The sequence below is a fragment of the Pongo abelii genome, chromosome 12 (genome assembly GCF_028885655.2).
Source record: "Pongo abelii isolate AG06213 chromosome 12, NHGRI_mPonAbe1-v2.0_pri, whole genome shotgun sequence".
Lineage (NCBI taxonomy): Eukaryota > Metazoa > Chordata > Mammalia > Primates > Hominidae > Pongo > Pongo abelii.
The window spans coordinates 57,828,534-57,886,204 of record NC_071997.2 but is presented as its reverse complement, the minus strand read 5'-3'; the positions used below and the strand labels follow the sequence as shown (position 1 = coordinate 57,886,204).

Sequence of the window (57,671 nt, the reverse complement as noted above, 5' to 3'; positions counted from 1 at the left end):
TTTAAGGAGGCACTGACTCTTGAGTTTGTTCAATATACTGTTTGAATTTGAGAGTTCCTCCTTAACTTCAAAAGTGAAATTTGGATTTGCAGTCTAAGGTGAAGCGACCAAGCTCCAGGGACCAGGGAAGCAAGAAATCAAGTTCTTCATATCTCGAATCACTCTGTGCTTATGCAGGGCCTTCTCCTTCCTCCCCTACTGAAAGGAGACTCGAAGTTCTCTCTACAGAGCCAGACCCGCTGGCAGCCCTTACGTCTACTCCTTTGGGGGACAGGGGTTTCTCTAGAATGCCTCTGCAATGGGGCAGCTTTGGCCCTAATGCAGGGTCTCCTAAGGGTGGCGAGAGGGTTATTTCCTGAACCCTGGTTCTATCTTCTTCTAGGCCTGCAGGATAACTGCTCCCCTTGGGGTTCAGTGAGAGGGTGGACACCCTTGGAAGAAACTGACAAGAAACATCAGACTAGTTCCTAAGGCAACTCAGGTGTTTATTTCTGGCAAGCAGAGGGAGGGGCCAGTTACTACTGCCAGAGGCTCAGGGATCAGAGGGAGGCAGCAGGCTTAGAGGAGCGTGACCACACTTTGGGGGCTGAGTTCTTCATTAGCTGTGCTACGGTCACCTGGGGCTTTGGGGCACCTGTCTGGATGGGGTGTTGCTCAACGGGAGGAAAGGTGCTACCTTCTTTGTCCTCCTGTTCAGGCACACCAGAGCTGAGCAACACCTGGGTGCTCTGGTTCCACATGCTCACACCAGGGGCCAGCTTCAGGGCTTCTGGCAGCAACACCGGCTTCCACATCACCTGGGAAGTGGCTTCAAGGACCGGGGGTGTGGTTCGAGGCCATCTGCCAGGATCGAGGCCATCTGCCAGGCTGTCTGCCAGCTCCAGACCCTGTGGAAGCACGCGGGTCCGGCCAGCCCACAGCTCGCCCAGCAGCTCGGCCTCCCCCTCCCAACCGCTGGGCCACCTGGCACTGGGCCACACCTTGGGGCTGGGGCTGCGGGCCACATCAGGGAGCACCGGGTGTGTGGTGAGGAAGCGGATCCTGGAGTTGGGGAGTGGAAGCTTTGACTCGAGGGATGGCGACGATAGGCCTAAATTTAAAGTGGGGAACAGGAGTGCGGGGCCCGAGTCCAAGGCACGGAAAGGAATGCCTGGCCGGAGAGGGAAGAACGCTGCCGGGGAGACACGGGTGCCGGGGCCGAGGGCTTGGGGTTCGGCCCGGGCCTTGGTCTTCTCGCCCCGCTGGCGTCCGCGGTAGGCTTCCAAGGGGCGTGTTTGAGAGTCTGGGACCAGGACCTCAGCCAGAGGGCGCACCCAGTGGCACGGGAGCCGCGCAGGGTCCAGGCGTTTCACGGCCGCCTTGCGGCGCATCCAGTGGTGGTGGGCGCTCAGCCGCACATCCGAGGGCCCGGCCCGCTGCTGCTGGAAGGACGCGGAGGGGCGGGTGGCGCCGCCCACAGAGGGGTAGGACAGCAACACGCCCGAGGCGATGCAGGGCACACCCTCTGACCTGAGTTCCAGCCGATTCCCAGCCGCGTCCAGTTGGGGCATGCAACAGCAGAGGTCCTCCAACGACAAATGGAAGCCGAGGGGGTGTCCCATCTCGGTTGAGGCCTGGGGGCTGGCTACCAGGTACGGATCCAGAGAAGGGTCGGCATCGTCGGCAGGCGCCTCCTCCACCAACAGTTGGAAGCTCGCGCTCAAGGACCCGGCCGAGGAGAGGCCTCTAGACTGGCCGTCCGCTTCCTCTACAGGACCTCTGGGCCCTGCCTCCTGAAACAGCTCTGATGTGGGAGGAGGGGCCGAGGTGACTCTCAGCTCCGGAGAAGGTTCCCAAGATTCCATCTGCTCCTGGGAGCCTCGACCCATCCACGACCTTCCTAAAGGGATCCGGTCCACGCCCCCAGGGTCCTGGGGGAATGCACTCGGGCAGTGAGATGTCGGAAAGTGGAGAGCAGGAGTAATGGCAGAGGAGTCCGGAGAGGCTCCTGAGGAGTGTACTTCGCCTTGGAAGTTCTCCAGGCCCTCCGAGGTGGGCGCGTGCAGCACGGGCACTGAACCCTGAGCCCAGGAGTCCGTCGTGCACGCCGAAGGCTCCTCGTCCTCACCCCATGTGGGGTCCTCAGCTACTGCAGATTCTCCCTCGTCCCGGGCCAGGAAGCGCCACTCGGTGATCTGCAGCATGGCCTCCCGGGCCTGGCTGATGGTGAATGGAATGCACTGCGGAGGCGAGAGAGGATCTCAGGTCGGCAGGGAGGGGCGGGAGAGGGAGGAGATGAGTCTGAAGGACCCGGATCCCGGCCCACCTGCTGAGTCAGGTAGACTTTGAAAGCAGAGTCCATGACTCGAGCCAGCAAGTCGGCCAAGATGTCCCCTACCACGTCCTCGCCCTCCTCGAGGGCCGTAAGCGCCATCCACTCGGCCTCATTGAGCCGCCCAGGTACAATATCCACCTGCGGCACTGGCACAGTGGGCGGCCGCACTTTTTCCGCCTTGGACCGGGTCACCCCGCGGTCTCGGACCTGCCTCTCCTGCCTCTGTGAGAACAAAACAGGGCAGTCAGAGCAGGAAACCAAGAAGTGGAACGGAAGAGTAGCTATAGGCTAGGAGGAAGCTTTCTCAAGTTGTCTAGTCGGAAGGAAAAGGGCCAATTGACGAAGAGCCTACTATGTGACAGATACTTAGTAGATGTTTGACCTAATAATTTTCATTAACAGCCCACTAACCACAACTGACAGATAAAGAAACCGAAGTGAGGAGGCTGAGGAAGGAGAATCACTTGAACCTGGGAGATGGAGGCTGCAGTGTGCAGAGACTGCACCACTGCACTCCAGCCTGGCAACAGAGCGAGACTGCGTCTCAAAAAAATAAAAAAAGAAAGAAAAAAGAAAAAATAAACTGAAGTCTGACAGAAGTTACCCATCCTTGCTTAGGAGCACACAGTGAGCAAGCCCAGGCAATGTGAAGGTTTAACTTCATGGCTCTTATACCAGTGCAAAGTGTTCAAAATTCTTGAGTGTTCAAATTACTTGAGAAAGACAATTCAGTAAACAGTCCTGGAATTATTGGTGCTATTTAGAGTCTTCTCTACATTTTGTTTTCCAGAAAAGGATTTTTTTTTTAATTCAAGTAACTGCAAATAGGAAACCAGAGGGGGAGCCCCAGGCTGGGACAAATCATGGCTACCCCTCCCTGACAGACCAGGGGGAGCAGGTGGCCCCTACATGCTTTATGGTGGATTTGGGCCCCCTTGCTCTCTCTGTTGCAGCATCCTAGGGGCAGGGCCCCGACTGGAGTAGTCGGTCACCCAGCCTGCCCTGCCCCAGCCCCTCTTCTCCACTAAGACTAACTTGGGGGAGGGGATCGTGGGCAGAGCAGGAGGCAGTGTGGATGAACATTTGGCACTGCTAGCAGCAGCAATGACGGATGTCAAAGAATGGAACATTTAACCAAAAACAAAACAACTGTCCAGAGGTAGTTTGTGAACAAAGGAAAAATGGAACCAGAACCTGGGGGGGTGGCAGGAGCAGGAGGGCTGGGAGTGGGAAGGGTGAGCTCCTTGTTATTGGTGCCCCATCTGAGGAGGGGAAAATGGCCAAGTGGTAGAAGCAAAGTAGGGTTGGGGGAGCAGCCCCAGCCCACCTCAGGTAGCTGCCACAGGGCTCATGGGCCTCACCTGGACAATAGGTGACTGCATCTCCATCACTGCAATATGTACTCAGATCCCAGGCAGAGGGTAAGGGGGATGGGACCACTGCGAAGAGGGAGTAGGGGACTCACACCCCTCCCACTTTCCTGTAGCCAATGGGGGCTGTCCAACCTAGTGCAGGGACTAGGGAAGGTGGGGAAAGATGAAAGGTGTGAGCCTCAAGTAGTGACAAAGACAGTTTGGCTGGGGGAATCCTGGGGGCCAGCACCCCCCTCCATTGGCCACACCTGCTGCTGCCAGGACAGTGGAGTGGGGTGTGCCAGAATGGGGGCTTGGGCCCCTTTTAAGGCCAGGGGAACCCTCCCAGGCCCCTCTATGGGAAGCCAGAGGCAACAGTGGAGGAGCAGAGAGGTGACCCCCAAACCAAAAGCCCAGAGAGCAATGTCCTCACCACCATGGGATCAGGGACGCAGCAGGTGCAGGGTGCGGCTAAGCGGGACATTAGCCTTGTCCAGGAGGGCACATGTATATGAGTGGGTGGACGGGGGGTGGGGGTGGGAAGAGGCCAGGGGAAAAGTCCTCCTCACTCGGCCCATAGGGACCTGCAGCGGCTGGTGTGTTGCGTAGTGTGGTGGTGAAGGCGCAGGTGGAAGATGAGGGTGGTGGCCGAAGGCGGTGGTGATGGTGGGTATGGGGAAGGGGTGGGGGGTGGGAGGTGGGGGGTTGGGGGTTGGGAGTGGATCAAAGCTGTCCAGTCCCAGAAGGAAGCTGCTCCTCCAGTGAGGACTCCTGCGAGATGCCCTTCTCTTCCTCCTTCTCCAGTTTTTTGGGTCTTCCCCTTGGTTTCCTTCCCAGAGTTGTGGTGGTTTTCCGGGTCTTGGCAGCACCCTTGTTTTTGCTTCCCTTTGGTCGGCCCCGAGGTCTCTTAGGTGTTGGCACTTCGCTGAGCTCCTTCTGACTCCCTACCAGCGCTGTCCTGGGACTCACCGGAGGCTGCTTGCGCGGCCTGCCACGGCCCCGCTTCTCAGTGCCGTCCTTTTTCTGCTTGGAGGCCAAGGGCTGACTGGACTTCGAGCTCGACTCTCTCATCTTCCCTTCTCTAAGGATTACGTGGAAAAGTGATGGCTGGGATGGGCAAACTCGGCCGCCAGCCTGCGGTGCATGCTCCGGTTTGCCGGGAGCAGCAGTGCTGGGCGCTGAGGACAGGCCAGTCTCCACCGCAGCCGCCCCTGGTTGCAAATGCGGATGCCTTCCTGGAGCCGCCAGCGCCAGAAATAGCCCAGGCTCGGAGTCCCACTTAGAAGAGCGCAGCCCCGGCTCAGGGGAGCTTAAAAAGTTCTCTACATTTTTTTTTTTTTTAACCAACTATTCTTATCTCCATTTTATGGTAATTTACCCAGTATCATACAAGTAGGAGGTAGTGAAGTCAGAATGCATTCACATGCAAGTCTGTCTGACTCCAGAGCCTCTCGAAGACATTTGCAACAAATATGAAAAAAGATAAATATCCCCGAGTAAATTAAAAGCTCATATAAAAAAAAAATGGCCGGGCGCAGTGGCTCACGCCTGTAATCCCAGCACTTTGGGAGGCCGAGGGGGGTGGATCATTTGAGGTCAGGAGTTCGAGACCAGCCTAGCCAACATGGTGAAACCCCGTCTCTACTAATAATACAAAAACTAGCCAGGCATGGTGGTGGGCACCTGTAATCCCAGCTACTAGGGAGGCTGAGGCACAAGAATCACTGGAACCCGGGAGACAGAGTTTGCAGTGAGCTGAGATCATGCTACTGAACTCCAGCCTGGGTGACAGAGCGAGACTCTGTCTCAAAAAAAAAAAAAAAACTAATAAAAAATAGAAGAAGAAAAATGGCCAGGCACAGTGGCGCACACCCACAGTACTAGCTGCTCGGGAGGCTGAGGCAGGGGAATTGCTTGAGCCCAGGAGTTCAAGTCCAGCTTGGGCTATATTGCAATAAAAATTTAAACTATAAGAAGAAAAACCATTTAAGATCCCAAAGATAATCAAAGGACATGACATTTCACAAGAGAGAGACTGTAGATGTCTAATAAATATAGTATTGAGATTCTGATTTCTAGTTCATCAAATTGGAATTATTTTAAAAACAAGAATACTCAGCATTGGCAAAGGTTTAGTGTGATACCATGCTGCAACAGTATGCATGAAGACATTAAAAATGTTTTCACTTCTTCAACCCTGCAATTTCAGTTCTATAAATACAACCAAAAGGCATTTTCTGAAATGAAGATAAAAATATATTCTCCAACAAATTCTCTGTGGTATTTTTATAATAGCAGAATATTGAAAACATGTCTTTAAAAAGAGAATAAATAATTGACTGCTATATATACTGAAATATTATGCAATGATTAAAGGTAATCTTTTTTTGTTTGTTTGTTTTTGTTTTTGAGACGGAATCTTGCTCTGTCACTCAGGCTGGAGTGCAGTGGCAAGATCTCGGCTCACTGCAACCTCCACCTCCCAGGTTCAAGCAATTCTCCTGCCTCAGCCTCCGGAGTAGCTGGGATTACAGGTGCCTGCCACCAGGCCCGGCTAATTTTTTTTCTATTTTTAGTAGAGACGGGGTTTCGCCATGTTGGCCAGGCTGGTCTTGAACTGGCCTCAAGTGATCTGCCCACCTCGCAGGCATAAGCCACCAACCCAGCCATTAAAGGTAATCTTTAGAAAGAATTTGCAATGGCATAAAGCAAATGTTTATGATGTAATATTAATTGAAAGAAGCAGGATACAAACTTACATACCAATTATGATCTCATATATGTAAACCACTATGTGTTCAACAAAAGGAAAACATCAAAATGATAACAGAGGATACCTTTCCTTCCTATGCTCTTTTCTATTTTGTAAGTTCTCTACAATGAGTTTGTTTCCTTTTGTAATCACTTAAAAAAAAAAAAAAAAAAAAAGACTAGTCCCCAAAACTCACTTTAGGGACATAAAAAGTTTACAAACAATCTCTTGGGAGCTCCCTCAATTCCCCACAACAGTCTCCCTGAACCTGGTTCCTTCCAAAATGTACTTCCAAATGTGATCTTCCCAAACCTTTGCCTATTGCCCCGCTAAAACCTTGTCTCATATCTGTTTCCTAAAATTCATTATCCCCCCAAATCTGCTGTTTCCTAAGTCTTGCAGAACTCAAAATCCCTTAAGTCTCATTAACCCTATCCACCAGTGAGAACAGCCCTGTAGCAAGCACCAGGAGTGGCCCACAGCCCAGGCCACGCTTGACTAGAGCAGGGCTGACTGGACTGGGTAAAGAGAGTTGGTTCCTTAGACCTCCCCTCCCAGCCTTGCATCTGACACCCGTGATGGCGACCAGAAGGGACAGATATATTTTTGCACAAAGGCTCTTCAAATCCGTTTTCTTTTTTCTTCTTTTTTTTTTTTGAGACAGTCTCTCTCTGTCACCCAGGCTAGAGCGCAGTGGCGCGATCTCGGCTCACTGCAACGTCCGCCTCCAGAGTTCAAGCGATTCTCCTGCCTCAGCCTCCCGAGTAGCTGCGATTACAGGCACCGCGCCACCACATCCAGCTAATTTTTTGTATTTTAGTCGAGACGGGGTCTCGCCATGTTGGCCTGGCTGGTCTTGAACTCCTGAGCTAGGGCAATCCGCCCGCCTCAGCCTCTCAAAGTGCTGGGATTACAGGCGTGAGCCATTGAGACCGGCCCCGTTTTCTTTATTTTAAAATTGATTGGTTCTTAAACAATTTGACTTTCAAGTGCAATCTCTGAATTATTTAATATATTTCTTCCTCTTGAAATTCTCGAAATAGATTTTTACTATTATCTTCTCTCTCTAAATGCCTATCCATTTAAATACGCACCACCATGTAAGAGACTTACTACATTCATTAGCTGTTTCAAAATCCACTTCCTGTTCTCGGGCTCTACACCACCCACTGTCCCTTTCCCTCATGGCTTGAGTGTAACAAAGCGTCTGAGTGGGCACCGTGCAGGTGCAGGTTTTCTGCCCGAGTATCGACGTGGCTTCCTTGGTCATCTAAACTCCCGCGCGGTGGGCGGGAGCAAGTAGGGGCACTGGGCGGCCCAGAGCCAGCCCACTGTTCCCGACACCGACCTTAACGGCCGACCCTGGCTCTGGCGCATCCCCAGTTGAACTGAAGCTCACCGAGCCTTCGTGCGCCATTGCCAACGCGGTCGCAGAACGCCGGTGTTTCTGCTGCATCCGGGCCGCGAAGCCACCTAACAGTCGCCTCGGCAACCACGGGCTCGGGGTCGCTCGCCCCGCCCACAGTTGCCCCGGCAACCGCGCCGCCCGCGGCACGTTCCGGCCGCTTACCCCGCCCAAGGGCCGTGCGTACGTGCGTCGTCTCTATGGTGGCGGCGGATTTGGACGGACCCTACGAACCAGGAGTCAGGCGAGCCGATCTGGGGCTGCAGGTGTTACCTCTGATCTAGGCCGGGGGCTTCAGGGATCCGAGCCGAGGGAGAAAGCCTTGGGGGCTTCATCACACTTATTTGGCTCGCGGGCTTGGGGCCATCGGGTGGTCCTGTGTCATCGCCATTCCTCCTCTGCGATTCCCCCGTCGCCCCAAAACAGCCCTGGGACTCCCCTGTCTTGCTCCTCGAGACCCTCCCCACGCCATGTGACCCTCCCCCATCACCGTCCTCTGGGCACCGCATCCTATGACCCAGTCTCAGGCATCTTCCGAAATGCTCGATGATAGCCGCCTTCGGGCATCTCCGCTGCGTCTGTTTGTAGCGCGCCTGGTAACTCGGCTGCACCTCCACACAGGATGTTCCGCTGGGAGCGCTCCATTCCCCTGCGAGGCTCGGCCGCCGCCCTGTGCAACAACCTCAGTGTGCTGCAGCTGCCGGCTCGCAACCTCACGTATTTTGGCGTGGTTCATGGACCAAGCGCCCAGCTTCTCAGCGCTGCTCCTGAGGGTGTGCCCTTGGCCCAGCGCCAGCTCCATGCTAAGGAGGGTGCTGGAGTGAGCCCCCCACTTATCACTCAGGTGAGGCATGGAGTTGGGAGTGATGTTGCTGAACCCCGTCCTACCCCCAGCCTTTTCTCTCCAAACCTTCAGGAGCAGGCATGTCCTAACCTCAGAATCTCCCCTCTCCTGCCGGGCACGGTGGCTCACGCCTGTAATCCCAACACTTTGGGAGGCCGAGACGGGCACTTGAGGCCAGGAGTTTGAGACCAGCCTGGCCATCATGGTGAAACCTCTTCTTTACTAAGAATACAAAAAAATTAACCGGGTGTGGTGGCGTGCACCTGTAATCCCAGCTACTTGGGTGGCTGAGGCAGTAGAATCGCTTGAACCCAGGAGGCTGAGGTTGCAGTGAGCTGAGATGGAGCCACTGCACTCCAGCGTGGGCCACAGAGCAAGACTCCATCCCCCCCCCAAAAAAAGAAATCTCATCTTCCCTGCTTTGATTTTCTCCCTACACTGATGCACCTCCCTCCAGGTCCACTGGTGTGTCCTCCCCTTCCGAGTGCTGCTGGTACTCACCTCACATCGAGGAATACAGGTAAGAAGAGGACTCTCCTGTTTGCCCCACCAGAGCCTTCTCAGCTCCCCTGCCAGGCTTCCAGACTTTCCCACTTGCCTCTAAACGCTTCCAGAATTTTCACATGCTTGGCCCACTCACTCTTTTTCTATTTCTTATCTTCAATCTTTCCATCTTTTCCAGTTTCCAAATGCCACCTCCAGTATCTGCCCCTTTAGTAGCTGTATGTCCTTACACTATTAACTTCTCACTCTCACTGTTGTCCTCTGAAAAAAATAGGATAAAAATAGTACCTACATCCCAGATTTGTTTTGAGGATTAAATGGGCTAAGGCTAACATGGATATGTAAAGTACTCAGCAGAGGTCAGTTGGGTTATGCCCCCTGGTTCTTGCCCCGGTCTTCCAGATGTACGAGTCCAATGGCTACACCATGGTCTACTGGCATGCACTGGACTCTGGAGATGCCTCCCCAGGTACCTGCAGGACCAAGTAGGGTGGGGGCAGGGAGTGTTTGCTACGGCTGCAGGAGGGGATATTTCTGATCATTCTCGCCTTTCATATTCAGTACAGGCTGTGTTTGCCCGGGGAATTGCTGCCAGTGGCCACTTCATCTGTGTGGGTGAGGGAGCCAAGGGCAGGGCATGGAGGGGTGCTGGGGCATGTGGGCTGTAGCCAGGAGGATAATGAGGGCCTGAGGAAATTGTGGAAAGTTAGAGGGAAGCGTGGAAGTGGAGTGGAATCAGAGACTCCAGTAAACCATGGAAGGGTTCAGAGGGTCAGGGTGGGATAAGATGAGGCTAGTGAATGAAGGGGCATGGCTGTTGGAACAGTGAGAAGGGGTTTTGTTACTAAGGTTTCTGGGATGGAGTAAGTGTTGAGTATGGTGGCTGGAGACCCAGGAGGGTCAGGAAGTCATCACTGGAGTACTGGTTCTGGATACAGGAACGTGGTCAGGCCGGGTGCTGGTGTTTGACATCCCAGCAAAGGGTCCCAACATTGTACTGAGTGAGGAGCTGGCTGGGCACCAGATGCCAATCACAGACATTGCCACCGAGCCTGCCCAGGGACAGGTGAGTGGACTTCCCCTACCCACCTGGGAGCCTTCCCCACCCTGGGAGGCAGGGGACCTGGCTTTGAGTCTTGGCTCTGCCACTAAACAGGTGGATGGCTTTGGGCAAATCTGCATTTTCCTAGTCTTCAGCAACCAGGTTCAGTGATAAAGCCAGAGATACTTTACATTTATGTAGTATTTTATAGTTAACTAAGACTTTATAATACTGTTGTGAAATGAGGAGTTGGAACAAATGGTTTCTAAGATATTTTCCAGCTCTGAAATGTGCAGCTTCCTTCTCTAGAGCAAGTCCCACCTATTCAGGCCCAGCTCCAGTGCCATGCATCTTCTCCAGGAAGCCTTCCCCATATTCTAGCTCCTACTGATGTCTCTTAGCTGAAACCTGAATTGCCACTGCCCTCAAAAAACAACTCTTGTCTCCCCAAGTAATTTGCAAACCTCTTGAGAAGAGGGTATATATTTTCTTATTCATATTCTCCATTGTACCTGGCATAGGGCTAGGCCCATAGGCTGTGTTGGCTGCGTGGTGTTGGGGGTGCAGGGGCCCAGGGTCTAGTCATGATTGTGACTGGTTCACTACAAGACCTCCAGAAGGTCATGACACTGTGGCCTCAGTTTTGTCATCCATCCAGTGAGGCAATTATGCACCCCCTCCTAACGTTATTGGGGGATGGGACTCCATGAAGAAATTCAAGGAAAGCAGTTCATGCTTCCCAAGGGAACCCTGGTGGTAGGGGTGGTTGCTGATGGGTCTAGCTAGTGAGGGCTCCACACCTTGCCCTTTCCCTGGAGAGGCAAAGATGCACACACTGCCTCCCTTCCCCTCCTGCCCTGTATACAGGACCATAGCAGGGGAGAAAGGGAAGGGCTGATCTTGCCTTTCCCTTCAGGACTGTGTGGCTGACATGGTGACGGCAGATGACTCAGGCTTGCTGTGTGTCTGGCGGTCAGGGCCAGAATTCACATTATTGACCCGCATTCCAGGATTTGGGTAGGTGAGGCAGAAGGGGTAGAGGGCTTCCTGAGGTAGCTTCAGGCTGGGGAGTAGGATTTGATCTGGGCAAAACAAAGTTGGGTGTCACCCTTGCAGAGTCCCGTGCCCCTCTGTGCAGCTGTGGCAGGGGATCATAGCAGCAGGCTATGGGAATGGACAAGTGCATCTGTATGAGGCCACTACAGGGAATCTACATGTCCAGATCAATGCCCATGCCCGGGCCATCTGCGCCCTGGACCTGGCTTCTGAGGTGGGCAAGGTCAGTCTCCTCCTCTGTCCCTACATACCCTTTTTCCTGGCAGTGGAATGTTCAGCGAACACCACAGGCTTGTCTTTGCAACTCAGTGTAGCCCCCTCCCCTGGGGCACCTGGACTGGGGATTCCAGCTTATACCTGTCCCCTGTCAGGGCATTCTGACTCCCCCTCTTCCTCCTCCACAGCTACTCTCTGCAGGTGAGGATACCTTTGTGCATATCTGGAAGCTCAGCAGAAGCCCAGAGAGTGGCTACATTGAGGTATGTGTCATGGGGTGGGTGGACTTGGGGGGCCCAAGCATGGGGCAGCAGGCCCTGACCAGCCCTCTGCTCCCCCAGGTGGAACACTGTCATGGTGAGTGTGTCTCCGACACCCAGCTGTGTGGTGCTCGATTTTGTGATTCCTCAGGCAGCTCCTTTGCTGTGACTGGCTATGACCTTGCGGAGATCCGGAGATTCAGCAGTGTGTGAGAAAAGCAGCCTTCCTTTGTCCCTGTGGTATTCATAAAGTACCCGCTCCACCCAGCCTTTGTCTGATTACTCAGTATCACAGTCATATTTCACAGCTGGTGAACTATGCTCCAGGGGTGATATGAGGCAGGTCTAGACCAGGCAGAGAGAGGCACCCTGTCCTCAGGAGCCAGGTGAAGGCTGCTGTTAAATAACTTTAATGGTTGATGTGGGAGTCACAAAGGAGGTATGTTTCCTCCAAGGGTTCTTCAGTGCCATCCTCAAAGCTGGTTAGTGCAGGGAGGTAGGGCAGAGTTGGTTCCAGTTTTCTTCCAGGAAGGGTTTAGGGAGGTCCCAGCGAGCCCCAGGAATGAGTCCCTCGGTACCATGGCAACCACAATTTAAGAGGGGCTTCTGCCCACCCCTGCAGCCTACCCCAGGTCCAGCAGAGGAACAGGAGGCCAGACTGGCCAACTTGCTATAGACAGTGCCATATCCAGAGCCCAGCTGCGCATGGGTCATTTTCTCTTCTGGGCAGATCCTATGCCAGCACCTTTCTCTCTCACACTGGTGACTGGAGCCAAGTGCGAGGTTGGCCTTTGCTGCAGAGGCCTCTGGTCCGTGGGGATTGCTGAGGTGGGAGGGGGGCAACCGAGCGAGCCCTAGGGGAGTGGTCTGGGGGGACAGCATCCAGGGAAAAGGTTCGGGGTCTCCCCCAGGGCAGGGGGTGGGTCCAGGCTAGGGCTGGGGCCACTGAGGCAGGCGAGCAGGGGTTAGGCAGGGCAGGCTGGTCTGTAAATATTGCCAGCCAGGGTGGGGGTGTCTCCAGCCTTGCGCCCTCCCGCTGGGTCAGGATGTCTGTCACCGCTGCGATGTCATCCAGCGGCTCAATAGCTGTGGCACCAGGAAGGGGTTGGGGGAGGGTTGGGCTAGTCAGAGCTCAGGCCCCAAGCCTACCCAGCCCTATCACCTGTCACTGTAATAGGAGGAAAGCAAAGCCTGGATCTCAGCGGAGATTGCGTTATCCTGCAGGAGCAGCCCCTCACCTGGGCCCCCTGGGGCTACAGGCTCTGATAAGACTGTGGGATGTGGGGCACAAGGTAGATGGGGATGGGAAGGGGAGGAATGGGGAGCAGAGGTGGGTGAAGAAACCAAGAAAGAGGAGAAAATGAAAGCGGTGCCAGGCAAGTGAGGGGTCAGAAGAAGAGACAGGAATCCACATGCAGAAAGGGAAACAGAAAAGAAGAAATTAGGAAAGAAATCAATGAAATTATCCTGGCTCATTGGGGTTTTGTTTTGAACTTTGGTGGAGGTGGTTCTAAGAAGAGTTGGAGAGGAGAAAAGAACACACAGGATTGGGTGAGACTTGGGTCCCCAGAGATCTGGTGTAGCCCAGAGTGTGCTTTCTCTGTTTCCATTATCTGGTTTCTCTTGAAGTCCCCAACCCTACTCCCCATTAGCTTCCTGGAGTTCACATTCCTCTCACTTACCCATCTCGTGGTACAAGGACCCCTGCTTTGCCAGTGCTTGAGGTGGTTTCCGGGGAGCAGGAGTTTCAATTTTCATGATTTCATCACAGCACTGCTTCCACTGGCCTGGAAGAAGAGCACTGATTAAAAGAGAGGGCCAGGCTGCCCTTTCTCCTGCTACATTCCCTTCCACACAATCTTGAAACAGAGGCCTTTAGTAAAAATGACAAACTCCAGTTCTTCCCAAAGGTTCAACCCAGCCCCCTTCTCTCTTACTCATGTCAAAGAAAAGCTGCCACAGAGCCTCCATCCAGCTCTGCAGGGCTTCCCGACTTTCTGTCTGAAGGGTGTGTGTCACCTCATCATCCCCATACTGGTTACTGATGCTTAGGGTGAAGGGCCGTCCTAGAGCCTGGTCCAGCTCCCCTGCCCGGACTCGAGTCTCCTGCAGGAGAAAGAAGAGGTCTACCTTGGTCACAGAAGTTGGCAGTGACAATCAGGCAGCCTTGATCACGCCTGCCTTAGAAGGATGAGCTTGTGGGGCTTTTGCTGAGCCCTCTCATTTGCCTCCTACTGGCCAGAGTAGGAAGGAATGGCAAAAAAGGGCTGGGGATGAGACAGCCAGTCCTGAGTCAGGGGAGGAGGAGCAGCTTGAGACAGGGAAAAAGGGATTGAGCAAGGCAGGGAAGACACAGAGGTAGGCAAGGATGCTCCAGCCAGAGGTCCCTCAGAACTGACAAAAAGTAGGCAGGAAAGCCAATAAAAGGGATAGGGAGCAAAGAAGGGCAATTGGACCCGGAAAGAAATGGGAAGTGGTAAAATAGATATAAATTGGAATCTGAGGGAGAAGAGGGAGAGAGGATGAAAAGCCCTGAACTTGCAGGCGAGAGAACCCTCTCTGAGACTTGGCAGGGACTGAGGATGGCAAGTGAATGGGACAATCCTCTCCCAGTGATGCTGTGGTTGGGGAGAATACGGGCCCCTGAAGCTGGTTGTGGCACTGTCAGGAGCAGGAGGCCTGCTTCTATCTCTCTGAGGTATGTGCCCACCCTCCTGGGGCCTGAAGGAGAGGCTCCTGGGCCTGTGCCCTTGGTGGCCTTACTACCAAGGGACCCATCACCTTGTTGACAGCAATAGTAAGCAGCGGCTCTTCCCCAGTGTCTGCATCCTCAGGTTGCCGGTAACAGAAGAGGTTTGTGCCTTTCAGAACTCCATGCACTTGTGCCCAGTTCTGCATCTCCCCAGCTTGCTGCACAAATGACTCAACATTTTCTGGGGAAGTCACGCCCCCCAGTATCCCTCTTCTTAGCCCCCCATGAGAACCTGTTCGTTTTGTCCACCCTGCTGTCCATTCCTCCCCTCGTCTGGCCATACCCCATTTCTTCCACCCAAATCTTGATTTTTCATTAGCTCTTCTATTCCTGGTTATCCAGCTCTCTTCTGCCTTCTCCCTGCTCCCTTCCACTCCTCAGGGCCCCCTCACCTGCACCCTGAGGGTACCACTTGCAGTGGGCTGAGTCATGCAGAGAGGCTGAGCTGCCAGACGGCAACACACGCTACCATAAAGGGGCAGCCAGGCAGGGTTCTCCTCTGGGGGAGGAGGAAGTGCAGGGTGAGGTAGGGGAATGAGAAGGGGACCATCCCACAGCCCCTCTTCTCACCATCACATGTGTGTGTCCCCCATGCACACACATACTTACCATGACTGGCAAGGGTGAGGTCATGTGTGCGGAATCCATCTTGCACTGCTGCCAGGGTAAGGGTGGTGTGAGCCAAGATGTGGTAACGAGGACCACTAAGGGAGATAGGAGAGAGCATCAGCCAAGGGAGGGGCATGTTGGCCAGCAGGAACTCTAAGGGCTAAGCAGATCTGCCCCATTGTTCAGGCTGCCCCACAGAAAACTCGCTTGCCTCCCCAGAGGGTTAGGAATGAACATTTACCGAGCTCCAGCTAAGTGTCAGGACCTATGCTTTATACGTTTTATCCCACTGTATTCCTATGACAGCCCTGTGAGGTTGGTGGCATTCTTCAACTAGATGAGGCAACTTGAGGCTTAGAGAGGTTAAGAAACTTGCCCATAATTTATAGCTGGAAAGTGGGGATGTTTGAATTTGAACCCATATCTATGTCCAAAATCAGTATTCTGTTCACTACCCAAAGGTTCTCAAACTGCTTCTCAGAGTCTCAGTGGTCCCATGAGGTGTCTCCAGGTGCATTTAGGTAGCACCACAGGTCCCAGGGTACTCTGCTCCAACCAAGAAGCTCTGCTCTATCCACATAAAATGTATTTGCTAGGCTGAGTGCTGTGGCTCGCGCCTGTAATCCTACCACTTTGGGAGGCCGAGGCGGGAGGATCACTTGAGCCCAGGAGTTCGAGACCAGCCTGGGCAACATAGTGAGACCCAGTCTCTAAAAATAAAATGTATTTGCTGCTGCTAAAAAGTCAAGACCCCAGGGCCTAAGTCTCCCTGCCTTCCTACTGGTCTTCTGGACTGGCTTCGGCCCAGCTCTGAGGCGTGGGCTGGAATGCCTCCCAGCTACGTGGCCACTGCTCATTCATGTCCGTCTGCACATCCTGGCAGCAATGCAAAATGGGTTCTGCACACTCAACACAGTTCAAAGGTCACCTGTGGGCAGAATACAGGCAGCTGAGGGTGGTGGCGGTGTGCAACGCCTTACCCAACAGCTGGGGTGGGGAGCAAGATGGGACTGCTCCCTGAACCCCCAGCACTGTCCAGCGATGCCCGGACACGCCTCCCCGAGGAGCGGCCCAGGGAGCTGCTGAGTTTGGTGGCAAGCCTCTTGGGGCCGCCAGTCAGGGCCCCCTCTTCTTCCACACAGGCCCCATACAGCTCTAACCGCAGTTCAAAGTCTGGCCCCGCCTCAGCGCTGCTGGGAGGAAGAAAGGAGGGTGGTCACAGAAAGTCCAGGGAGGCAGAGGGTGGGGGATGTGGGGGAGGCAAGTGCAGGACAGCTCCACAGAGAAGGCCAGGTGCCCCTGCTCTCCACCCTCCCCCGCTCCCAGCTTCCTCCCCTGGAACTCGCTCATCCAGAACTGGAGCAGGGTGGAGGAAGGAGGTAGCCACAGTTTGAGGTACTCACAAGAGCACATTGCTCTGAAAGGAGATGTCTGTGAGGGTCCTGTCCACCAGGATCATCTCTGTGTCCTGGATGTGTTCCCCCAGCTGCAGCAGCAGGAACACAGCCCAGCGGTGCAAGTCTGGGGACAAAGAGGGCAAAACTCAAAAAACACGTCCCACGAGAGCCTCCTACTTCAGGGTCATTCCCCTGACTTTGTCCCAGGGTGTGTGGAACTCACCACCTTTGTTCTTGAAATATTCTGTGTCCTTCCACATGAGTGGAATCCGGAGGTCTAAGGGGCAGAAGGGTAAGAATAGATGTTGAGATGGGGCAGGAGGCCGTGTGCTTGGGCAAGGGGTGCCAGCAGCTGGGGTAGCTGTGCTTCTTACCAGAGATGCAGACCTGGCCGCGGCAGGGGGAGCGCTCAGCGGGTGGGCCACTGTCAGAAGGCCTGTGGATAAATCACAATGTCCTGGCCTGGCCTCTAGCCACTATTCCCCCTTGCTCTGGTCCCAAGGACTCTAGGATCCCCCTGATCCCAGTGCCTTAGCCGCCAGGTCACCAGCCAGGCTGACAGGCAGGGCTGAGGGACTATAAGAGAAAGTTATCCATTGAACCCAGCAGTTTGCCAGGCTTGGGGACACCAGGGACACTCAAGCCACATTAACTCACAAATAAGGCACAAGCTCAGGGCTCCTCTCTCCAAGCAACCTCCCTGACCACCTCTCCAGATCCCTGCCAAGGGACCTGCCAAGGACAGGTGGGGCCTTGAGGGGCAGGTACGCACAGAAAGACTTCATTTCCAGGGCTCTCCATTAAACCCCTGGCTTAGAGGGGTCTCCAGTCTTTTTTTTTTTTAACAATAGGAAAGCTGCTTATTTCCCACCATCCCATCACTTCTTTGATATAGGAGGGTACTGTACTGGCTCAGAAAATAATTTGGCCAACGTTTATTCAAAGGAAAATTACCAATAGGGAAGAGTTACGTTCCATTCACTACAGACCCTTTTCCTTCCCTACCACTCCCCATCTTTGATTTCTCCTTTTTCCTCCTGGCCCGATATGCTGTACCCTACTAGTGCCCCAAGTTCTGCAGCTCCCCCGCACCCCACTGCAGGGCCCGACACCCCACCTTCCTTCCCTCCCTGCCCATCATCAGGACTCACCACATGTGTCCCTTTCCTGAAGCGACTGCCAGTTCATCTGTACTTATTCATAATGCCACTAAAGTAATTACTGACTTAGTAGAGCCTTAAGCTAAATGATGTGGCACTAATGGCAATGTGTTTAGCTGACAGGCACTTGAGGTGTACCTCAAATCACCTGTGTGGGCTGTGTGAGGACTTTGGCAGGACAGAGTCTGTCCATGCTGCCTCTCAGGAGAGGCTGTCCCCCCACCAGCTTGCCCTTCCTCTAGCTTCATGGGATAGCCATAGAGTGGGTTTTCTGCCTTCTTCTGGTAGCTTCATGGGTGAGCTCCTGGGAACCTCCCCTTGTGTCAGCCTTCATGGCTGGAATGGGCACCATGCCTGTGAGGGGCTGGGACTACTTCCCCTAGCAGCCTCAGTGGAGTAAGTAGGCCGCTTTCCTAAAAACCAATTCTCCAAATGACCACTTTATCCAAATTGGCATATTCTTAGAATAATTTGCCAAATATTTTCCCCAATATTTTGGCTTTATCATGGCATCACTTAAGTCATTATAGACTTGTCAGATCAACAGTCTAATGTCAGTGTTGCTTACATTTTACATCCAGAAGCTGAGCCCTTTTAGAAGGCACAATCTAATTTGTTTGAATGGGTAGGCTTTCCTTAAGTGGTTTCTTATTTCCTTTCCCACTCCCTGCCTCTGAAGGTGAACCCCAGATATAACAAACTATTGTCAGTATGTAGTAAATTGGTGATTTTGTGAACCAGCGTTGAGGAAATTAATTTTCCAAAAGCCAGATAGCCAGTCTTACTGGATCACAGACAGGGCTTAGCAAATTAGTGCTTTTGCATTACTTGCTACCCTTCAAATCAGCTACCTTTCACCAGACACACCGACTTTTCTAAGTCCTGCCCTGGCTACTCACAAATGCGCCTCTGGGCAACACACAGTGGTGGTAAAACACCAAGGTCTCTCCCAGGTCCCTGATAAGACTTCATGGGGAAGTCATCTTTAAGGTGGTCCACATGCCACACACGCACACGCTGCACCACCACCACCTAGAAGGCCTCCTGCCTCCATCGAGGCCTCGCCTCCCCCTTGCTCACCGCCGGCTTGTCTTCCCCAGCACCTGCGCCTCCTTGCGCCGCTGCAGCTCGCCCATGTAGCTGAGGATGCGGCTGTTGCACACTAGCAGGCTCTTGGTGGCCTCCAGAGCCTGCTCTCGCTGGGAGCAGGCTGCCAGCAGCTTACAGGCCCCTTCCCTCATCCGGATCTCATGGTCTAGCTTCCTCTGCAATTCCGTGTCCTAGCCAGGGATGGGGGAAGGGTGAGAAGGAAATGTCAGTCAGAGGACAGGCTAAAGCACTCCCCAGTCCCCAAGTGGGCTGTGGCCAGTAAAACTGACAAGAAACTAATGTTTTAGGCAGTTCAAGAGCAGGCGTTGGGTCTCAATCTCAGCTGCCCACGAATAAACAGAGAAGCTTTGTAGCCAGGTGCAGTGGTGTGTGAGGGAGGCTGAGGCGGAAGGATCCCTTGAGCCTAGGAGAGCAAGGCAAACCTGGGCAACATAGTGAGACCCCACCTCTAAAAAAATATATAACAGCTGGGCGTGGTGCCTCTCGCCTGTTATCCCAGCACTTTGGGAGGCCGAGGTGGGCGGATCACAAGGTCAGGAGATGGAGACCATCCTGGCTAACACGGTGAAACCCCGTCTCTACTAAAAATACAAAAAATTTAGCCGGGCGTGGTGGCGGGCACCTGTAGTCCCAGCTACTTGGGAGGCTGAGGCAGGAGAATGGCGTGAACCTGGGAGGCAGAGCTTGCAGTGAGCCGAGATCGCACCACTGCACTCCAGTCTGGGCGACAGAGCAAGACTCCAGCTCAAAAAAAAAAAAAAAAAAAAAATATATATATATATATATATACGTATATATACATACATATATGTGTGTATATATATACGTATATATACATACATATATGTGTGTATATATATACATATAATGTATGTAAATATACATATATGTGTATATATATACACACATATATATACACATACATATGTGTGTATATATATATAAAAAACAAATAAGAAAAATAGAGATGCCCTCATGAATTTGATGGTTGGAAGTACAAATTCCTTCAGCCTCTTTTGAGTGCGATTTGGAAAAAAATCTATGAAAACTCAAATTCATATATCCTTTAATCCAGCTATTCAATACCTAGGAGTTTATCTTACACATATAGTTTCACATACAACTAGGTAAAGCCATACATACAAAAATATTCATTGCGGCATTTTTTTTTTTTTTTTTTGAGACGGAGTCTCACTCTGTCGCCCAGGCTGCAGTGCAGTGGTGCTATCTCTCAGCTCACTGCAAGCTCCACCTCCCGGGGTTCATGCCATTCTCCTGCCTCAGCCTCCCAAGTAGCTGGGACTACAGGCGCCTGCCACCACGTCCGGCTAATTTTTTTTTTGTATTTTTAGTAGAGACGGGGTTTCACAGTGTTAACCGGGATGGTCTCGATCTCCTGACCTTGTGATCTGCCCGCCTCGGCCTCCCAAAGTGCTGGGATTACAGGCATGAGCCACCGCACCTGGCGTCATTGCGGCATTGTTTTAAACACCAAAATTAAAACCCCTTCCGTAGAACATTGGTTAAATAAGTAACAGCACATCTGTACCCTGTAGTATTGCAGACATTAAAGAAAGAGATATGCATATGTATGCAGATATGAAACTATCTCCAAAATAAATTATGTGAGAAAAGAATGGTAGTATTGCACATACTACCATTTGTGCATGATATATATACGTGTATGCATGCATATATATACATAGGTAAAGATATGCATGTTTATGCATATTAGTGATTGTAGGCCTGAGAGCCAGAAATGGAAAACATTTATGATACTTTTTTTTTTTGAGATCGAGTCTCACTCTGTCACCCAGGCTGGAGTACAGTGGCGCGATCTCAGCTCAGTGCAACTTCCGCCTTCCAGGTTCAAGTGATTCTTGTGCCTCAGCCTCCTGAGTAGCTGAGATTACAGGGATGTGCCACCATGCCTGACTAAGTTTTGTATTCTTTTTTTTTTTTTTTTGAGACCAAGTCTTACTCTGTTGCCCAGGCTGGAGTGAAATGGCATGATATTGGCTCACTGCAACCTCTGCCTCCCAGGTTGAAGCGATTCTCCTGCCTCAGCCTCTGGAGTAGCTGGGATTACAGGTGTGAGCCACCATACCCAGCTAATTTTTGTATTTTTAGTAGAGACGGGGTTTCACCATGTTGGCCAGGCTGGTCTCGAACTCCTGACCTCAGGTGATCCACCCACCTTGGCCTCCCAAAGTGCTGGGATTAGAGGCGTGAGACACCATGCCTGGCCTAACTTTTGTATTCTTAGTAGAGACAGGGTTTCACCATGTTGGCCAGATTAGTCTCGAACTCCTGGCCTCAAGTCATCCTCCTGCCTTGGCCTCCCAAAGTGCTGGGATTACAGGCTTGAGCCACTGCGCCCAGCCTAATGATACTTTATATATACCCTTTGTACTACTGGAAATTGTATTTCCTTTAAAAAATATTAGATCTTTGGAGTTTAAAAAAAAATTATCAGGCCCTATCTAAGATTTGCAGAATAAGAATCTCTAGGAGTGGGATATATGTACTTTTGGAAAACTCCCCAAGTGATTCTGAGTTACAGCCAGGTTGAGAACCACCAACTCATGGGAATGGACAGAAAGAAAAGCAAATGAGAGTTATCCCTCAGACTCAAATGATGCCAGGGACATCTAGTCGGCAAGGGATCAGTGGACAAGGAGCATACCACCTACAGTGTTCACTGACACTGCACAGAACCCTCTACACCCCAAATTAAGAGAACCACCACCTACTGGCCCTCTGAGCTTGGGAGATGAGGTCAGAGGCAAGGAATGGGGATGGGAAGGTAGGTGGTCCAGGAATGAGGGACTGTAGATAAGGGCCAGCTGAGAGGCACTGAGAGAGACACCAGGATTCTCAGGAACATTCATTTAGAAAGGAGCCCTGGAGGTCTTGCTTCTTAAAAAGCAATGGGCAATTTGCTCAACCTCCCTAAGCCTCAGTTTCCCCATCTGTAAATCAGGAATGGAAATAGTCCTAGGGCTGTGAGAATTCTGTGAGGCAGGAACTTAAAGCACTTAGCACAGTGCCCAGCATGCAGTATACATTAATGGCAGGGATGCTTATTTTAATGATGCTATACTTTGGTGGTAGCAGCATTTACTCAGTCAACACAGGGGCATCCCTGTACTGTCCAAGGCTGTACATTTAAAATCCAGCTGGGAGGTGAGAGATGATGACTTTAATGGCTGCTCCATAAGTGCCATGTCATGGCACAACCATACTCACAAGAAACAGACTCTGTTTGCTTCTGGCTGAGGTGATTAAGGAAACCTTCAGAGAGGAGTTGGAAGACTAACTCTATCACAGTGTACAGATTGGTTCAGGAGACAAGTCGAGCCATCCATTTGAAACAGGGGAACTAATGTGACCACTCCAAACCTGTCTTTTTCCTCACACCAGCTCTCCTCCATACCCTGTGCCCTTGCATCTGTCCCTAGTGGCTCCAGCCTTCAAGTCTCTCAGACCTGAACACCCTAAATTCCCTCTTCTAAAAGCCTTGTCCTGCCTGCCTACAGATGCTTCCTTGGCTATTTTCTGGGCCACTGTGCTAGGCCGGACTTTTATCACTTTCCCCCGTCACCATCCACCCGTTTTCCTTCTGTAATACGCCAGCCCTTTCCCAAAGCCCCTCACCAGGAAGCCCTTTCAGACTACATAGGTCCTCCCAGTCTAGTTTTGTCTGCACCAGGGTTCTGTGCTGCCCGACAACCCCCACCCCAGTCTGCACCCAGCTTCAGCCACAAACATCCCAAATGGGTGAGCCCGGCAGGAGGGGGACACGGAGGTGTCCTTAACCCCCATCTTGGCTAGTCTCATCCCAGTCCCAGCACTCACGGATCCCTCCCCAGGCCGGTCCATTGCGAGAGGCGCGCAGAGGCGCGCGAGGTCCAGAGAGCTGCACCGGCCTGGGGAGCCGGCGGTGCCCGAGGGCCGCAGGAAATCGGAGGAGCCAGGGCGCCAGCGTAGCTGCACCGCCTCCAGCTGCAGCGCTCAGGACGCCGGTGACATCAGCTCCTAATTGCCGCGAGAGCAACTGAGGGGTACCAGGGCGCTGGAGGTCCCTCCAGGCACCTGGCTGGGCTTGGCTCAAGGCGGTGCCTCCACCGAGACTCCATCGCGGCGGGACGGGACCTCCGGGAGTGCGCCCGCGCCGCCCTGGAAAAGGCTCCTGGCCTTCACGACGTGCTCCAGCTCCGGAAGGCCCCTCCCGCGTAGCGTTTGCCCTCCAAGGTGACCCCTTGCCTGAGAGTATGGAGGGTGGACAGTGTATAAATTGGGAGAGCTGGGGCCCTAGGGAGGTCGCTGGGCCCAGCATGGATGAGCAGGACCACGAGCCCAGACACCTCCTCTGTTTCCCTACTGCTCTCCAGCCCCAAATCCACTCTCCCAAGGCCCAAGGCCGGGAGCGCCCTAGGAAACTGGCTCCCACCCTTTCAGGCAGAGGAACTGGGAATCCTGGCTCAGGATCTGGACCCTTGTGCTTCTAGCGTTTCCCCACCCCAGGGATAGTTCCTTGTTGCCCCCTCCCTACCCAAACACACCCTCTCCCCAAGGGGGCAGCATTTCCCCTGGGAAAGAGCCCAGAGCTGGGTGTCAGCTGGACCTGGGTCAGATCCCAAGGGGCTAGAGGATGAGTCATGGGCCCCACACACATTAGGCCCCCTGTTGATATTCCTTCCACCCCTCCCACTCTCTTCTGTCTCTGACTTCCCGCTCTGCTTCTCATCACCCTCTGTTCCCTTCAGAATCTCCACCAGGGCTAAGTACAAATCCTGGCTTAGGGACTTGACAAGCCCAGAGAATTTGACCCCTGGAACCTGAGTTTGTAAAATGGGGAGTATTCCACCTTCGTAGCATTGTTTGAGAATTATATGGGAAAGTCTCATCTCTACCTGGGCCTAGCACATATTTTAAAATAAGGCCCTTTTACTTGCAGCTTGAGTCATTTCCTCCAGAAAGTCTTCTTGGACTTACGCTTCCATGACTATCTCTCTTGCCATTCCCTGAAACATCAATGGGTCTCTCTTTTGAGGACCTGCTGAACTTGGTTGAGAAAGAACACAGCACCCTCAGCCACTCTCCTAAAGGAGAGTGACCAAAGTAAAACTAAGTCTCTCATCTGCCCCAGAACTTGGACAGGCCTTCCACAGAGAAAATTTACATTTTTTAGAGGAGGGTAGGATGCAGAATTTAAACAATTTACATACCTAGACCAGCTCTGTCCAATAAAACCTTCTGCGGTGATGGAAATGTTTAGTAGCCATCTAGCACTTGAAATATGGCTATAGCAACTAAGGAATTAATGTTTTATTTTATTTTAATGAACTGAAAGTAAGATTTAAATGGCCATATGTAACTGACGTGGACAGTGCAGAGGACTATGAATGGCGAATAGGTTTTATCTCATGCACTGATGGAGGATAATTAGGTAGAGTCCCAACGAGTTCACTGGACACCTTTCTACAAATTAGAAAAAGCTGACCCTCTCCAGGCAAACAAATTAGATAAAGGTGCTCCCTCCTGATGCAGGTGAAACCAGACCAGGACTCTCACCTCTGGCTGGCGCCTGTGTGAAGGACACAACCTGCACAGTTTATGCCAAGACAGTCCCGAGAAAGATTCTGAGGCCAGGTCTGGGCTCATTGACAAAGAGTGCCAAAATTGACCAGTAACATCTACTATGATCCAGGGAGTGGGGGCAGGGCTTGAGGGGGGGCAGCACATACAATATCCTGCCATTCCTGATCTAGACTCTTTACAGTCCTGCCTCTGACCTCTCAGCAGCAGCCCCTGCCTGGTCCAGGAAGTCGCTTCCACAACTTCCTCCATCTTCCCCATCTCCGTAAACAGCCACACCACCCAGTTGCTTAGCCACATACCTGGGAATCATCCTGGAGTTCTTTCTTTGCCTTACCCCTCCCATCCAATCCATCAGCAAATCCTGTCAGACCTACCACCACCATTTGAAATCTACTCCCTTTCTCCACCATGAGCATTTTAATTCACACCACCAGGTTCACTCCCCTATTACTGAAACAGCCTCCCACCTGGTGGACATTTGCGAACTCTCTTGCCAACCCTCCACTCCCAACCCTACCCTCAACTTCCCACCAGCCTATTCTCCATAGCAGCCATCATTTAAAAACATGGCATGAGTCATTCCCTTGCTTAAAACCCTTCCATGGCCCAACATCACACTTAAGATGAAATCCAGGTGCCTTATCATGGCCTTCAAGGCCCTGCATGATCTGGTCACTGCCCATCAACTCCACCCCAACTACTATATTCCAGCTACACTGGCTCTCTCTTTCCCACAAATATATTACCCTCATCCTCATATCAGGGCCTTTGCCCTTCCTCCAGTCTTCGCATATCTCCAAATCCTCCTGGGCTCAGCTCAAAGATCTCCCAACAGAGGCCTCCCCTGACCTCCACATCTAACATTGCCTCCCTCATCTGATTTTCATTACATCTCCGTTTTCATCATAATTTCTTTATGTGATATTATTTATGTGTTTGTATGTATATTTCTGTTCTCCCACTACAATGGAACTTTCTTGTCTTGTTCACTGAGGTATCCTATGGTCGAAAGGAGCTTGGCAGATAGTACATGTTTTATACATGTGTTTAATAATACATAGCGCAAGGTGCAGTGGCTCACGCCTGTAATCTCGGCATTTTGGGAGGTCGAGGTAGCGAGATCACTTGAGCCAGGACCAGCCTGGGCAATATAGTGAGACCTCGTCTCTGTAAAGAATTGAAAAAAACAAATACACGAATAAACAGCACCTTGCCGTCTCAAGGGCCAGCAGAATCCTTACTCATAACCCAGAGTCCTTCTCTTCTCTAGCAAGGCTACATCCTTTCTGTAAACCTCTCTCACATTGAACTCCTCTCTTCTTCCCATACCTAAAAGGAACCCTTGTCCCCAGAACAGACATCTACACTCACCACAGAGCTTCCTGAAATAGGTGTAAAAACCCTGCTGCAAACATAAGACTATGATGGGCAGAACTGAGCCTGGGTCCACACACTGCACCCAACACAAGGCATAGGGAACCACCTGTCCCTCTCCCCACTTTAAGCAGGCCTGGCTCTCCCCACCATGCTGTAGCAGGAATGGGTAGGGCAGAGATTGGGGCTGGGATGCAAGTGAAGGAGGTGTGTACTCCAAGGGTGGGGGGATTACCTCCAGGCTGAGTGCCATCTGCCGAATGTAGAGCATATTCAGGTCCTCCAGGATGTGCAATCTGTCCTGCATCTCTGTGCCCCCCCGGTGCCCTTTCCCTTGTCAACCCCTCCAGAGGGGGGACAGATAGGTACCACACTGTCCCACAGTTCCTCCTCCCACTGTTCCCTCAGTCTTTAAAGAGGTGGCCAGCTCTTGGGCAGAGGGCAGAGGCTGCCCTTATCCCTCTGCACTCCTGTTAAACCCCTCTGGCTGCTCTGACAAATTTTCCTCTCCTACTGCTGCTCCGGGGTCCTGCTGGGAGCCAGGCAGGGAAGAAAAGGAAAGCGAAGTGAGGATGAGTGGGGTCCCAGGAGGAAAGGCCAGCTGCAGAGGGGGCTCTAGGCACAGAGTGTCCAGTCTCGCTTTGGTGGCAGCTGTTCTCCCAGCTGTGGAAGAAAAAGGCCCTTTCATTCCGACTCTGGCCGCTCCCCAGCCCCCGCCCACATCCCTGGCCTGGTGGACAGAGAATCTGTGTGCGGAGAGGGCAGTGAGGGGCAGGCACAACTGGAAGGGGGCAGGGAAACGACGCCTCATGCAGGTTCTAGAGTCATGGGGTTTGCAGGAGGTTGGAGCTTCCCGAGAGGGGTTCCAGCTTAGTTTGAGAAAGTTAGGAAAAAGAGCCACAGAGGTGAGGACCTCAGGGGAGAGTGAGCCCAGGGAGTGGGACAAAGGGGTGAGTTGGTAAAGCAGCCCAGCCCTAGGGCCACCCCTTCCAACTCAGGGCCCCCATCCAGCCCGCTCCACCCTGGGCTCACAATTACCTCGCTTTTCCAGAGAAGGGAGGAGAGGGAGAGAGGAAGGCAGGGGTGTGCCTGTCTGCTGCTGTCCCCGCTCCCTTCTGCAGGCCTCTTCCCTTCCAGACAGGAAACCAGCCCCGATTCCCAGCCAGCTGCAGCCTAGCGCCCCCGCCTCCACGCCAGGCCCACGGAGTCACACTCCACTCGGCGGCCGCCGAGCCCTGCGGCTCCGCCCCAGCTCCTCCGAGCTGTCCCCGAAGGCCGGGCTAATCCCAGGGGCGGCCCCAGCTCACAGGCCCCTCCCCCTGGTCCCGGGCCTCGCCCCTTACTCCCCCACGCTGGCCCCACGCGGGTTCCTCGGGCCCAGTCGCTTGGGGGCAAGGGGACCCGACAAAGGCCCCCTCTCCCCAGGTCCACTAGCTTCTGAGTCAGAGAAGGCCCGGGACGCCGGGACAAGGGTGTGAAAGAGCCTCTTTGTTCTGGGAAGGCTGGAGGGAAAGGGCAGAAGCCAGGCCTGGAATCCCAGCCGGGAGGTAGAGGGGGCGGAAGGAAGGCCCACCTCACTTAACCCTTTCCAGACCCGGAAGGGAAGGCTTGGAACTGGGCTCTCCTTGGGCGAGTGTGAGTCTGACCTTGGGGACAGAAGAGTCTTCGGGGTAGCTATTCGCCTTCTCAGTCCTCGCTCAACCACACACCTTCAGCCCCGCCCTAGCCTCTAGGGCGTTACAGGTGGGGCTCCAACAGGTTAACGCGTGGACGGCGGACGGGGGAAACGCTCAGCCTAGGGGCTGGACTCCTCTTAGGCCCCAGAAAAGGAGGCGGAAATTTTGCGTATGGAAAGTAACCCCAAGGAGTTAAAAGCCCTGCAGGGGCATAGAGGAGCCTTTGAATTGGGCTTCGGGGAAGCGAGCGGCCCCGGCCTAAAGTCGGGGTTGATGACAGAGACTGGCCCAGATGGCTGCGACAGGTTGTGGGATGGGGCTGGCGGCTGGGGAACAAGCGGGAGCCCAGGCCAAGAGTCTGAGCGCTTGGGGCCCGCCTAGCTGCCCACCGCGCTTGGCCCGGGGATGCCCAAGACATTTGGGGGTTCAGACACATTTTGGGAGTCGAGCTGGGGCCCTACAAATTGAGACCAACCCGGGCTTTTTCCAGGCTCAGGCAGATAATCCTAACCAGGCCGGGGAATAGGCAGCATGGATCCGATGAAAATGCAGACTGTCCACACCTTACTTTTTAAGTCAACAACTCCGTCGGGTTTGTACCTAGACCGTGCATCTCCGCCCCTCGGCGTGCACGCGGGCGAGGGAAGGAGGCCGAGGTGGCTGGGGCTGCCCCCGGGAGCCACGGAAGGGGAAGGCAGGGACGCGGGTCTCTCACCTCGGGCGGGTCGCTGAAGAGGCTGAGTCGGAAGCGGCCGCGTTTGAACTCCATCTCCAGGGCGGAGCCCCTGGCCACGGTGACCCGGCTCCGGTGGTTTCGGGAGAACATACTGGCGGCCCTGCGACTTTGCCTGCGCAGTGCGCTCCCCGCGCCGCCCGGCTTAGCCTCCTCTTCTCGGCTTCTGTCTCTCGACGCTCGCCCGCCAGTCCGGCCGGGAATCTCCCGCTGCGGGGCTCCAAACCCCGCCCCCGGAGACGACACCTGGGCCGGGCAGGGCGCGGCAACCTCCTCTTCCACCCCCGCCAAAGGCCCAGCCCGTCCGGCCAGTCCCTGGGCGCCAAGCCGACCTGGCCCGACGGCCCCGGAGCCCCCAGGGGCGCACTGCACCTCGCGAGCACTGTAGGGGCGCGTTCTCCCTGCCCGCGCGGATCGCGAGCGCTTACCTGGACTTGGGACGGACCGAGAAGCCCTGCTCCGCCAGCCGCCCCAACCTGGCAAGCCTGGCTTCCCGGGCGCTGAAAACCCCGTGGCTCAGGGATCGCCGCGTAGCACGCTCCGGCTCTACTCGGGCCCTGGGACCTTGCCCAGTTTCAATCCCGGCAGCCTCCGAAGAGACCATTTCAACATCCCACAGTCCCAAACGTTACTTCTTCGTCCCCCTCCCCACCTAGGCTCCTCTGCGAGGCTATCCGCCTAAGCCTAGTGGCAACAACTGCTGGGGGGGGGTGCTTAAACACGTCGTGAAACCCCAGCTCTGTCACTAACTAACCGTGCAATCATTGACTTGGTCCAGTCACTAGCCTTTCTGAGCTTCAGTTTTCTCATTTGTTCAGTGGGAATACTGTAATTATCCCCACTCTTCAACTTGCTATGAGGATTACCTATAAGAATGAGGGTAAAATGCCCAGCATAGTGCCTGGCACAAGGCAGGTGCCCCATATTTGCAGCCATAAAGAGCAGCCGCGCGGTGGCTCACGCCTGTAATCCCAGCACTTTGGGAGGCTTAGGAGGGTGGATCACCTGAGGTCGGAAGTTCGAGACCAGCCTGACCAACATGGAGAAACCCCGTCTCTACTAAAAATACAAATTTAGCCGGCCATGGTGGCGCATGCCTGTAATCCCAACTACTTGAGAGGCTGAGGCAGAAGAATCGCTTAAACCCGGGAAGCAGAGGTTGTGGTGAGCTGAGACCGCACCATTGCACTCCAGACTGGGAAACAAGAGTGAAACTACGTCTAAAAAAAAAAAAAAAAAAAAACAAAAACAAAAAATGGCTGGGGGCAGTGGCTCAAGCCTGTAATCCTAGCACTTTGGGAGGCCAAGGGGGACTGATCACCCTTGAGCTCAGGAGTTGGAGACCAGCCTGGGCAACATGAAATCCTATCTCAACAAAACACACACACACACACACACACACACACACACAAATTAGCCTGGCATGGTAGTGCACACCTGTAGTCCCAGCTACTCAGGAGTCTAAGGTGGGAGGATTGCTTGAGCCCAAAAGTTCAAGTCCAGCCTGGGCAACATAGTGGGACCCCATCTCTTAAAAAGCATTACAAATATGTATTTTTTTTAATTTTTATTTATTTATTTATTTATTTATTATTTTTTAAGACAGAGTCTCACTCTGTCACCCAGGCTGGAGTGCAATGGCATGATCTCGGCTCACTGCAACCTCTGCCTCCTGGGTTCAATCGATTCTCCTGCCTCAGCCTCCCGAGTAGCTGGGATTACAGGCATCTGCTACCACATCTGGCTAATTTCTGTATTTTTAGTAGAGATGGGGTTACACCACGTTGGTAAGGCTGGTCTCGAACTCTTGACCTCAGGTGATACACCCACCTCGGTCTCCCAAAGGGCTGGGATTTCAGGCGTGGCCCACGCCTGGCCAATATTATCTATCTATAGATAGATATAGATATAGATATAGATATAGATATAGATATAGATATAGATATAGATATAATCAGCTGCTTTGCTGGATGGCTGGACTTACCTGGCTGGACTTACCACTCCCTGCTTCCATAAAAACAGGGTTCCTGCTGGGCGCGGTGGCTCACGCCTGTAATCACAGCACTTTGGGAGGCCAAGGGGGGCGGATCACGAGATCAGGATATCGAAACCATCCTGGCTAACATGGTGAAACCCCGTCTCTACTAAATATACAAAAAATTAGCCAGGCGTGGTGGCGGGCGCATGTAGTCCCAGCTACTCGGGAGGCTGAGGCAGGAGAATGCCGTGAACCTGGGAGGCGGAGCTTGCAGTGAGCCGAGATCATGCCACTGCACTCCAGCCTGGGCGATAAAGCGAGACTCCGTCTCAAAAAAACAAACAAACAAACAAACAAAAAACAGGCTTCCCTTCTTGCCCCCTCTGGGGAAAGCCCAGTGGAAGAGAAGGAAATGGCAAAGGATTACCTTGCTGACCACACATAAACAGATCTCCTGAAGGCTTCAGAACACAGAGAGAACTCGAGAAAGGGTGAGACTCCTACATGGCAGGCTGGCTGGACCCAGAGACACACCAGTCTTGAGCTCTTAGAGAGTCCAGATTAGAAATGTTTTGCTGTGGCAAATCATTTCAACATTCTTTTGGAAAAGCTGACTGAAAATTACTAAAGCAAAAGGGGAAATGCATTGGCTCCTGGAACTGAGCCAATACAAACAAATGAGCCAGGGGTCAAGCTTTAGATGTGGCTTGACCCACTCATTGAGTGTCAGGAATATCCAGTTTCTTCCCATCACTTGGCTCTACTTTCCTCCATGTTGGCTTCACTCACCACAGTGTAATGAAATTGCTGCCCAAAATTCTGGGTCTACATCTTTTCAGGCTTAAATTCAGCTGAAAAGAGAGCATCTGTTTCCTGAGGCTCCTACACATGTCTGGGATTCACTGTGAGACATTTGTGATCATTCATCCATCCCAAACCAATCATTGGAGTCAGAGGGTGGCCAGATCTGAACGAATTGCTGTGGCTAAGGAGGTTCTAGGTGCCAGCTGGCCAGGCCTGGGGTCACTTGCCCACTCCTGGAGACTAACCAGAACCCACTGAACTGGGAGGGAGAAGGTGGGGGAGGGTTGTTTCCCAAAGAATGTTCCAACCACTACCACCAGAAGGTGAGAGAATGGAAAATGAACAGGAAAAACAACCAACATCCTCCACACACAAAATTTTATATGGAGAAGGGAGTTCTTCTGGTCAGCAGGAAAGGCAGATCAAAAGATTTATAAAGTCCATGGCATCTGAGATTAACCACAAAAGATGTGTGAGGGGAAAGAAAGGGAAAGATATTGTTCCTTAATTTTTTCAAATATTCATCATCACTCCTCTGAACTGTAAGCCTTCTAGGGAGGGGCAGTCTGTCTTGTCCCCAGTGCCTGGGACATAGCAAGTGATCAATAAACATCAGTTGAAGTAAATAAAGGAGAAGCAAGCAGATTTGAGAGTCCTTGACTGAGATGTGCCATCCTGTTGGACTAAAACAGTTCATTTCAAATGTTTGTTTTTAAGCAACAGAACCTTTTTTTTTTTTAATGAAATCTTACCTGAAATGTGTGAAATCAAATCAGAGCTGCTATGATGGGAGCAGGTGCTAGAGCCTCATGCCTTGTCTACCCACAGGTGCTCAGCTGCTCCCTGCTCCCCCAGTGAACACAAGCTCTGTGGAAGGGTTTGAAAACCCCTGGCCTGAGACCCAGGAAGGAGGCAGAGGAATGGAGGATCTTCTAAAAGGAGGTTGAGCTCAAATCCTGCCTGAGAGTTTGTACTCAATGTGGCTGAAGATTTTTGGGAAGGAGGGACACGATCAGGTTTATATTATATTATATTATATATATATATTTATTTATATAATATATATCACTCTGTTACCCAGCTAGAGCAAAGTGGTGCCATGATAATACACTGCAGCCTTGAACTCCTGGGCTCAAGCAATCCTCCTGTCTCAGCCTCCTGAGTAGCTAGGACTAAAGGCGTGCACCACCACGTGATGCTAATTTTTAAATTTTTTTGTAGAGACAGCATTTTACAGGCTAGTCTTGTACTCCTGGCCTCAAGTGATCCTCCTGCCTCAGCCTCCCAAAGTTCTGGGATTACAGGCGTGACCACTGTTCCTCGGCCCAGAATTAACTTTAGAGATCATAATTTGGCAAACTTTTCCATTAATCAGCTGGAGGAGTTGTGACTGGAGTAAGGGAAGCCAACTAACACTGCACTCAACTGAGGGAGGAGAGATGAGGGTCAAAATTTCTATGGATTTATGTATGTATGTATGTATTTTTATTTTTATTTTTATTTTTGAGATGGAGTCTAGCTCTGTCGCCCAGGCTGGAGTGCAGTGGCGCCATCTTGGCTCACTGCAACCTCTGCCTCCCAGGTTCACGCGATTCTCCTGCCTCAGCCTCCTGAGTAGCTGGGATTACAGGCGCCCGCCACCACGCCTGGCTAATTTTTGTATTTTTAGTAGAGATGGGGTTTCACCATGTTGGTCAGTCTGGTCTCGAACTCCTGACCTTGTGATCTGCCCGCCTCGGCCTCCCAAAGTGCTAGCGTTATAAGCATAAGCCACCGCGCCTGCTCAGATTTATTTTTTAAATTAAATTTCATTTGAAAAATATTTGAAAGTACATATACAGTTTTTTAAACACTATAAATGCCACTGTTTTTTAAATAATGTAAATAATGAAAAAAATGAATAAAAGTATGCCTTCCCCACCCTCAATTATTCCACTTCCAGAAGAAAACACTGAGACAGTTTGGTGCATTCAAGTGCTGAAGCTCACACCAGCAGTTCGTGTTGATGACTTTTCTGGAATTGGGTATGCCAGTTGCTAAACATTGCCTTAATTAAAAATTAAATTACAGGCTGGGCACAGTGGCTCATGCCTGTAATCCCAGCACTTTGGGAGGCCAAGGCAGGTGGATCACAAAGTCAGGAGTTTGACACCAGCCTGACCAACACAGTGAAACTCTGTCTCTACCAAAAATACAAAAATTAGCTGGGCGCTACTTAGGAGGCTGAGGCAGGAGAATTGCTTGAACCCGGGAGGCGGAGGTTACAGTGGGCCGAGATCAGGCCACTGCACTCCAGCCTGGGGGACACAGAGAGGCTCCATCTCAAAACAAAACAAAATTAAATTACGGCTGGGCATGGTGGCTTACACCTGTAATCCCAGCAGTTTGGGAGGCCGAGGCAGTGGATCACCTGAGGTCAGGAGTTCAAGACCAGCCTGGCCAACATGGTGAAACCCTGTCTCTACTAAAAATACAAAATTAGCCGGTGTGGTGGCGCATGCCTGTAATCCCAGCTACTCGGGAGGCTGAGGCAGAAGAATCTCTGGAACCCGGGAGGCAGAGGTTGCAGTGAGCCAAGATCGCACCATTGCACTCTAGCCTGGCAACAAGAGTGAAACTCTATCTCAAAAAAAAAATTAAATTAAATTACATAAACATATAACTAAATCAATTTTATTAAAACAAAGGTGATAAATATTCAAAACTCATCACTTCCTAATTATTTTACTGCATTTTACTATGACGTCTTGAGCAGTTTACATCTTTAGTATCTGTATGGAGGGAATGCTATATAAATGACATGCCAATGCACATCTCTTTCCAACTCTGTATTCAGTGATGTCTCATTTGAAATTGGCCATGGTGGGAGTCCTTACACAACAGAAATAGGTGAACATAACAAATCCAGCCTGTTTTTTTTCCCCCCCTGGGGAGCTTTTGTTAAACATTTACCAACATGCCACTGGTTTGGTGCACAGTCTTCCCAACTTTATCCTTTTGTTTATGTCTGTATCTATATCTCCCCAGCTATGAAGTAGATATGTGGGAAAGGGGCTGTGGGTCACCTAGGGTTCAAATCATCTTCTATTTCTGCATAATTCCCCACTGTGGACAGTATTGACAGAATGAGCTCTAGCCCCTTTATGGCAGTTGGAGAACATTTATCCTTCTTCCCACTTTTTCACAGCCTAAAGGTAGGCACTCGTCCTAACCCAACTAACTGGAATGTTCCCAACTGGACTTTGAATATTGAGGGAGTGCAGACAAGATCCAGCCAGAGTTCATGATATACACTCACTGCACCTGCAGCACCTGAGAAGGGGGTAGTGGTGCCAGCAGAAAATCTTCATCAGCATGTTCAAGCGGCCTGACTTCAGTGTGGCCTTGGCATAACCTCAGCCATAGGTTTGTGCTGCCTGGCCTCCTTTGAGTCCTGCTTCTTATCCAGTGAAAGTATGAGATGAGCCCCAAAACATTTTATCCAGGGAAATAAAAATATTTTATCCAGGGAAATTTGAGTCTCACTTCTTTCCAGGGAAAGTACAAGATTAGCCACCTGGCATGGTGGCTCACGCCTGTAATCCCAACACTTTGGGAGGCCGAGGCAGGTGGATCACTTGAGGCCAGGAGTTCAAGACCAGTCTGGCCAACATGGTGAAACCCCGTCTTTACTAAAAATACAAAAAAAATAGCCAGGTGTGGTGGCAGGCACCTCTAATCCCAGCTACTTGGGAGGCTGAGGCAGGAGAATTGCTTGAACCCAGGAGGTGGAGGTTGCAGTGAGCTGAGATCGTGCCATTATACTCGAGCCTGGGTGACAGAGTGAGACTGTGTCTCAAAAAAAAAAAAGAAAAAAAGGCCGGGAGGGGTGACTCATGCCTGTAATCGCAGCACTTTGAGAGGCCGAGGCGGGCGGATCATGAGGTCAAGAGATTGAGACCATCCTAGCCAACATAGTGAAACCCCATCTCTACTAAAAATATGAAAATTAGCTGGGTATGGTGGTGCATGCCTGTAGTCCCAGCTACTCGGGAGGCTGAGGCAGGAGAATCGCTTGAACCTGGGAGGCGGAGGTTGCAGTGAGCCAAGATTATTGCGCCACTGCACTCCAGCCTGGCAACAGAGTGAGATTCCATCTCAGAAAAAAAAAAAATTAAAAAATTAGTTGGGCAGGGTGGCACATCCCTGTAATCCCAGCTACTCAGGAGGCTGAGGTGGGAGAATCACTTGAGGCCAGCAGTTCAAGGTTGCAGGGAGCTATGATTGGACCACTGCAATAGAGCAAGACTCTGTCCCCCTCTAAAAATTGAGCATCATAATAAGTAAAGACAGCAATGGATTACAACCCACTGATTAAAACTGGAATCCATGCTGAAACAAATAAATATATCTGTAAATAAATATGAGGAGAAGAGAAAGCTCTTACAGTAGAATGCTAACTAATACATGTAACTGCAATAATGGGAATAGATCACCTTTTGGCAATTATTATAGTAGAGTTGATTCATACAGTAGTCATCAATGGATACAAAGCCTGGTGGGTGGAGGTTTGATGGGGAATGGGATATTAGGGTAGTTGCAGAGTATTTCCCAGAAAATACTTATTATTTGGAAAGGCAAAAATGGTGACATTACAGTGGAGGAAATTGGCAGACAGCATCTTGACCAGGTGATCAAGGTTAATAGCATCAGTGGTGGGAAAGGCTGACATCATGAGCCTCCCAATGTGACACACTGAGAAGAACAGAGCATAATGTTTTTGTGGGCCAGGCACGGTGGCTCACGCCTGTAATCCCAGCACTTTGGGAGGCTGAGGCAGGAGAATCGCTTGAGCCCAGAAGTTCAAGACCAGCCTGGGCAACACAGTGAGATCCTGTCTCAAAAAAAAAAAAAAAAAAGAAAAGAAATCAATTTTTTGTGTGTGTGGTGTTCTTGCCAAGAATTTACAAGTCTAGGCCAGGCGTGGCGGCTCATAGTATAATCCCAGCACTTTGGGAGGCCGAAGTGGGCTGATCACTTGAAACCAAGAGTTCAAGACCAGCCTGACCAACACGGCAAAACCCCATTTCTACCAAAAAATACAAAAATTAGCTGGGCGTGGTGGTGCACACCTGTAGTTCCAGCTACTCAGGATGCTGAGGCACAAGAATTGCTTGAACCCAGGCAGCAGAGATTGTAGTGAGCCGAGATCACACCACTGCACTCCAGCCTGGGTGACAGAGCAAGACTCTGTCTCAATCAATCAATCAATCAATGTATAAATCTAGACCTGAGGAAACACCAGACAGACCCATGGTGATGGGCATCCTATAGAATTAAAGACTTCTACCCTTTAAATTTGTCAAGGTCATGAAAGACCAGGTAAGAGTAAGGAAATGTTCCAGATTAAAACAGATTAAAGAGACTTAATTTAAAAATGTAATAAATGATCCTAAATTTGGATCCTGGATAAAAAGAAAAAGGAAGACCAGGCAGAGTGGCTCACGCCTGTAATCCCAGCACTTTGGGAGGCTGAGGTGGGTAGATCACCTGAGGTTGGGAGTTTGAGACCAGCCTGACCAACATGGAGAAACCCCATCTCTACTAAAAATACAAAATTAGCGCATGCCTGTAATCCCAGCTACTCGGGAGGCTGAGGCAGGAGAATTGCTTGAACTCGAAAGGCGGAGGTTGCGGTGAACGGAGATTGCACCATTGCACTCCAACCTGGGCAACAAGAGCAAAACTCCGTCTCAAAAAAAAAAAAAAAAATGAGGCCGGCGCGGTGGCTCATGCCTGTGATCTCAGCGCTTTGGGAGGCTGAGGTGGGTGGATCACAAGGTCAGGAGTTCAAGACCAGCCTGGCCAACACAGTGAAACCTCATCTGTATTAAAAATACAAAAATTAGCTAGGGGTGGTAGTGGGAGCCTTTAATTCCAGCTACTCAGGAGACCGAGGCAGAGAATTGCTTGATCCCAGGAGGTGGAGGTTGCAGTGAGCCGAGATTGTGCCACTGCACTCCAGCCTGGGCAACAGAGCAAGACTCCGTCTCAAAAAAGAAGAAAAGAAAAAGGAGGTATTTCACAGTTGGTGAAATTTGAATGGGGTCTGGATTAATGTTGTATCAAGTTAATTTCCTGATAGGGATAGTTGCACAAAGCTTATAGAAAACTGTGCTTGTTTGAGGGAAATACACACTGCATGATTTAGGGGTGAAGTGACATCATGTCCGCAACTTGCTCTCATGTTGATCAGAAAAAGAATAATGATGTAAACCAAAAATAAAATTCTGAGTCCCCAAACCATGTTGGGCCATTCCATGTTAACCTGAAAAACTAGTATGGGCCATGATGGGAAAGGGGGAGCTGGACATGCCTTGTTATACCCTCCTCCCTTTTGGAATTACTGATATAACAGACTCTTTAAGTCTGATAAGAAACATTTACAGTGTATTCTCTGTGAAGTTGGCTACCTGGATGCTTCACTTGCATGATAAAATCTTGGTCTCCACAACCCCTTATCTCAACCAGACATTCCTTTCTATTGATTCCAAGTCTCTAGACAATAATTTAACTCTTTTTTTTTTTTTTTTTTTTTGAGATGGAGTTTTGCTCTTTTTGCCCAGGCTGGAGTCCAATGGCTCGATGTCAGCTCACGGCAAACTCTGCCTCCTGGGTTCAAGCAATTCTCTTGTCTCAGCCTCCCTAGTAGCTGGGGTGCCACCACGTCCAGCTAATTTTTGTATTTTTAGTTGAGATGGGGTTTCACCATGTTGGCCAGGCTGGTCTCAAACTTCTGGCCTCAGGTGATCCACCCGCCTTGGACTCCCAAAGTGCTGGGATTAGAGGCGTGAGCCACCACAGCCAGCCAATAATTTAACTCTTTCAACCAATTGCCAATCAGAAAACCTTTGCATCTACACAATACCTGGAAGCCCCCATCTTCCAGTTGTCCTGCCTTTCCAGACCAAACCAACGTACATCTTACATGTATTGATTGATGTCTTATGTCTCCCTAAAATGTATAAAATCAAGTTGTAGTCAGACCACTTTGGGCACATGTTCTCAGGATCTCTTGAGGGGTGTGTCACAGGCCATTGGTCACTCATATTTGGCTCTGAATAAATCTCTTCAAATATTTTAGAGTTTGACTCCTTTCATTGACAATGATAATGGGCATAAACACAGATAAATGTTAACAATTTCAGAATCTGGCCAGGCGCAGTGGCTCACGCCTGTAATCCCAGCACTTTGGGAGGCTGAGACGGGCATATCACAAGGTCAGGAGATCAAGACCATCCCGGCTAACACAGTGAAACCCCGTCTCTACTAAAAATACAAAAAATTAGCCAGGCATGGTAGCGGGCGCCTGTAGTCCCAGCTACTCGGGGGGCTGAGGCAAGAGAATGGCGTGAACCTGCGAGGCAGAGCTTGCAGTGAGCCGAGATCGCGCCACAGCATTCCAGTCTGGGCGACAGAGCGAGACTCTGTCTCAAAAAAAAAAAAAAGAAAAAAAAAATTTCAGAATCTGCCCCACCCCCCAACCATGTTGGGCATTCCATGTTAACCCGAAACACATGGAATGTTTAAGGAGATAAGAAAGTTTTGGCCCGGCACTGTGACTCACACCTGTAATCCCAGCACTTTGGGAGGCTGAGGCAGGAGGATCGCTTGAGCTCAGGAGTTTGAGACCAGCCTGGGCAACATGGCCAAACCTTGTCTCTACAAAAAAAAAAAAAAAAAAATAGAATTAGCTGAGCATGGTGGTGTGTACCTGTAGTCCCAGCTACTTGGGAGGCTGAGGTAGGAGGATCGCTCAAGCCTGGGAGTTTGAGGCTGCAGTGAGCCATGTTTGCGCCACTGCATTCCAGCCTGGGAGATAGAGCTAGACCCTGTCTCAAAAACAAAACAAAACAAAACAAAAACTTTATTAGAGAGAGTTCTTTGTATTCATCTTGCAATTTTTCTGTTTGAAGTTATTTCAAAATAAGTTTTTAAAATACGACTAAGAAGTCTTTCAGAAAGAAGAGTGCCTCTCAGCCTACAAACATGCTCAAATCTCTCTCACTCTAAACAAAGCAAAACTAAAAACAAACAAAATAATGAAGCCAGTTGTCCCTTACTGTTGCCACTTCCTCCCTGCTGGGCATCATGATACAGAGGAAACACCACTGGGCCAGGTGTCAGGAAGCCTCTGTTTGAGTCTGGCTCTGCCACTCCCTAACTTTGTGACTTTGGCAAAAACATTTCTTTTTCTGAGCCTCAGTTTCCTCATTTATAAGATGGAAACAATGGTATCTCCCTTATGGAGATGCTGTGGGGGCCAAGGGAGAGAAGGAATATATAGGCAGGTTATAAACTCTAACGTATTCTACAAATATGAATTGCAAGTGATCCCTCACTGTAACTCCTGGTGATAAAAGAGTATTGCCTTCACACTGTGATAAAATCCATCCTCTTCTTGGAGCTCAGCCTACCCTCTGAAGGACTGTACCCAGCTGATCACAGCCTTAGTCCCTTGATACTTTCTGCCTCTCCTGACCTTCTCAACCCTGTCTGGCCCCTCTGCCTGGCTGTGCAGGACAGGTGCTCACTTGGTTCTGTTCCTGGTTCTTTTCCTCTTATCTACTTACTCTTTCTGGGTATCTCCTCTACTCCCATCACTTGGGGACCTCCAGTATTATGCTGATGATATCCCCACTCACACTTTCATCCTTGGCTTCTCCTCTCAGCTATTCCACCTCCACCCAGGCACTCCCACAGGCACTTCAAAGTCGCCTTGGGCAAAACTAAATAATTCCCTTCTTAACTTGCTTCTCTTCCTATGTTATCTTCCTTACTGAAAATACCACCTTCCCGCTAAATACTTAGGCTAGAAACCTATGAATCAGTTATTATTATTTGCTTACTGAAGCATCTACTATGTGCCTGTGCCTGCTGCCACCCTAAGTATCATGAGTTCTTGATTTCCTTTATTCCTTGAAAGAGCCCTCATAGCGGTGGATCCTACTGTATTCCGTCTTATAGAGTTGGATTCACAGATTCAGAGAGCTTAAATAATTTTAGGCCCAAGGTTGCATAGCTAATAAATGGTGAAACTGGGATTTGATAATAGGCTTGTCTGACTCCAAAATCCCTTTTCATAATCACATACTACATGACTTCATCCTGGATTCCCCAATATAATTGCTCATTGATTCTTGATAATTTTATCACTGAAATGTAAGAGACAAAAGGAATGAGTTCTTTCTTTTTTCACTGCTGTTACCTTGCTCAGACACTCATATATATTTAGATATATGTATATAGGTGTTATTTTCTAATTATAAAGGTGATATATATTGGCTGTAAGAAATTACATACCTAAACAGTGAAAGTTCCTCAACCCCAACTTCTACAGTTAACCAACATTAACAGGTATACATTCCTCAATTTTTTCTATGTATTTGCTAGTATATTATGCTTTTAAAAATCAGATCACATAATCTTGAAATTTACTTTTCTTTTTTTTTTTCTTTTTTTTGAGACGGAGTCTCACTCTGTCGACCAGGCTGGAGTGCAGTGGCGCGATCTCGGCTCACTGCGACCTCCACCTCCTAGGTTCAAGCGATTCTCCTGCCTCAGCCTCCCGAGTAGCTGGGACTACAGGCGCGTGCCATCACGCTGGCTTTTTTTTTTTTTTTTTTTTTTTTTTTGTATTTTTAGTGGAGACGGGGTTTCACCGTATTAGCCAGGATGGGAAATTTACTTTTCTTATTTCATGTATCAGCACATACAAACCTACCTGTTTTTATGTCTTTTTTAAAATGAGGTAAAATATACACGTTTTATACAAAATTCAAAAGGTAAAAGAGGGTATAATCATAAAAAAATAGGTCGCCATCCACCCTTGTTCTCCAGCTGCTCATCAGCAAATGACTCTTACCAATTTCCTAGATAGCCTTCTTACCAATTTCCTAGATAGCCTTCTTACCAATTTCCTAGATAGCGCCTCATTTCTTTTCCAAGCTGCTTAACATCTCACTGTATGGACATACCAAGTTCATTAGGACACTTAGATTGTTTAAATTCTGTGTCAATCTCATTAATTACTTATAACTCAACTTTTCTTAGCAATATGGTGTTCCACATTGTACAGCTGCACCGTAATTCATTTATTCATTTCCCTACTTATGAAAATTTAAGTTTAAATACCTAAGAGCATCTGCTCTTAGGGCACTCGTGCTGTTCAAGCATTTCGGCCATTTTGTCATCAATATAGTTTATATATTCCTCCACCCAACTGTGAGTTCCTCAAGGACAGGGGCGGTGTTCATATTCATCTTTGCATCCTCTTAGACTAGCTTCCCGCACTTGGTCTAGTGTATACATTCACCAAACTTGAGTTCAATAATTGACTCACCCGCGCTGAGTTCTGAAAGCTAGCGTGGGGAGGCGGAGCCAGAGGAAAGCCCTGCCCATTTGGGCTGTCCCGACCTCAGAAGGGCGGGAACGTTCGTTGGAAGGATCCTTGTTTCTCAGGGACGGTTTTGGACGCGAAGCGTGCCCCGCACAAGGATGGTTGCCATGAACCGGAAGTAACTGGTTATTTTGCTGGCTCCAGTTTTTCCGCGGGGCGGAAAAGGCGTGTCTGCGTGTGTCCCAACCATTTCTAGTCCCCTTTCCTTGCAGGACCTCATGAGTAAGCTGTGGCGGCGTGGGAGCACCTCTGGGGCTATGGAGGCCCCTGAGCCGGGTAAGCGCGGATAGATCAAGCAATTTAGGCCGTGTTAGAAAAGAAGTCCCGTTCTTGCTCCTCGGAGAGTCCAGGGTACTTCGGCCACAGGTGGGAAGGAGAAAGGCGGTGCTGTTGTTATGGTAACAGCGAGTACTGCCGGAAGGTTGGGATCCAGTAGGGGCTTAGGTTATTCAGGGCTTCCCCTGCCACCCTCCGGCCGAACACTGTTGACAGGCTTTCCTTCCACAGGAGAAGCCCTGGAGTTGGGCCTGGCGGGTGCCCATGGCCATGGAGTGCACAAGAAAAAACACAAGAAGCACAAGAAGAAACACAAGAAGAAACACCATCAGGAAGAAGACGCCGGGCCCACGCAGCCGTCCCCTGCCAAGCCCCAGCTCAAACTCAAAATCAAGCTTGGGGGACAAGTCTTGGGGACCAAGAGGTGAGGCCAAGAGGGTCAAAGTTTTATAAGGGGAACTTTAGGAGCAGAGATAGTAGTTAGAAGCCGACTGGGCTTTCTAGAAGACCGAATGGACACTGTGACTTCAGGGTCCAGGTTTAGGCAGCAAGAGTCTAAGAGGGTGGGGAAAGTTGGGTGTAGCTACTGAGTAGGAGGAGGAGACGCTTGCTCATTTTAAAGAGTAGTGTTGCTTCTCTGCAGTGTTCCTACCTTCACTGTGATCCCAGAGGGGCCTCGCTCACCCTCTCCCCTTATGGTTGTGGATAATGAAGAGGAACCTATGGAAGGAGTCCCCCTTGAGCAGTACCGTGCCTGGCTGGGTGAGAAGGATCTGGAGGTGGGGAAACTGGGTTTCTTATTATACCCGCCTAAAGAAAGAAGGTTGGTTCTGAAATGGGTTAGGATTTTCCATGTCCCAGTATTAACTCAGCCAAATTAGGGTGCCCCATCTGAACAATTCTGTTTTTCTTTCTCCATCTTCCTTCCCAGATGAAGACAGTAATCTCTCTCCCTCTCCACTTCGGGACCTATCAGGAGGGTTAGGGGGTCAGGAGGAAGAGGAGGAACAGAGGTGGCTGGATGCCCTGGAGAAGGGGGAGCTGGATGACAATGGAGACCTCAAGAAGGAGATCAATGAGCGGCTGCTTACTGCTCGACAGGTATGTTGGTTCATTGTTTATTCACTCACCAAATGTATACAGTATTGAGAACTCTCCACGACCCAAGCACTTTGCGTGGCAGTGGGGATATCGATAGTGGAGAAAAGACAAAGTTTCTGTTCTCCTGGAGCTAGTATTCTAGTGTGTGTTGGGGGGCTGGGAAGTAAATAAGTAAGTAAATAATTTCAAAAAGCTATATGGTTTATGACAAAAAGAACAGGGTGATGAAATAGAAAGTGGCATAAACAAACAAATAAAAATTATGGAAGAGAGACATTAGGGTAGTTAGAGAAGTTTTCTCTGAAGAGATAACATTTTGAGCAGAGACCAGCAGGCACACAGACCTTGAGACTGGAACATGTCTAGCAGAGTAAAGGAGAAGAAAAAGTGGACAAGCCACTGAAGGGCTGTACGCAGAGAAATGACATACTTGGTTTACATTTCAATAGATTACTTTGGCATCTTTGTAGAGAATGAATCTCCGTGGAGACAAGAGATAGAAGTATGGAGACCAACTAGGAAGCTCTTGAAGTAATCAGCTGAGAGGCAGTGGTTGCTTTAACCAAGACGAAAGTGGTGGAGATGGAGAAAATCAGATGAATTATGGCTATTTTTTGGAAGTAGATACTTGTGGGGAGGGGAATGGAGAGAAAATATATCAAGGCTAAGCCTGGGATTTTGGCTTGAACAGTTATCCACCTGATTCTGTTAAGATTAAAAATAACAACAGACCTCTGGGAAAGCTGGTACAGTTTTGGTGCACAGGTCAGGCAGGTAACATTGCTGATGCTTCTCCCCTTGAGAGTTAAGGACCTAAAGCTAAATGTCAGGAGATCTGGGAGGAGGCAGTATTTATGAAGAGGAACCTATGGAAGGTGTCCTGGAGAGGGTGCTCATTAATTAATATCCCGCCTCCGAAGGCCTGCGCTGCTCAAGACCCTGACTTCCATGTCCCTTCTTTACCCTCCCCCGATCTGGCCGACCTCGCCTCTCCATCTTCCTCCATTTTCAGACAGCACCCCGTCTCTGTCTCTCCCTAGCGAGCTCTGCTCCAGAAGGCGCGGAGTCAACCTTCCGCGATGCTGCCGCTTCCTGTGGCTGAGGGCTGTCCACCTCCCGCCCTCACAGAGGAGATGCTGCTGAAGCGCGAGGAGCGGGCGCGGAAGCGGCGGCTCCAGGCGGCGCGGCGGGCAGAGGAGCACAAGAACCAGACTATCGAGCGCCTCACCAAGACTGCGGCGACCAGCGGGCGGGGAGGCCGGGGGGCCGCACGGGGCGAGCGGCGGGGAGGGCGGGCTGCGGCTTCAGCCCCCATGGTGCGCTACTGCAGCGGAGCACAGGGTTCCACCCTTTCCTTCCCACCTGGCGTCCCGGCCCCCACGGCGGTATCTCAGCGGCCATCCCCCTCAGGCCCTCCTCCGCGCTGCTCTGTCCCCGGCTGTCCCCATCCGCGACGCTACGCTTGCTCCCGCACGGGCCAGGCACTCTGCAGTCTTCAGTGCTACCGCATCAACCTGCAGATGCGGCTGGGGGGACCCGAGGGCCCTGGATCCCCCCTTTTGGCTACGTAAGGCCCTTAACCCAGACTGCGCCGTGTCCCATGCCCGCTCTTGAGTGTCTTCCCCACCCTATTAAATTACATCCGGTGCTTCGGCTTGTACAGAACTGGGGGAGTGGGATGTTGTGGGCAGACCAGTCTCCGGTATACACGTATTTCGCCCCTGTCGGAGCCTGCGTCGATGCCCGGGGCTTGGAAACCACCGCAAGAAACCAGGCTGGTTTGCGCCCAGAATCGGACCGACTTTTGGGACCCCGCCTCTTCCAGTCGGGATTACCTGGCATGCTTCGGCATTTGGCGTCATTCCGAAAACATACCGCAAGCCAATCAGCGGCAATCTTGCTTTTCGGGGCGGCTGTTCGTTGGTTGATATGCCAGAGCCTGTTCTGTTGTCTGTATTGGCTATTGCTGCTGTCAGTCAGGGCCGTGGGTCGAACCTTCACCTACTCTTTGTCTGTACAAGCTCTTGTTGTCTGGGAGAGCGGCGGAGGCGCTGCTGTGGATTGGTCACAGGGAGAAACCTCTGATCTGTTCCTATTGGCCCGTCCGTCAAGGGACGATGATGATTGGTAGGGCAGAGCAATCTGAGTCCTAGTTGGTGGAGTTCTCCCCGGATGGAAGCTCCGGCCGCGGAGTGATGGTTGCCTCAGCGAAGATGGGCCGGGCAGGGACCATGGCGGTGGCAGCAGAGGTGGCAGGGGCGGGGCGGCTGGCAGTAGAGGAGGCTGTGGTCCTCAGGGGGCTGTAGGTGGAGGTATGGCTCGGGCCAGCAGCGGGAACGGCAGCGAGGAGGCCTGGGGGGCACTTCGGGCGCCGCAACAGCAGGTATCCCAACAGCTCCAAAACCTATCACGACAGCCATTTGTCTCTTTCCCCTTTCCTTATCCCTTCCTTTTGGGGGTGGGGGAGGAACTCACGGAGCCAAAGGTACTGTGAAGTTCCTAAACATGTCCCTTCCACTCTTTGTCTAAACTTTGTAACGTAGATGCAGCTGACTTTGCCTGTAGCCTCATAGACCCCATCCCATGGCTGCAGTGGAAGCTTGCGGTGGCTCTCCAGTGACCAGAGGCATAGTGAGGTCCCAGGGAGGCTCCCTCTGTCTTGCAACAGTTATTTGTGATCTTTTTCTATGTGCCTATTGTCACAACAGAGTCCGGCAGCGTCTTCTCTTGAGGGAGCAATTTGGAGAAGAGCTGGAACCCAGACTCGCGCCCTGGATGCCATCCTTTATCATCCACAGCAATCCCATCTGGTTGGGAGCACTGCTCTGGGTCTCACACTGCCCCTCCTCTATCCTAGGGAGCCTGAGGCCCAGGGGTGGAAAGATCCAGTTGGGGGTGGGGGGTAGTGAACCGTGCAGAATAATGAAAGCAACTTGCTTTGGAAATGACCTTCCGCTACCCATTGTCTGAGACTGAGATTATCTCAGACTGTCTTCTGGCTTCTGCCAAAACACTCCCTTAACAGAAAGCACCGAGGGGATGGGGGTAGGGGTGTTGGGGAGGGTGAGGCTTGAGTGTGAAGGAAGTCTCATATATGCAGAGCTGAAATCTCCCTCTTTGTATGTCCACACTTTTGTCTTGTTCTCTAGACTGATTCTTGCTATTCCAAATCCTCTTCCACGTTGACAGCCCTTCAGATATTTCAACACTCCTCTCAGCATCCTTCACTTCCCCCATCTCTCCAAGCTGAACTTGGTTCACAGGGTGGGATTGTGTATGTGCATGCAGGAGGTGGGGGTGGACAGTGCCCTGGGCTGGAATCCCCCTTAGTTCTAAGTGCCTCCTTGCCCCCAGCTTCGGGAGCTGTGTCCAGGAGTGAACAACCAGCCCTACCTCTGTGAGAGTGGTCACTGCTGCGGGGAGACTGGCTGCTGCACCTACTACTATGAGCTCTGGTGTAAGTCTCCAAGAGGGCTATTTCCAGGTCCCTGTGTCCACCCTCCCTCGGACCTTAGAATTTCGGCCTTCAGGGCCCCTTCTCTGCATGAAAGATGCCTGAGTTGCTCCCTCCTTGCCTCTTGCAGGGTTCTGGCTGCTCTGGACTGTCCTCATCCTCTTTAGCTGCTGTTGCGCCTTCCGCCACCGACGAGCTAAACTCCGGCTGCAACAACAGCAGCGGCAGCGTGAAATCAACTTGTTGGCCTATCATGGGGCATGCCATGGGGCTGGTCCTTTCCCTACCGGTTCACTGCTTGACCTTCGTGAGTGACTTGATGCCCTGGGTCAGCTACCAGTGGCCCTCCCCAAACCAGGATCCCAAATCATCTCACATTCCCTTTTCCACACATTTCAAAGTATTTTTCCCTAATATAAAAACTAGCACCCTATACCTGGTTGTCTTCAACCAATCATGCCAATTTTCTCCCCTGCAGGCCTCCTCAGCACCTTCAAGCCCCCAGCCTATGAGGATGTGGTTCACCGCCCAGGCACACCACCTCCCCCTTATACTGTGGCCCCAGGCCGCCCCTTGACTGCTTCTAGTGAACAAACCTGCTGTTCCTCCTCATCCAGCTGCCCTGCCCACTTTGAAGGAACAAATGTGGAAGGTGTTTCCTCCCTCCAGAGTGCCCCCCCTCATCAGGAGGGTGAGCCTGGGGCAGGGGTGAGCCCTGCCCCCACACCCCCCTCCTGCCGCTATCGCCGTTTAACTGGCGACTCCGGTATTGAGCTCTGCCCTTGTCCTGCCTCCGGTGAGGGTGAGCCAGTCAAGCAAGTGAGGGTTAGTGCCACCCTGCCAGATCTGGAGGACTACTCCCCTTGTGCACTGCCCCCAGATTCTGTACCGCAGGTCTCTCCCATGGGGCTGTCTTCCAGTGAGGGGGACATCCCATAAGTAGTTTTGAGAGGGTGGATGGGTTACTTACCCACCAGAAACAGCCCTAGTCCCAACTCCTTGCGTTCCTTTTGGCCCCTCCCTGCCTACCTAGAATCTGCCTGAAATGGCTGGAGCCCTGAGGAGAGGGGCAGTATTGGGGGACTGTGCTAGCTTTACCCCCGCAAGACATACACAGGAGCCTTTGATCTCATTAAAGAGATGTGAACCAGCTACTTGTGGATTTGGGTAGACTAAAGCTCAACTCACTGCATTGCACTTGACCTGACTGGGTTTGAAGGGGACAGGTTATGGCCACTTGACCCCACCTTCCCTGAGGACAGCAGACAGTCCTGAGGCCTGGACTGACCTAAGGCCTCTTGGTGAGGCAAATCTGGCAAAAGCAATAGAGTTCAAAATGTTTTTTCCAATTTATTTAGAAAAATAGACTCTGGATTCACATTCACCCCAGGGCTATGTGGGATGACAGTAAGGAGACACCTGAGATGAAATAAGGAAGGTTTGAATTACTGGTATCCGAGGGGCTGGGGGCAGAAGCCAGAAGCCTTTGTCCCTCCAGAGCCAGAGTGGCATGAGTAGCCTGGCTCCCCTCCTCTCCCTCCCTTCAGTAGTCTTCAGCCATGGCCAGTAAGACAAGGCTGGTCCAGCCGTGGAAAGGGCGGCAGCCCATGCCTCGCCCATCGCGGTCACTGTACTGCTCCCAAAGAAAGCCTGTAGTCTGGTACTGGCGCCATACATTGCCTACCACATTGGCACGGAGCTCACTGTGGAGTTTGGCAGCCCGAGCCTGGTGAGGACCCTCCAGATGCCCATAGTGGTGGAGTGCTCCCAAAGCCAGGTAGTTGACATTGAGCCACACAGCACCCCGCCAGTAGGGGGGATCATGCTCTGAATTGCGCTGGCCATAAAAGGAGCTGGAGGCTGCAAGGGAGCGTAAACCAAAGGGGCTCCAGAGATGGCGGCTGTCAGCTAGAATGTCCAGCAGGGGCCCAAGGCGGGATGAGTTGGGGTCCAGCAGTCGCAGCAGCAAGGGAAAAAGACTGACATAGCCAAGGGCATCTACATACTGCAGTTGAGGTTGGGGCCGACCCACCACCCGAACTAGCCCCTGAGGGGGCCTGGGCTTCAGCTGTACTGCTTTTGTGTGGTTCCCAAAGTCTGCAAAGACTCCTAGCTCTGGGGCCCAGTGCAGCTCATCCAGGCTCTCTGCTGCCTCCAATGAGGCAGCCAGTGGGCCTAGCTCAGCAGCTACCTCAGCCTCTCCCAGATGCTCTGCCAGCCGCGTCAGCACACGGGCACCCAGTGCCACCCAACATCGCAGGTCCAGGTGCCGCTCGGTTACTGAAGGGTGTGAAGCCCGGGGGTAGTCATCCAACCCAGAGGGTAGGGTCTTGGGGTTCAGTAAGGTTGGTAAGGCAGGGTCCCGTCCCCGCCAGCGGTAAGATAGCGGCAATGGGCCTGCCTGGCTCTGATGGAGCCAGGAAAACCAGGCATGCAGGCGGGGGAAGGCCTTTCGGAGGAAGGCCAAGTCATCAGGGTCACCAACCTCTAGCATATGGGCTACAGGCAAAAGTAGGGTTGGGGGGTTGGCGTGGACTGCTCGTTGTACTAGGAATTCTGGAGGTACCCGGGCTCGGGCCTCATCCCCCAGTATCTGCTCCCTCCCAATCCAGCCATCAGCATTTAGCAGCCCCAGCCAGTGGCCAAGGGCTTCCCGGGTGAGGGAGGGATCCCACCGCTGAACCACCAGCTGGTGAAAGCCTTCATCCCAAAGGAAGCCTCGTGGGAAGAATGACCGGGAGGGCACCGCTGTAAAAAGAGGTACGGGTGGAAAGAGGGCTGGGTCCACCTTCTGCTCAGACTCTTCCACCCCCATGTCTGGCAATACCAGCCCTTGTCCGTAGAAGTAGCCAATTCCACCAAGGAGGCTGCTGAGGGCAGCCTGACCCAAAACCTGCTCGCCAGAGCTCAGGCCCTTCTCCTTCAGCTGGAAGGTCTTCTCAAAGCGCTCTCTAAAGGATTCAGCATGGCTCTCTAGGGCCTGGGTCAGTAGACTGCCTGCCAGTCTTGGCAGGGCTTGATTTCCTCCTGCCTGGGCACTGCCTGATTCAAACACAAACTCTATGGAAATGGGAATTTTCAGGGTCACCTGCTGTATCAAGAACTGCCCCTGCCCTTGCCCACTTGGACCTCTGTCCTCCCACTTCAGAGATCCTGGCAAGCCGAGGTAGCGTTCAGGGGAGGCCCCTGGGGGCCGATGCTGAAACCAGCTATTTAGGCGACTCTTTACCATCTCTGTCAGCAGGGGCAGTCCTGGGTTGGAGGTCCAGAAGACATTGTAGCTTGAAGGGGAGAAGATAAATAGAAAATATTATTCAAGAGAAAGCAGTGGGCATTATAAAGAGAAATACAAAGTGTTCAGGAGTCAGGTTGGGAGGTCTCCGGCAGGGGACATGGAGACTGGTGAAAATGGGAATAACCATCCCTTCCATCCCCAACATTCTTTTCCCTCAATTACCTGCCATACTTGGGGGCCGTATCCCCTGGACTGGTTGGTGGCAGAAGTGTAAAGCGGAAGTCACCAAGTTCACTGGTGTGCCCACTGATGAACTTCAACTGCCCCTTGGCCCCAACCTCTGGTAGTAGGACTTCCTTGCCATCTGTCACCACATAGAAGAACAGGGAGACCAAAGGGAGGGCAGAAGTACCTGAGGCCTGAGTGACCAAGGAGGACAGAAAAGAACAGTGTTAAACTGCCCTTCTCTCTTGAATTCCCTCTTGAGAATCAGCCTTAGTGAGGGAAAGGAACAGCAGGCAGGGGTAATGTAAACAACATATATCTGGCAGTAATGAGGGTCACTGAGGGTAACCAGGTACACCCAAGTGTGATGAGATAAAGAGCCTTGCACTGGGTGCCCTGGGAGATAACAGTATACTTTTGTACTATGTCCTACACTAAGAACTCTACACGGTTTATTTCATTTAATTCTTTTTTTTTTTTTTTTTTTTTTTTTTTGAGACGGAATCTTGCTCTGTCGCCCAGGCTGGAGTGCAGTGGCGGGATCTCGGCTCACCGCAAGCTCCGCCTCCCGGGTTCACGCCATTCTCCTGCCTCAGCCTCCCTGAGTAGCTGGGACTACAGGCGCCCGCCATCACGCCCGGCTAATTTTTTGTATTTTTAGTAGAGACGGGGTTTCACCGTGTTAGCCAGGATGGTCTCCATCTCCTGACCTCGTGATCCGCCCGCCTCGGCCTCCCAAAGTGCTGGGATTACAGGCGTGAGCCACCGCGCCAGGCCTTTTTTTTTTTTTGAGATGGAGTTTGGCTCTTGTTGCCCAGGCTGGAGTGCAATGGCACGATCTAGGCTCAGCGCAACCTCCACCTCCCTGATTCAAGCAATTCTCCTGCCTCAGCCTCCCAAGTAGCTTGGATTACAGGCATGCGCCACCACGCCCCGCTAATTTTGTATCTTCATTAGAGACGGGGTTTCTCCATGTTGGTCAGGCTGGTCTGGAACTCCCGACCTCAGGTGATCCGCCAGCCTCGGCCTCCCAAAGTACTGGGATTACAGGCGTGAGCCACCGCGCCCAGCCTCTTTTTCATTTAATTCTTACAGTCCTGTGAGTTAGGTGCTATTATTATCTACATTGTACATTTTACAAGCAAGGAAATCAAGGCTTAGAGATGGTAAATAGAGATGGTGATACAGGCAGTTGTTTAAGGCAGAATTTAAGCCAGGCAGCCAGAGCCCACTTCATGCTGCATTTGCTGGCAGCAGGGGAAGGATGGAGGGGGTCTGGGCTGAGAAAAGGGTGTCCTGAGGCCCTGACCTGAGGCTCTACAGTCACTCTCCAGCTCCAGTCCCCTCCGTGCTGACCCCCAGGCCTCTTGACGAACTCAGTGGTGAGCCTTAAGGCCCCATCCTGGATGTGTTGCCGCCCGAAGGAGAGGCCGTCGTGGAACTCCCAGCCATAGGGACCCACACCGTCCCCCTGCTCACACGTGTGCCTGAGCTTAGGAGTCCCCGGGGTGGTGCCCTGCTGCGCCCACATCAGTCCTGGGGGTAGAATGGCCACGTAAGTCAAAGAGCAGGGGACCTGTCCCTCCGGGTCTCCGGGTCATCCCTCTTCATAACTCTCCTGATCATTCCTTCCCACCCTTGCTCTGGCTTCAAGCTGGGGCGCCCAGATTAGGAGTCCGCCTGCCTGCCCACCCTGGGGCCCGGTTACCGGTGAGGAGGGGCTTCGGGCTGCGGGTCTTCATTCCGAAGTAGACGTGAGGGCGGTAGGTTCCCCAGAAGAGCTCCGGGGCCACGGCGGGGCTGGAGGAGTCGGCAGGCAACACAGGAGGCGCGGAGTGCAGCGTGACCGCCCGCCGCGCACGGTGCCACGCCAGCACCCAGCGCCCCGACATGCCCAGGGCCAAAGACAGGACCACGACGGCCAGAGCCACTCCTCCAGCCGTGCTACGCGGCCCGCCGCCCCGGCCGTCCCGTCGCCCGGGGCCTCCCCGAGCCGCCCTTTCGGCTGTCCGCACTCCCTCTGCCGGCACTGCGCGGCGCCGCCGCTCGCCCCGAGCCATCCTGGCACTGAGGTCCACGTCACGAGAGCTCGGAGAGGCGGCAGTGGAGCCCAGGTCCTGCCTCACCTCTCCGGCTCCCGCCTCTCGCCCCGGCGACCACCGTCCGGTTAGCCACACCTGCCAGCCAGCGCCTGCGCCTGCGCCTCCGCCTCCACCTCCCGCCGGAAGTCCCGCCCCGCCACGTTAGGTTAAGTCCCAGATTCCGGAACCGCTGCCTGCGGCTTGACGCAGGGTTGGTACGTAGCGTCAGTCCTGGGCGTTGGTCCGCCGGGATTGCGCTTATCTGGCGACCCTATGGAGTTCACAGGCTTGGAAAAACCAATCTAGCGTTGGGCTGAGGCATGAGAATCGTTTGAACCCGGGAGGCGGAGGTTGCAGTGAGCCGAGATTGTGCCACTGCACTCCAGCCTGGGCGACAGAGCGAGACTTCGTCTCAAAAAAAAAAAAAAAAAAAAAGACTGATGTGGCCAGGCACGGAGGCGCACATCTGTAATCCCAGCACTTTGAGAGGCGAGGCCGAGGCAGGTGGATCACCAGACATGAGGAGCTGGAGACCAGCCTGGTCAACTTGGTGAAACCCCATCTCTACTAAAAATACAAAAATTAGCCGGGTGTGGTGGTGGGTGCCTGTAATCCCAGCTACTCGGGAGGCTGAGGCAGGAGAATTGCTTGAACCTGGGAGGCGGAGGTTGTAGTGAGCCGAGATTGCGCCATTGCACTCCAGCCTGGGCAACAAGAGTGAAAGTCTGTTTCAAAAAAAAAGAAAGAAAGAAAGAAAGACTGATGCTTTATGCAACACGACCACTTGTATTTCACTATAATCTGACTTCTGGCTCCACTCTCCACTGGTGGTAGACTTTTTGCTTATTAAATCATCTGACCAAACCCAATGGTCAGTCTTGTTTTTGTCTTTCTTGCTACCATTGCATTTGTCGACATCCTTATTGTAGCACTTATTACATACCTGTTTCATTTTTCATCTTTGTATCACAGTACTAATCAATTATAGGCATAAGGTAGATGCTAAATATTTATAAATTCAACAAATGTTTATTGTACACCCTATATCGCATTATGCAAGGTGCTGGGGACTCAGAGAAAATGGCCCCAACCTCAAGTTCATAGTCTAGAAGCACAATGCCAGCACTCAATGCATGTTGAACCATCCCTTTTTTTTTTTTTTTTTTTTTTTTTTGAGACGGAGTCTCGCTCTGTCACCAGCCTGGAGTGCAATGGCATGATCTCGGCTCACTGCAACCTCTGCCTCCAGGGTTCAAGTGATTCTCCTGCCTCAGCCTCACGAGTAGCTGGGATTACAGGTGCCCACCACCACGCCCAGCTAATTTTTGTATTTTTAGTAGAGATGGAGTTTCACCAGGTTTGCCAGGCTAGTCTCGAACTCCTGACCTCAGGTGATCCACCCACCTCGGCCTCCCAAAGTGCTGGGATTACAGGCGTGGGCCACGGCGCCTGGCCAGACCACCCCCATTTTTACAGATGAGGAGAGTAGTTAAGACTGACCCAAAATAACAGCCAGTTAATAATGGAGCTGGGGAACTCAAATCCAGGTTGTTCTTTTGACTTTAGAATAAGGCCTCTTAGGGCGGGCGCAGTGGCTCAAGCCTGTAGTCCCAGCACTTTGGGAGGCAAAGGTGGGCGGATCACCTGAGGTTAGGAGTTCGAGACCAGCCTGACCAACATGGAGAAACCCCATCTCTACTAAAAAATACAAAATTATCTGAGCGTGGTGGTGCATGCCTGTAATCCCAGCTACTCGTGAGACTGAGGCAGGAGAATCACTTGAACCCGGGAGGCAGAGGTTGCAGTGAGCCGAGATTGTGCCATTGCACTCCAGCCTGGGCAACAAGAGCGAAACTCTTGTCTCAAAAAAAAAAAAAAGAATAAATAAGGCCTCTTAGATAACAGCAGTTACTACACTCCCAGCAATGTTTTAGGCACTTTACAGATATTAATTCATTTAATCTCCTTAACAGTCCTATGAGGAAATTACTATTATTTTCATTTTACAAATGAAATAAGCACTGATAGATTAAATAATTTGTCTAAAGTCATACAGCTACATAAGAACAAAGCTAGGATCTCAACCCCAAGCAGTCTGGCTCGTTACAACACTATATTGCCTCCTCCTAGCTTTCTTTTTTAAAGGGGGAGGGGAAAAACGGTCCTTTGAAGATAGCACCCTTTTAGACAGGGAAAAGGTATAGTAATGCTGCTGTAGGAGGGTCACGGGAAATGTATCTGGCAAAGTACACAGCAAGCCACTCTCTACAGATCTTTTGTTACCTAGCTGAGCATTGTGAAGGTGTCTAAAGCAGTGGCTTTCAACCATTTTCCTGCAACTCACAATAAGAAATAATTCCATAGTGCAACCCAGTATGTGCAGATACACATACACACACAACTTATATACATGATTCAGACTTAAAACAAGTTACCTAAAAGAATACTTTCAGCTGGGTGTGGTGGCTCATGTCTGTAATCACAGCACTTTAGGAGGTCAAGGCAGGAGAATCACTTGAGTTCAGGAGTTCTAGACCAGCCTGGACAAGATGAGGAGACCCCCCCCCCCCATCTACAAAAAATTTAAAAATTAGGGTTGGCCAGGTGTGGTGGCTCATGCCTGTAATCCCAGCACCTTGGAAGGCTGAGGCGGGTGGATCACCTGAGGTTAGGAGTTCAAGACCAGCCTGGCCAACATGGTGAAACCCCACCTCTACTAAAAACACAAAAATTAGCCGAGCATGGTGGCACGCGCCTGTAATCCCAGCTACTTGGGAGGCTGAGGCAGGATAATCACTTGAACCTGTGGCAGAGGTTGCAGTGAGCTGAGATGGCACCATTGCACTCCAGCCTGGGCAACAGAGCAAGACTCCGTCTCAAAAAAAAAAAAAAAAAAAAAAAAAAAATTAGGGCTGGGCATGGTGGCTCACTCTTGTAATCCTAGCACTTTGGGAGGCCAAGGTGGGTGGATTACTTGAGGTCAGGAGTTCCTGACCAGCCTGGCCAACATGGTGAAACTCTGTCTCTACTGAAAATACAAAAATTAGCTGGAAATCGCTTGAACCCAGGAGACAGAGGTTGCAGTGAGCTAAGATCGTGCTCCACTGCACTCCAGCCTGGGCAACAGAGCAAGACTCCATCTCAAAAAAAAAAAAAAAAAAAAAAATTAGGCCAGGCATGGTGGCTCATGCCTGTAATTCCAGCTGCTTGGGAGGCTGAGGCGGGAGGACTGCTTGAGCCCAGGAGATGGAGGGTGCAGTGAGCTACGATTGTGCCACTGCAGTCCAGCCTGGGTGACAAAGCACGACTTAATCTCTTTAAACTTCCTATTCTAAGTGCCATGCAGTCTGATTTTTTTTTTTTTTTTTTTTTTTGAGATGGAGCCTTGCTCTTGTCAACCAGGCTAGAGTGCAATGGTGCCATCGGCTCACTGCAACCTCCACCTCCCGGGTTCAAGCAATTCTCCTGCCTCAGCCTCCCAAGTGGCTGGGATTACAGGTGCCCACCACGACGCCCGGCTAATTTTTTGTATTTTTAGTAGAGATGGGGTTTCACCATGTTGGTCAGGCTGGTCTTGAACTCCTGACCTCAGGTGATTCCGCCCACGTCGGCCCTCTCAAAGTGATGGGATTACAGGCATGAGCCACTGAACTCAGCCTCAGTCTAGTAATTTTTATTCTATTCTACTTTTTTTTTTTTTTTTGAGACAGAGTCTCACTCCATCAACCGAGCTGGAGTGCAGTGGCGTGATCTCCATTCAGCGCAGCCTCCACCTCCTGGGTTCAAGTGATTCTCCTGTCTCAGCCTTCTGAGTAACTGGGATTGCAGGTGCCTGCCACCACACCCAGCTATTTTTTTTGTATTTTTAGTAGAGACAGGGTTTCATCATATTGGCCAGGCTGGTCTCTAACTCCCAACCTCAAGTGATCTGTCCGCCAAAGCCTCCCAAAGTGCTGGGATTACAGGCGTGAGCCACTCCACCTGGCCTACATTTTTTTTTTTGTTTTTAAAGAATGGTTTAGGCTGGGTGCGGTGGCTCATGCCTGTAATACCAGCACCTTGGGAGGCCGAGGTGGGCAGATCACCTGAGGCCAGGAGTTCGAGACCAGCCTGACCAACGTGGAGAAACCCCCTCTACTAAAAATACAAAATTAGGCATGGTGGTGCATGCCTGTTATCCCAGCTACTTGTGAGGTTGAGGCAGGAGAATTGCTTGAACCCAGGATGCGGAGGTTGCAGTGAGCTGAGATTGTGTCATTGCACTCCAGCCTGGGCAACAAGAGCAAAACCCTATCTAAAAAAAAAAAAAATGGTTTAACTCCCTAAATTGATTGCATGGTCCACACTAATGAGTGTTGAGGAAGTATGAAAAACAGTTTAGGCAATGTTTTTTCTTTTTTTCTTTTTTTTGAGACGGAGTCTTGCTCTGTCACCCAGGCTGGAGTGCAGTGGTGCAATATCGACTCACTGTAACCTCCACCTCTTGGGTTCAAGCAATTCTCCTGCCTCAGCCTCCTGAGTAGCTGGGATTACAGGCACCTGCCACCACGCCCGGCTAATTTTTGTATTTTTAATAGAGATGAGGTTTCACCACGTTGGTCGGGCTGGTCTCGAACTCCTGACCTCATGATCCACCCACCTTGGCCTCCCAAAGTGCTGGGATTACAGGCGTGAGGCACCGTGCCCGGCCGGCACTGTTTTCTTAAACGGGGAGTAGTGAGAGATAAAACCCATCGCATGTTTTGGAAGGATAAAATTAAGTGGCAGCAAAAATATTTAGGAAATAGACTGGGTAGCAGAATGCAATAATGATGAATAGAGTGAATGGGAATGGAGAGATCACTTCAGAAGTTTTTTTTTGTTTTGTTTTGTTTTTGAGACTGTCTTGCTCTGTCACCAGGCTAGAGTGCAGTGGTGCAACCACAGCTCATTCTAGCCTTGAACTCTTGGGCTCAGAGGCTCCTCCTGTCTCAGCCTTCTGAGTAGGTGGGACTACAAGTATGAGCCACCTTGCCCAACTTTCAGGCACTTTTTTAAAAGACAGAATATTCTGAACTGAGTGACCAGATATGCAGAGAATGGAAAGGAGCAGAACTAGAGAACACTGTGGTTTCCAGCCCAGGTGGCTGAGTAGATGAAGTGCCTGTTTTTAAAAAGGAATGGGTAAGTCAGGGAAGAGAGGCAAGTATATATATATGTAAGATTATCAATTCTATTTTAGAAAAAGAGAGTTGGTGGGATTTGGAGGAAATTGGTAGCAGGTAACCTGACTATAGCATAGAAGTTGGGATTAGAACCAAACAGAAATAGTTTAACCCCAGAAGGTGTAATTCAAGTTGTGAAAGAAGATGAGATGCCCCAGAAAAAAATAGAGAAGAAAAAGAATGAAGGTAGAACACCTGTGTGGCTCAAAAGAAAAAGGACCCAAGAGGGAGAGAAGTTCCACAAATGGGTGAATTAAGAGTTGCAGGCCGGGCACAGTGGCTCATGCCTGTAATCACAGCACTTTGGGAAGCCGAGGGGGCAGATCAGGAGTTTGAGGCCAGCCTGGCCGACATGGCAAAGCCCCATCTTTACTGAAAATACAAAAATCAGCCAGGCGTGGTGGCACATGCCTGTAATCCCAGCCACCCAGGAGGCTGAAGCAGGAGAATCACTGGAACCCGGGAGGTGGAGGCTGCAGTGAGCCAAGGTCACGCCACTGCACTCCAGTCTGGGTGACAGAGTGAGACTCTGTCTCAAAAACAAACAAAAGAGTTGTAGATGTGGCCAGGCGTTGGTGGCTCACGCCTGTGAACCCAGCACTTTGGGAGGCTGAGGCAGGAGGATCACTTGTGTCCAAGAGTTAGAGACCAGCCCATGCAACAGGACAAAACACCACCTCTATTTAAAAAAAAAAGATTGACAGATGGAACTGGG

The 57,671-nt window shown here is 51.3% G+C and overlaps 7 protein-coding genes across 30 annotated transcripts; 3 read left to right on the top strand and 4 right to left on the bottom strand.

The window, feature by feature from the left end:
• Positions 1-461: 461 nt before the first annotated feature.
• Positions 462-7,975, bottom strand: C12H2orf81 (chromosome 12 C2orf81 homolog). Of its 8 annotated transcripts, none has more exons than XM_063713593.1 (4): positions 7,767-7,968; positions 2,306-2,536; positions 981-2,219; positions 462-887 (listed from the first exon to the last, which is right to left on the bottom strand). In XM_063713593.1, the coding sequence occupies exons 1-4, from the start codon at positions 7,872-7,874 to the stop codon at positions 540-542; spliced, it is 1,926 nt and encodes a 641-aa protein (XP_063569663.1). In that variant the 5' UTR covers positions 7,875-7,968; the 3' UTR covers positions 462-539. The 8 variants fall into 8 exon arrangements, with proteins under 8 accessions (XP_063569663.1, XP_063569665.1, XP_063569667.1 ...); XM_063713595.1 differs by having other exon boundaries at positions 7,818-7,965; XM_063713597.1 differs by having other exon boundaries at positions 7,532-7,890.
• On the bottom strand, positions 4,348-7,538 carry LOC112131995 (high mobility group protein HMG-I/HMG-Y). Of its 2 annotated transcripts, XM_024242119.3 has the most exons (2): positions 4,636-7,538; positions 4,348-4,602 (listed from the first exon to the last, which is right to left on the bottom strand). In XM_024242119.3, exons 1-2 carry the CDS (start codon positions 4,735-4,737, stop codon positions 4,390-4,392), a joined length of 315 nt encoding a protein of 104 aa, XP_024097887.1. In that variant the 5' UTR covers positions 4,738-7,538; the 3' UTR covers positions 4,348-4,389. The 2 variants fall into 2 exon arrangements, with proteins under 2 accessions (XP_024097887.1, XP_063569672.1); XM_063713602.1 differs by having other exon boundaries at positions 4,348-4,878.
• WDR54 (WD repeat domain 54) lies at positions 7,949-12,012 on the top strand. Of its 4 annotated transcripts, none has more exons than XM_054548036.2 (10): positions 7,949-8,089; positions 8,445-8,667; positions 9,125-9,187; positions 9,574-9,640; positions 9,733-9,786; positions 10,110-10,237; positions 11,130-11,230; positions 11,330-11,483; positions 11,674-11,748; positions 11,827-12,012. In XM_054548036.2, exons 2-10 carry the CDS (start codon positions 8,446-8,448, stop codon positions 11,956-11,958), a joined length of 996 nt encoding a protein of 331 aa, XP_054404011.1. In that variant the 5' UTR covers positions 7,949-8,089; position 8,445; the 3' UTR covers positions 11,959-12,012. The 4 variants fall into 4 exon arrangements, with proteins under 4 accessions (XP_054404011.1, XP_002811916.1, XP_054404009.1 ...); XM_002811870.4 differs by having other exon boundaries at positions 11,330-11,492; XM_054548034.2 differs by having other exon boundaries at positions 7,951-8,067; positions 11,330-11,492.
• A 127-nt stretch (positions 12,013-12,139) lies between these two features.
• RTKN (rhotekin) lies at positions 12,140-28,671 on the bottom strand. 9 transcript variants are annotated; one of them, XM_002811863.6, is made up of 12 exons: positions 28,143-28,671; positions 18,744-18,943; positions 16,878-16,939; positions 16,727-16,780; positions 16,510-16,627; positions 16,087-16,296; positions 15,107-15,201; positions 14,890-14,996; positions 14,527-14,655; positions 13,683-13,851; positions 13,428-13,532; positions 12,140-12,831 (listed from the first exon to the last, which is right to left on the bottom strand). In XM_002811863.6, exons 1-12 carry the CDS (start codon positions 28,251-28,253, stop codon positions 12,500-12,502), a joined length of 1,692 nt encoding a protein of 563 aa, XP_002811909.2. In that variant the 5' UTR covers positions 28,254-28,671; the 3' UTR covers positions 12,140-12,499. The 9 variants fall into 9 exon arrangements, with proteins under 9 accessions (XP_002811909.2, XP_024098059.1, XP_009235438.2 ...); XM_024242291.3 differs by having other exon boundaries at positions 16,087-16,299; positions 28,143-28,494; XM_009237163.4 differs by lacking the exon at positions 28,143-28,671 and adding an exon at positions 26,790-27,941 and having other exon boundaries at positions 16,087-16,299.
• A 12,834-nt stretch (positions 28,672-41,505) lies between these two features.
• INO80B (INO80 complex subunit B) lies at positions 41,506-44,407 on the top strand. Of its 2 annotated transcripts, XM_002811866.4 has the most exons (5): positions 41,506-41,656; positions 41,888-42,080; positions 42,300-42,418; positions 42,588-42,757; positions 43,798-44,407. In XM_002811866.4, the coding sequence occupies exons 1-5, from the start codon at positions 41,599-41,601 to the stop codon at positions 44,326-44,328; spliced, it is 1,071 nt and encodes a 356-aa protein (XP_002811912.1). In that variant the 5' UTR covers positions 41,506-41,598; the 3' UTR covers positions 44,329-44,407. The 2 variants fall into 2 exon arrangements, with proteins under 2 accessions (XP_002811912.1, XP_009235435.1); XM_009237160.3 differs by lacking the exon at positions 41,506-41,656 and having other exon boundaries at positions 41,761-42,080.
• Positions 44,408-44,416: 9 nt separating this feature from the next.
• On the top strand, positions 44,417-47,365 carry WBP1 (WW domain binding protein 1). Of its 4 annotated transcripts, none has more exons than XM_054548023.2 (5): positions 44,417-45,006; positions 45,466-45,567; positions 46,112-46,214; positions 46,342-46,518; positions 46,690-47,365. In XM_054548023.2, exons 1-5 carry the CDS (start codon positions 44,953-44,955, stop codon positions 47,148-47,150), a joined length of 897 nt encoding a protein of 298 aa, XP_054403998.1. In that variant the 5' UTR covers positions 44,417-44,952; the 3' UTR covers positions 47,151-47,365. The 4 variants fall into 4 exon arrangements, with proteins under 4 accessions (XP_054403998.1, XP_024098601.1, XP_054403999.1 ...); XM_024242833.3 differs by having other exon boundaries at positions 44,417-45,140; XM_054548024.2 differs by lacking the exon at positions 45,466-45,567 and having other exon boundaries at positions 44,419-45,006.
• Positions 47,366-47,548: 183 nt separating this feature from the next.
• MOGS (mannosyl-oligosaccharide glucosidase) lies at positions 47,549-51,901 on the bottom strand. Its single transcript, XM_009237159.4, has 4 exons — positions 51,380-51,901; positions 50,981-51,207; positions 49,669-49,865; positions 47,549-49,492 (listed from the first exon to the last, which is right to left on the bottom strand). Exons 1-4 carry the CDS (start codon positions 51,729-51,731, stop codon positions 47,755-47,757), a joined length of 2,514 nt encoding a protein of 837 aa, XP_009235434.2. The 5' UTR covers positions 51,732-51,901; the 3' UTR covers positions 47,549-47,754.
• Positions 51,902-57,671: the final 5,770 nt, after the last annotated feature.

Coding starts and splice junctions, on each gene's coding strand:
- LOC112131995 (XM_063713602.1), bottom strand. CDS start 4,737: ATGAGAGAGTCGAGCTCGAAGTCCAGTCAGCCCTTGGCCTCCAAGCAG.
- C12H2orf81 (XM_024242289.3), bottom strand. CDS start 7,874: ATGCAGCAGAAACACCGGCGTTCTGCGACCGCGTTGGCAATGGCGCAC. Junction 2,537..7,766: donor AGCCAGGGTCGGCCGTTAAG/GTCGGTGTCGGG, acceptor TTGTTCTCACAG/AGGCAGGAGAGGCAGGTCCG. Junction 2,220..2,305: donor AAGTCTACCTGACTCAGCAG/GTGGGCCGGGAT, acceptor TCGCCTCCGCAG/TGCATTCCATTCACCATCAG.
- WDR54 (XM_054548034.2), top strand. CDS start 8,024: ATGGTGGCGGCGGATTTGGACGGACCCTACGAACCAGGAGTCAG. Junction 9,787..10,109: donor TGGCCACTTCATCTGTGTGG/GTGAGGGAGCCA, acceptor TTCTGGATACAG/GAACGTGGTCAGGCCGGGTG. Junction 10,238..11,129: donor CCGAGCCTGCCCAGGGACAG/GTGAGTGGACTT, acceptor CTTTCCCTTCAG/GACTGTGTGGCTGACATGGT.
- RTKN (XM_024242291.3), bottom strand. CDS start 28,253: ATGTTCTCCCGAAACCACCGGAGCCGGGTCACCGTGGCCAGGGGCTCC. Junction 14,656..14,889: donor GTGGTACCCTCAGGGTGCAG/GTGAGGGGGCCC, acceptor TCATTTGTGCAG/CAAGCTGGGGAGATGCAGAA. Junction 13,852..14,526: donor TTACTATTGCTGTCAACAAG/GTGATGGGTCCC, acceptor TTTCTCCTGCAG/GAGACTCGAGTCCGGGCAGG.
- INO80B (XM_009237160.3), top strand. CDS start 41,776: ATGGTAACAGCGAGTACTGCCGGAAGGTTGGGATCCAGTAGGGGCTTA. Junction 42,081..42,299: donor CAAGTCTTGGGGACCAAGAG/GTGAGGCCAAGA, acceptor GCTTCTCTGCAG/TGTTCCTACCTTCACTGTGA. Junction 42,758..43,797: donor GGCTGCTTACTGCTCGACAG/GTATGTTGGTTC, acceptor GTCTCTCCCTAG/CGAGCTCTGCTCCAGAAGGC.
- WBP1 (XM_024242833.3), top strand. CDS start 45,072: ATGGCTCGGGCCAGCAGCGGGAACGGCAGCGAGGAGGCCTGGGGGGCA. Junction 46,215..46,341: donor CTACTACTATGAGCTCTGGT/GTAAGTCTCCAA, acceptor TGCCTCTTGCAG/GGTTCTGGCTGCTCTGGACT. Junction 46,519..46,689: donor CGGTTCACTGCTTGACCTTC/GTGAGTGACTTG, acceptor TCTCCCCTGCAG/GCCTCCTCAGCACCTTCAAG.
- MOGS (XM_009237159.4), bottom strand. CDS start 51,731: ATGGCTCGGGGCGAGCGGCGGCGCCGCGCAGTGCCGGCAGAGGGAGTG. Junction 51,208..51,379: donor CCCGAAGCCCCTCCTCACCG/GTAACCGGGCCC, acceptor TTCTACCCCCAG/GACTGATGTGGGCGCAGCAG. Junction 49,866..50,980: donor GAGTGACTGTAGAGCCTCAG/GTCAGGGCCTCA, acceptor TTGGTCACTCAG/GCCTCAGGTACTTCTGCCCT.